This window comes from Erythrolamprus reginae, chromosome 9 (genome assembly GCF_031021105.1).
Source record: "Erythrolamprus reginae isolate rEryReg1 chromosome 9, rEryReg1.hap1, whole genome shotgun sequence".
In the NCBI taxonomy this organism is placed as follows: domain Eukaryota; kingdom Metazoa; phylum Chordata; class Lepidosauria; order Squamata; family Dipsadidae; genus Erythrolamprus; species Erythrolamprus reginae.
In genome coordinates this window covers 13,829,774-13,899,062 of record NC_091958.1, presented here as the reverse complement: position 1 = coordinate 13,899,062, position 69,289 = coordinate 13,829,774, and the positions used below count along the sequence as shown (strand labels likewise).

The window sequence follows — 69,289 nt, the reverse complement described above, 5'->3', positions numbered from 1 at the left end:
TCTTTTCTAGTCTAGTCTAGTCCAGAAGGCAGCTACAAGAGCTATCATGGGTATGCCTCGGTATACCTTGGCTGCATAGCTAGAGGTATAACAAGCAGGAAGAGGGAGATTGTGATCCCACTATATAGAGCGCTGGTGAGACCCCATTTGGAATACTGTGTCCAGTTCTGGAGACCTCACCTACAAAAAGATATTGACAAAATTGAACAGGTCCAAAGACGGGCTACAAGATTGGTGGAAGGTCTTAAGCATAAAACGTATCAGGAAAGACTTCATGAACTCAATCTGTATAGTCTGGAGGACAGAAGGGAAAGGGGGGACACGATCGAAACATTTAAATATGTTAAAGGGTTAAATAAGGTTCAGGAGGGAAGTGCTTTCAATAGGAAAGTGAACACAAGAACAAGGGGACACAATCTGAAGTTAGTTGGGGGAAAGATCAAAAGCAACATGCGAAAATATTATTTGACTGAAAGAGTAGTAGATGCTTGGAACAAACTTCCAGCAGACGTGGTTGGTAAATCCACAGGAATTGAATTTAAACACGCCTGGGATGAACATATATCCATCGTAAGATAAAAATACAGGAAATAGTATAAGGGCAGACTAGATGGATCTTGAGGTCTTTTTCTGCCGCCAGTCTTCTATGTTTCTATGTTTCTATGTTTTTATGCCCATATAACACCTATGCTCTATGATCTGCACTGGCTTCCTATTAGTCTCCAGGCATAATTCAAGGTGTTGGTTATCACCTACATGGCTCCGGACCAGACTATTTATGGGACCGCCTCTTGCCACATATCTCCCAGAGACTAATAAGAGCACACAGAGTTGTCCTCCAGGTCCCGTCGACAAAGCAATACAGGTTGGCGGGACCTTCTCTGTGGCTGCCCCTGCTCTATGGAACCAACTACCCCCCGATGTCTGTATTGCTCCCACCCTACTGGCCTTCCATAAGGCCACGAAGACCCGGTTTTGCCGGCAGGCCTGGAGAGCCATGAACTAACAACTGACAAGGCCACACTGTATGAATGGTATGTGTGCATGGGATCATGATTGCTTTATAATTAATAGGTTTCTTTTAATAGTTTTGATTATACTTGACTTCTTTTTATTGTTTTGTATCTATTTCTATTTCTTTTTATATTATTATTGTAAGCCTCCCTGAGTCCTTTGGGATTGGGCGGCATAGAAGTCCAATAAATAGGTAAATAAAACGATGAATTAAAAATTGTGCCCTGATTTGGGAGCAGGTTGAAACATTAGATGTTACTTTTAGGGAAACATAGAAACATAGAAGTCTGACGGCAGAAAAAGACCTCATGGTCCATTCAGTCTGCCCTTATTCTATTTTCTGTATTTTATCCCAGGCATGTTTAAATTCAGTTACTGTGGATTTATCTACGACGTCTGCTGGAAGTTTGTTCCAAGGATCTACTACTCTTTCAGTAAAATAATATTTTCTCATGTTGCTTTTGATCTTTCCCCCAACTAACTTCAGATTGTGTCCCCTTGTTCTTGTGTTCACTTTCCTATTAAAAACACTTCCCTCCTGGACCTTATTTAACCCTTTAACATATTTAAATGTTTCAATCATGTCCCCCCCTTTTCCTTCTGTCCTCCAGACTATATAGATTGAGTTCATTAAGTCTTTTCTGATACGTTTTATGCTTAAGACCTTCCACCATTCTTGTAGCCCGTCTTTGGACCCTTTCAATTTTGTCAATATCTTTTTGTAGGCGAGGTCTCCAGAACTGAACACAGTATTCCAAATGTGGTCTCACCAGCACTCTATATAGCGGGCTCATAATTTCCCTCTTCCTGCTTGTTATACCTCTAACTATGCAGCCAAGCATCCTACTTGCTTTCCCTACCGCCTGACTGCACTGTTCACCCATTTTGAGACTGTCAGAAATCACTACCCCTAAATCCTTTTCTTCTGAAGTTTTTGCTAACACAGAACTGCCAATACAATACTCAGATTGAGGATTCCTTTTCCCCAAGTACATTATTTTACATTTGGAAATATTAAACTGCAGTTTCCATTGCTTTGACCATTTATCTAGTAAAGCTAAATCATTTACCATATTACATACGCCCCCAGGAATATCAACCCTATTGCACACTTTATAGTCATTGGCAAATAGGCAAACCTTCCCTACCAAACCTTCCCCTATGTCACTCACAAACATATTAAAAATAATAGGACCCAGAACAGATCCTTGTGGCACACCGCTTGTAACCTGTCTCTGCTCAGAATACTCACCATTAACAATAACTCTCTGATGTCTATCCTTCAGCCAGCTGCAAATCCATTGAACTATCCAGGGATTAAGTCCAATCTTCACTAATTTATCTATCAGCTCTTTATGTGGCACCTGTTGACCATCACTGCCCTAGACCTAAGTGAACCTCTTTTTCTCTCTACCAGGCATTCTTACCCCTGCTAAAGAAGGCAGCCCGCAGAAGCTCAAGTCAAGGGCTGAGTTGCAGCAAGGCAGCTATTATTAACATGTCTAGCAACACAGGCTCAAATGAACTTATGGGTTATTGGGAGCAAATTCAGTTAATTGGATACCGCTGCAGCAAGGTACCTAATGTGTTTTCTGCGTGCAAAATATGCATGCAAAATATGAAAATTCCTTTTTCCTTCATGAATGCATCGGCCCAATTGGGGAAATGGTTTATTGAATGGGTGTGGTTTGATGCTCATGTGACCGAGTGGGAGTGACTTGCCAGCCATGTGACCAGGCAGGAGTGGCTTAACAGTCATGTGACTGGGTGGCTTAAAGGTCACGTGACTGGGTGGGAGTGGCTTACCGACCAAGACAAGTTTTCAGACAGGTGCTTGGACTCTTTTTCAGTTGATTTAGTGACATTATTTGAATAGCCACAAAAAGGACAAACGATAGACAACATTATTGGTTGAGGAGCACAGTAACATTTTAAGGTTTTGTCCTGAACCCACAAGGTCCAGTATGATAACAGATTAGGCAAGTAGCTCAATTTTGTTTAATTGCTATAAATGTTCAATTCTAGATAATGATTAAAATGATTAAAGTATTTATGGGTAAAAACATACTGTTTAATTATTTCCTATTTTAAAAGTAATTAAGGCTCATACTAAGGTACTAGAGAAGGAAGGACAATAAAAAAACTATTAAGTATTCAATCAATAGTGCATAAACTTACCACCCCCACTGTGCCCCCCCCCTTGGGTCAGCAGCCCATTACTGGGTGGTACAAATACTACATATTTGCAGAAAGCAACTATTTAATGAGAACTTGTTTTGAGAAGTGAGGCTATTAAACAGAACCTGATACATATTTCCATCTGCATGAGATTGCAAAATAATTAATATTTCTTCCCTTTTGTGTCCTCAAGGAATGTTTTCATCCATTGCTGGCTTAGCTTTCCAAGCCCCCACGTGTTCTGTCTGGGTTCCCCCAGACGTCAACACCAACTAAAAAGAGTAGCCAGACACGCTGGTAAAAAGCAAAGTCATTTTATATCTTTGAAAACAAACACAGATAACAAAAACTGTTCTTACAAACTGGAATGCTATGAAGCTTCACAGAAGAGTCACGACGGCCAGACAATACAATAGGCTTCTTGCTGGCACACACACCACTGTAGATAATAAAACCCATGCCTCCCCCAAGTTTTCAGCCTTCGAGGCCACAAGCCAGAATCAGAGACGCCAAGAATCGAAGCAAGATCACAGGACTCCCAAAAGATAACTCTCCACAATACAGCAAGGGCGGGCCTGCCTTTTCAACCTTTCTGAGGAGAACCACACCCAAACCCAGCTGTTGCCTATTAGGGATGGAAATACCTGGCTAATTGTCCCCTTCTTTGTGCTGCCCTTCTCTGCCTCATATCTATGATGGCTTGTGCATTCTCATCTAATGACTCCAGGCTACTCGCTGGGGAGAGCTCCCCCCCGGGGGTCTCAGGCTGTTCCCCCTCCTCCCCGTCTGCCTGGTCCTCCTCCTCCTCCTGTTCCTCGTCCTCCCCCTCTGAGCATGGAGCCGGCAGAGTTCCAGCCATTCCCTGAGGAGCCTCAGACTGAATCACAACACCACGTAACATTTAATACATAATATCCTGTTGTATGCTATTTATTTTCACCTTATTCTTCCTTTTTTCTCTTCAATATATTTTATCCCTCATAGTTCTCTTTCTTCTTTTTGTTAAACCCATGCAGGCAGCTCTCAACATACTCACAAAATGCCAGTCTCTTCAATATTCGGCCGATGGGATTATGAGTGTTGCCATGTATCCTGGTTCAGTGAACACTACCGGCAACCCAATTGTAGGTATTTTTTCACATGGGAAACCAATAAAGATAAATGTTGAAATGAGGAGGTCCTTGGTACTCTGGGTTGTTTTCCTGCAAACGTTTCATTACCCAACTATACAACATCATCAGTGCTACTGATGATTTTCCGTAGCACCGAGGGATGAGGTTATCTAGTTTGTGTTCTGCCGGCGTGTCTCGACCGCCCATAATTACAGGGTAATTAGTCCAGGAAGACACACACCACATGATAAAAGGAAAACCCAAAAGATTTTATAAACAGAAAAACAGAAACAGATCCCTTTTTAAATGTCAAAGGGATTTTCTGGTACACACAAGGCCCAGGTTAAATGCAGTCTAATTGCTCACCCAATAATTGGGAAATTGAGTCCAATTTTAAAGTCCAGAGAGTCCACACACACAATCCTGAACAGCAAAAACCACAATCTTCATGAAACAATCAGATAAACTGCCATGAGGCTAAAACACCAGGCTGCACTTTTATCTGTAGCACTAATTACAGCAGCCCCACCCAACCACAGGTGGCCTCATTTTCTCTTGTAATAATCCTTCAGTTGTTGTCTCCTATGCATCACTCTACACATGAGTGGATGTGTCATTAATTCTTGTTCAGAATCCAGGGATGATACAGATGACTGATCTCCTCCTGGGTTGTCTGCCAAACTCCCCTCTTCCCTGTCACTCACGCTTCCTTGGTCAGAGGAGACTTCGTTGGCAGATTCTACTGGGAGCAAAACAGGCCTGCGGCATGTGGATGTCTCCCCCACATCCACCTCCACATTCCTTGGGGCAGGAGCTGGGCCAGAGCTAAGCACAACAGTTTGGGTGATGAAACATCCACAAGAAAACAACTAAACTCAGAGAGTGCCAAGCACCAGTGAGGGCCTGCTACCAGAGCGGTCAGGTGCTACGCTCTGGTAGCTATTTTCGGGATGTGCATGGCGCAGCTCCCCGTGTGAGATTTGGCTTCTGTGCATGCGCAGCAAGCAAAATCTTGTGTGAAGATTATTTGTGTGAATGAGATTTCAATGATTTTCACCAATTTTTTGCCTTCGCGCATGCGCGGAAGCAAAAGCCAATAAGCTTGCAAGCCAGTAAGAGCTGGGAACATCATTAGCACCTGGAAAGCAACAGTCTGAGCAAGTAGAGCAATGGAAAAAACCCTGCAAAGCTTGGAAAACATTCTTTGCAGAGAGTAAGAATGAAAGAGCTTGCAAGCGGGTAAGAGCTGGGAACATTATTAGCACCTGGTTAGGGCTGGAAAGAAACATTTGGAGCAAGTTAGACCAATGGAGGAAAAACCCTGCAAAGACTTAGGGCTTGGAAAGCATTCTTTGCAGAGAGTAATAATGAAAGAGCTTGCAAGCGGGTAAGAGCTGGGAACATCATTAGCACCTGGAAAGCAACAGTCTGAGCAAGTAGAGCAATGGAAAAAACCCTGCAAAGCTTGGAAAACATTCTTTGCAGAGAGTAAGAATGAAAGAGCTTGCAAGCGGGTAAGAGCTGGGAACATTATTAGCACCTGGTTAGGGCTGGAAAGAAACATTTGGAACAAGTTAGACCAATGGGGAAAAAAACCCTGCAAAAGACTTAGGGCTTATAAAACATTCTTTGCATAGAGTAATCATGAAAGAGCTTGCAAGCTGGTAAGAGCTGGGAACATTATTAGCAATTGGTTAGGGCTGGAAAGAAACATTTGGAGCAAGTTAGACCAATGGGGAAAAAACCCTGCAAAGGCTTAGGACTTGGAAAACATTATTCACAGAGAGTAACAATGAAAGAGCTTGCAAGTGGGTAAGAGCTGGAAAGATCGTTAGCAGCTAGTTAGGCCTGGAAAAAAAAGCTACATTCAGAGTATAAGATACACCCATATTATCAGCCTCTTTTAGGGAGGAAAAATGTGTGTCTTATACACCAAAAATACAGTAAGTAAGTATGTAAGTAAGTAAGTAAGTAAATAAGTGTCTTTATAAGCCAAAACGAGATTGGCCTGTTTAATGTAAATTCTTCTCTATATTCGAGATGAACCTTTATGGTCAGAAGATCCAAATGTTGACCTGCTTAGGTGAGGGTTCTAGGCTGTCCCAGACCGATTCCCTAAATCTTATGAGGTTCTTTCTCATGGCAGCCAGAACTCACCGTGCAAGAGAGCACCCAATGCATTGTGTCTGTGCTGTCCAAGCTTTGTGAAGAGGACAACGGGACCTTTCTAGATTGGTTGGGTCGTCGACTTCCCTGGTGATTCGTTGGTCTTAAAGTCATCAATGCATCATAGAGCAAGAGACGGTGGAGCCCCAATAAATCATTGAACGTCATAAAAAACTTGGTTTTGTTTTTCTTTTGGACGGTTTCTTGAAAAAAAAAAGAATATTGACTTACTGTATATTGGGGAGGCTGGGAATATTGACTTCAATTATAATAATAATAATAATAATAATAATAATAATAATAATAATAATAATTTATTGGATTTGTATGCCGCTCCTCTCCATAGACTCGGGGCGGCTAACAACAATGATAAAAACAGCATGTGACAATCCAATAATAAAACAGCTAAAAACCCTTATTTATAAAAACCAAACATACACACAAACATACCATGCATAACTTGTAATGGCCTAGGGGGAAGGAATATCTCAACTCCCCCATGCCTGGCGGTATAAATGAGTCTTGAATAGTTTACGAAAGACAGGGATGATTACACCTCACCTGCAAAAAGATATTGATAAAATTGAACGGGTCCAAAGATGGGCTACAAAAACGGTGGAAGGTCTTAAGCATAAAACCTATCAGGAAAGACTAACTCTGATACATAGCAGATGGTTTTTTTTTCTTTTTCTCTGGTCCACTTTGAAGGGCTGACAGGTTCTAAGGTGATCCAGGTCCTTGGTGGCACTTCTCAGTGTAAGAGTATAAAGCTATGAAAAGAGTAGATGTGCCACAACTTCTAGGTTCAGTCAGGCTTTAACGTGAAGAATGACATGTAAGTCGAGGCATGCTTATCTACCCTTTTTCCAGGGATGAATTCATGAATAGGACTGTTCTATGCATTAACTTGAGATCGTGCAGAATGCAGCTACGAGAGCAATCATGGGCTTCCCCAAGTATGCCCATGTCACTCCAACACTCCGCAGTCTGCATTGGTTGCCGATCAATTTCCGGTCACAATTCAAAGTGTTGGTTATGACCTATAAAGCCCTTCATGGCATCGGATCAGAATATCTCCGGGACCGACTTCTGCCGCACGAATCCCAGTGACCAATTAGGTCCCACAGAGTTGGCCTTCTCTGGGTCCCATCGACTAAACAATGTCGTCTGGTGGGTCCCAGGGGAAGAGCCTTCTCTGTGGCGGCCCCGACCCTCTGGAACCAGCTCACCCTGGAGATTAGAATTGCCCCCACCCTTTGCTTTCCATAAATTCCTTAAAACTCACCTCTGCCGTCAGGCATGGGGGAATTGAGGCATTCCCCCTCCCTCCCCCGGGCCTATATAATTTATGTATGGTGTGACTGTGTGTATAACTGGTTTAATAATGGGGTTTTTAAAATGTTTTTTAAATTTATTAGATTTGTTATGAATTGTCTTATTGTATGCTGTGAGCCTCCCCGAGTCTATGGAGAGGGGCGGCATACAAATCTAATAAATGAATGAATGAATGAATGAATGAATGAATGAATGAATGAATGAATGAATGAATGAATGAATAAATAAATAAATAAAACACTGCTCCAAAAAATAAAGGGAACACTTAAACAACACAATATAACTTCAAGTAAATCAAAGCTCTGTGATATCAAACTGTCCACTTAGGAAGCACTGATTGACAGTCAATTTCACGTGCTATTGTGCAAATGGAATAGTTGCGCAACTGAAATATTCAATGAGAATATTTCATTCATTCAGATCTAGGATGTGTTATTTCAGTGTTCCCTTTATTTATTTTTTTGAGCAGTATATTACAACAGATGCAAGTAAACCATAGACAAATTTTGTAGTATTCTTGCCTTCCTTCCATCCTGAACGCTCCTTCAATTCCCAGAAAGCAATATGGCTTTCATTAATAGGTTAATTGTGGTGAGCCAGCCAGAGTCTCGGGGTGTTGTAAGCAAACAAATTTCATAGTATATAGCACGAATCCCAGCGACCAATTAGGTCCCACAGAGTTGGCCTTCTCCAGGTCCCGTCAACTAAACAATGTCGTCTGGCGGGACCCAGGGGAAGAGCCTTCTCTGTGGCGGCCCCGACCCTCTGGAACCAGTTCGCCCCGGAGATTATGATTGCACCCACCCTCCTTGCCTTTCGTAAACTTCTTAAAACCCACCTCTGCTGTCAGGCATGGGGGAATTGAGACATCTTCCCCAGGTCTATATAATTTATGTATGGTATGTTTGTGTGTATGTCTTGTTTTTAAATAAGGTTTTTTTTAGATATTTTAAATATTAAATTTGTTATTGTCCATTGTTTTTATTATTGCTTTGAGCCGCCCCGAGTCTACGGAGAGGGGCGGCATACAAATCTAATAAAGCTAAACTAAACTAAAGTAAACTTCCATCCTGCATGTTCCTTCCGTTCCCAGAAAGCAATGTGGTTTTCTTTAATAAATTAATTGTGGTGAGCCAGCCAGAGTCTCTGGGAGTTGTAAACAAACAAATTTGATAGTATATAAATAAAGTTCCTCAGAAGATCTAAAGGTGGGTGTTGCCTTGTCTTTATAAAGTCGCTTCCCAATAGTGAGAAGATGCATTTGAAACACACCTTCAAGCAGTTTGGAAGTAGAAGCCAAAAGTCCTGGAAGAGATGGCACAGCCAGTTGATTTCTGCGTTTTCAGCGTCCTGGTGACGGGATCCAATCAGGGGATCGGTCTGGGTCTGGTGAAGAGGTTCCTGGAGCTGCCTTCTCCACCCAAATGGGTCTTTGCTACAACAATGGACCTGGAAGGAGGAAACAACAAGGTAAGAATGAGTTAGTCCAGGATGTCTTGGAATAAGGGGCGTACATAAGTGCACTAGTGTGCCTTTCGTCCCCTGTCCAATTGTCTTTCCTTTATCTCATATATTTATTTTATTTATTTATTTATTTATTTTGTCCAATACACAATGAGGGTTTTAGTGGGTATATATCTATATACACATAATAAAATACATGATGAAGGTTATAGAGGAGATACTCATAGTAAAATATATCTAAGAAATAATAGAAAAGAAGATATAGTAATAGAACATATCAATGAAAGAATAGAAGAAAAGATATAGGAATAGAAGAAAGGTATAGGAGATATAGGAGAGCAATAGGGCAGGGGACGGAAGGCACTCTAGTGCACTTGTACTCGCCCCTTACTGACCTCTTAGGAATCTGGATAGGTCAACCGTAGATAATCTAAGGGTAAAGTGTTGGGGATTTGGGGATGACACTATGGAGTCCGGTAATGAGTTCCACGCTTCGACAACTCGGTTTCTGAAGTCATATTTTTTACAGTGAAGTTTGGAGCAGTTAATATTAAGTTTAAATCTGTTGTGTGCTCTTGTGTTGTTGTGGTTGAAGCTGAAGTAGTCGCCGACAGGCAGGACATCGCAGCATATGATCTTGTGGGCAATACTTAGATCTTGTTTAAGGTGTCTTAGTTCTAAACTTTCGAGGCCCAGGATACTGTTCAAAAAAATAAAGGGAACACTTGAACAACACAATATAACTCCAAGTAAATCAAACTTCTGTGAAATCAAACTGTCCACTTAGGAAGCAACACCTATTGACAATCAATTTCACATGTTGTCAGCACATTCAACTTTGTACAAAAGAAAGTATTCAATGAGAATATTTCATTCATTCAGATCTAGGATGTGTTAATTGAATGTTCCCTTTATTTTTTTTGAGCAGTGTATATTACAGTAACTTCTTTTCACTGCACAATCCCCCTTGTTTTCTTCCTTCTATGTAACATACTTTTTAAAAGTATTCATGCAAAAACATTTTTAAAGAAAAGCAACATCGTTCAAAGCAGGGGAACAGAGTAAGCAGAGGAAAGTAGGAAGCAGCATAAATAAAGGCACGGTGCCAGAGGTCCGACCATGAAAAGAAGACTTAATTAAATCTAATACGTCAATCAAATTCATGACATCTTTATAATTTTTTTAAATCATTGCAAGCTCCCTTTACTTCCACCCCATAATACTCTGTTAAATGCTGTGCTTCTCAATTATTTTCCCTTAGGCAGAAGTAAACATTTTGCGTGCCCCCACCCAACTCTCCGCCGGGATGATTGTTTGCAATATTCGGGGCATTTTAAAAGAAACTCAAGCGGCTTATGATTGGGGTGTAATGTGTTTAAGTGACATCTTAATTTATTTGGCTTATTAAATGCTGTCCACTGCCAACGTTTTTAGACTCAGTAAACATACCGGTCTTTCCTTGTCTCCTACCGTAGTCACAGTGAAACCAAGTGCAACATATGCTTCGTTGTATTTCCTTGTCTGAGCTTTTGGGAGACTTACATTTGTCTCATGAACTCCGTCTCTCTCCTCCTTTCTTTTCATCCTTGTTAAATGTTTATCCATGGTGTCTCTTAAGAGGTTATTATCTGCACTTCATATCTCTTGCTCTGTGTTGTGTGCTATTGTTCGGTGCAAAAATCCCTATCCTCTGCAGCAAAAAAAAGCACATTCCCTGGGGTCATGCACCCCCTGGTATCATTCCTTGCCCCCCCCCCCCGGAGGGCCTGCCCCACTATTTGAGAAACACTGGCTTGATGCATACATAAGTGCACTAGTGTGCCTTTCGTCCCGTGCAATTGTCTTTCCTTTATCTCATATATCATATATATTTTCTTCCTTTCATATATCTTCTCCTCTATTTTTACATATTATCTTTATATATATTACTTCATGTCTATGCTCTTCCATCTGTATTGTGTATTGGACAAATGAATGAATGAATGAATGAATAAATAAATAAATAAATGAATGAATGAATGAATGAATGAATGAATAAATAAATTGTAGTCATACAAAACAACATGAGAGTAGATCAATTTGCTTGCCACTAAAGGGAAGTTTTGGTACTAATTGGGCAAATAAACATTGGCTATTTTTCTACAAGATAACACTCAAAATTCCAAAGGTGCCTTTTGTCCCAAAAGAGGAGGTAACTCCAGTACTGAGCCATTCACCAAGATTTACATCTGGTCAAATTACACCAAATTACTTCCTACAATCATTAGCGCTCTTAGTCTTGGTAGTTGATGGACAGACTGCAATCTCATAGGAAGGACATACATTGAAAAAGCTTTGAACCAGCACTACAGTTTGGAAGGTTTGTGGGAAGCAATATCTGGTTGCATTAAGTTGGATGGGCGTGATACCATGCTGCGTTAAGCCTTAATGTGGTTTTTTTTTCAAACTTTGTTCAGTCAGAGACGTTGTACATTTAATGAAGCAGAAATTGCATATACCTTTTCTGCTTGTTCTGGCTTTTGAAAATTATGATGGGTTTTTTTTTGTCCCTACAGGAACTAAGAGACCTGGTTTGCAAATATCCAAATTTGGTGGTGTTGCAATTAGGTAAGTTTCAAGGGCCATGTAAAAATGGAGCAAATATGGTGTTATAGCAATGTCCAGAGTAACCGATTCAAAGTTTATTTATTTATTTATTAGATTTGTATGCCGCCCCTTTCCATAGACTCGGGGCGGCTCACAATACAATAAAAACAGTTCATGACAAATCTAATAATTTACAATTTAAAATATTTTTTAAAAACCCATTATTAAGCAGACATACATACGTTTCAAGTTTCAAATTTTATTGGATTTATATGCCGCCCCTCTCCAAAAACTTGCATACCATACATAAATTGTATAGGCCCAGGGGAGATATTTCAGTTCCCCCATGCCTGACGACAAAGGTGGGTTTTAAGGAGTTTACGAAAGCCAAGGAGGGTAGGGGCAGTTCTAATCTCCGGGGGGAGCTGGTTCCAGAAAGTCGGGGCCGCCACAGAGAAGGCTCTTCCCCTGGGGCCCGCCAACCGACATTGTTTAGTTGATGGGACCCGGAGAAGGCCCACTCTGTGGGACCTAATCGGTCACTGGGATTCATGCGGCAGAAGGCGGTCTCGGAGATATTCTGGTCCAATGCCATGAAGGGCTTTAAAGGTCATAACCAACACTTTGAATTGGGACCGGAAATTGATCAGCAACCAATGCAGACTGCGGAGTGTTGGTGTAACATGGGCATACCTGGGGAAGCCCATGACTGCTCTCGCAGCTGCATTCTGCACGATCTGAAGTTTCCAAACACTTTTCAAAGGTAGCCCCATGTAGAGAGCATTACAGTAGTCCAAGTTATTCTTGGAGCCAACCAAAGTTGTAAATATCACTGGTTGGGTTCATGAAAGTCAGTTTTTCAGAGAGAAAAGGGTTTAATTCCCTGGAGAACAGCTTTCTCCAGAGAACGTTTTGAACAATGAGTAGTGATGGGCGAACCCAACGGTGTTCAGGTTCAGCAAGTTCGGCTGAATTTTACACAAAATTCGGCCGAATCCAAACCGAACCCAAACTCAAACCCGTACGGGGAATCCCTCCCATGAAGAGATTCCGGGGGCGGAGCTTTGACGTCACCGGCAGGTTGCTAAGGACGCCAAGGTTCCATGGAATCCAGGAATTGATCACCTTGGCGTCCTTAGCAACCTCCCGGTGACGTCAAAGCTCTGAACGCCAAACACGACCCTGAACTTTGCCCGAAGTTTGGAAAAATTTTGGGTTCGTGTTCGGCATACTGAACACCGCAAAATTCGGTACGGACCCGAATTTTGTGGGTTCAGTTCGCCCATCACTAACAATGAGGTCTCGTGGAAAGTATCTGCAGTTACATGGCTCAGGGCCAGACTATTTAGGGGACCATCTCTTGCCGCACACCTTCCAGAGACCAATAAGAGTACACAGAGTTGGCTTCCTCCAGGTCCCGTTGACTAAGCAATGCAGGTTGGCGGGACCGCGGGGGAGGGCCTTCTCTGTTGCCGCCCCGGCTCTATGGAATAAACTCCCCCTCAATATACATATTGCTCCTACCCTACTGGCCTTCCGTAAGGCCACAAAGACCTGGCTTTGCCGGCAAGCTTGGGGGCCATACACTAACAACCATCATGGCCAAATTGTATGAATGGTATATATGCATGTTATCGTGGCTGCTCTATCATGGGTTTTTAATGAGGGTTTTATTGTTTTAGGTTTTATATTCGACTTCTGTTTTTATTGTTTTGTATTTTTATTGTTTATTGTAAGACACCCCGAGTGCTTCGGGATTGGGTGGCATAGAAGTTGAAATGAATGAATGATGAATGAATGAATGAATGAATGAATAAATAAGTAAGTAAGTAACTGTTCTGTCTGGGTCACTCCAGAAGCCAATACCAACCCAAAAAGAGAAGCCAGACACACTGGTAAAAGGCAAAGGCAGTTTTATAAAATTCAAGAAAAACACAGGTAACAGAAAATGTCCTTACAAACAGGAAAATGCTGTATCTTCAGATATATCCACAAAGGCAAAAGTCCATGCAGCAATACAGAATTCTTGCTGCCAAGACGAGGCTGTAGATAGCAGACCTACACCTCCCACGGGTCTTCCAAAGCTGCTGGGCCACAAGCCAGGAACAGAGACGCCGAGAAACAAGACAGGATAACGCCACTCCAAACTGATAACACTCCACATGGCTTCAAGGGCTTGCCTGCCTTTTAAACCCTGCTACGGAGGACCACATCCAAACCCAGCTGTTCCTAATTCAGTGCTGATAATACTTCTTTAAATGCTCCTTTCTTTGATCTGACCGTCTCTGTCGCATGTCAATGACGGCTTGAGCCTCATCACCTAATGACTCCAAACTACTGGCTGGGGAGAGCCCCCCCCCCCCCGGGGCTCTCATGCTGTTCTCCTTCATCCCATTCCTGATTTTCCTCTCCCCCGTCCGACTGTTCAGCCCCCTCCTCTTCGCTGTCATCCTCCTCCGGGCATGGAGCCAGCAGAGACACAGCCGGTCCCTGAGCAGCCTCAGGCTGAACCACAACAGTAACATTTGCATCTCTCTGCTTTGAGAAGGGAAGAAGATGGTACATCATAATCTTTTTCAAAATTAGCAGCCTTGAAGATATGTGGACTTCAGCTGCCAGAACTGATCTTCAAACTGTTCTGAAAGTCAATAAATGAAGGGAATCTCAATCTTTGATAGGATGCTGTAGATTATTTTAGCAGGCAAACTTTTACATTAGTTCAAAGAGCCCAGGAAGACATCATGTGTATCCTTATATTTTAATTATTTATTCCATTTCTGTAGACGCTTCTCTCAATACAACTGACTCACTTGTCGGTGTGGGTATGAATGTTGTGAAAATGGTTAGTTGTGAATTTACACAATGAGTTTGGGTTATGCAGTCACGGCTTGGGTGTAATGCCTAAAGACCGATTGAGTTAAAGTGAGTGTGGAGTCAGTTCAGAGAAGAGTAGGTCAATTTATGTAATCATAACATTTCCTGCTTTGCTGCTTTGCTTCTTTGCTCTGAACTTCTGGGGATGAAACTCTCGGACTGCTAATCCAGAGGGTGGCTAGTTGCACGAAGAGACACCAAGATCTGTAGATTCAGGAAGCTCTTGTCTTGCCATTATTGAAACTCTGTTGTAGATGTGGCCAATAACATTGTTTTTCTTTAGATATCACTAAACTTGAAAGCATCCAGGCTGCTCTGAACGAAGTGCAGAAATGTGTTGGAGAAGGTGGACTGACCATCCTATGCAACAATGCTGGCACTTGGGCCTTCAACGATCTGCAAACCGAAAATGCCAAGGATATGATGCGAGTTTACTCTGTCGACGTGATTGGAACATTGCAAATGAGTCAGGTTCGTTTATGAACAAACCCTGTTTTAATGCAAGGAAGACTGCTTGAATTAAAGAAAAAAAAGATGGAGCCGTTGAATTCAGTATGATTAAAAAGGGAATAGAAAATAGGTTGGCAAGTGTTGTATTGTCTCTGTACAAATCAATGATGAGACCACATTTGGAGTACAGTGATACCTTGTCTTACAAACTTAATTGGTTCCGGGACGAGGTTCTTAAGGTGAAAAGTTTGTAAGATGAAACAATGTTTCCCATAGGAATCAATGGAAAAGCGATTAATGTGTGCAAGTCCAAAATTCACCCCTTTTGCCAGCCGAAGCGCCCGTTTTTGCACTGCTCAGATTCCCCTGAGGCTCCCTCCATGGGAAACTCCACCTCTGGACTTCTGTGTTTTTGCGATGCTGCAGGGGAATCCCAGCAGGGGTTTCCCAGCGAAGGGAGCATCAGTGAAATTGCAGCATCACTGAGGTTCTCCTCGCTGGGAAACCCCACCTCCGGACTTCTGTTGCCAGCGAAGCACCCGTTTTTGCGCTGCTGGGATTCCCCTGCGCAAAAACAGGTGCTTCTCTGGCAACAAAAGTCCGGAGGTGGGGCATCCCAGTGTCGGTGGCGGGTTTGTAAGGTGAAAATAGTTTGTAAGAAGAGGCAAAAAAAATCTTAAACCCCGGGTTTGTATCTCAAAAGGTTTGTATGACGAGGGGTTTGTAAGACGAGGTATCACTGTACTGTGTACAGTTCTGGTCACCGCACCTCAAGAAGGATATAATGGAACTGGAACTGGTACAAAAAAAAGGGCAACAAGAATGATCAAGGAAATGGAACATCTCCTTTGTGAAACTGGGTTGCAATGCCTTGGTCTCTTCAACTTTGAAAGATGGCGTTGAAGAGGTGACCTGATCGAAGTGTACAAAATCATGCATGGGATAGAAAAGGTGGATAGAGAAAAATCCTTTTCTCTATCACACAATACTAAGACGAGGGGGCACTCCCTAAAGTCATAGGCCAGAAAGTGAGAACAAATCAAGGGAAATATTTCTTCACCCAGGGGGTCGTTGGTTTATGGAATTCACTTCCAGAAGAGGTCGTGACAGCTGTCAGCTTGGATAGCTTCAAGACAGGATTAGACAGATTCATGGATGCCAAGTGTATCGGTGGTTATTGAAACGGATGTCCAAGTGCCGCCTCTATGTTGGTTGAAGCAGGAAGGATTCCCTTGGGTCCCATTTGTTGGGGGTCAAGGGAAAGGGAGGGTTTTGCCTTCTCTTTCTGCTCAAGATCCCCATGGACAATTGGTGGGCCACTGTGTGACACAGAATGCTGGACTGGTTGGGCTTTGGCCTATGTTCTTATGTTCTAGTATTATTCGGGGACACTGTAACACTCTAATGGTCTAAATGTATTAAATGTATGTCCTAAATTGCACATTGATTTGGGATCGGATTGACCCATTAGGGGTGGATGCTCCCTTTTAGTTTTGCTGGCTGTGCTCAGATCAGGATAAGTCTGTGAAGTTCTTGGAGACATCTACGAAGGTCCTCTTGTCCTTGCTTCTTTTCTGAAAAATAACTGCAGCTCCTTTTCTTCTCTTTTCCTCTCTCTGCAAGGCATTCTTCCCCCTGCTGAAGAAGGCAGCCCGGAGGAACCCATGTCAAGGGCTGAGTGCTGGCAAGGCAGCTGTTATTAACATATCCAGCAATGGAGGCTCAATTGAACTTGTGGCTTATTGGGAGCAATATAAGCTTATTGGATACCGCTGTGCTAAGGTATCTAGTGGAGCTTTCTATGCAGACTTGTGTGCAGATTTTATTTTATTTTATTTTATTTTATTTTATTTTATTTTATTTTATTTTATTTTATTTTATTTTATTTTATTTTATTTTATTTTATTTTATTTTATTTTATTTTATTTTATTTTATTTTATTTTATTTTATTTTATTTTATTTTATTTTATTTTATTTTATTTTATTTTATTTTATTTTATTTTATTTTATTTTATTTTATTTTATTTTATTTTATTTTATTTTATTTTATTTTATTTTATTTTATTTTATTTTATTTTATTTTATTTTATTTTATTTTATTTTATTTTATTTTATTTTATTTTATTTTATTTTATTTTATTTTATTTTATTTTATTTTATTTTATTTTATTTTATTTTATTTTATTTTATTTTATTTTATTTTATTTTATTTTATTTTATTTTATTTTATTTTATTTTATTTTATTTTATTTTATTTTATTTTATTTTATTTTATTTTATTTTATTTTATTTTATTTTATTTTATTTTATTTTATTTTATTTTATTTTATTTTATTTTATTTTATTTTATTTTATTTTATTTTATTTTATTTTATTTTATTTTATTTTATTTTATTTTATTTTATTTTATTTTATTTTATTTTATTTTATTTTATTTTATTTTATTTTATTTTATTTTATTTTATTTTATTTTATTTTATTTTATTTTATTTTATTTTATTTTATTTTATTATTTTATTTTATTTACTTACTTACTTACTTACTTACTTACTTATTTATTTATTTATTTAGACCAATACACAATGAGGGTTTTAGTGGGTATATATCTATATACACATAGTAAAATACATGATGAAGGTTATAGAGGAGATGCTCATAATAAAATATATCTAAGAAATAATAGAAAAGAAGATATAGTAATAGCACATATTAATGAAAGAATAGAAGAAGAGATATAGGAATAGAAGAAAGGTATAGGAGATATAGGAGAGCAATAGGACAGGGGACGGAAGGCACTCTAGTGCACTTGTACTCGCCCCTTACTGACCTCTTAGGAATCTGGATAGGCCAACCGTAGATAATCTAAGGGTAAATTGTTGGGGGTTTGGGGTTGACACTATGGAGTCCGGTAATGAGTACCACACTTCGACAACTTGGTTATTGAAGTCATATTTTTTACAGTCAAGTTTGGAGCAGATAATATTAAGTTTAAATCTGTTGTGTGGTCTTGTGTTGTTGTGGTTGAAGCTGAAGTAGTCGCCGACAGGCGGGACGTTGCAGCATATGATCTTGTGGACCATACTTAGATCTTGTTTAAGGCGTCTTAGTTCTAAACTTTCTAGGCCCAGGATTGAAAGTCTATTTTCGTAGGATATTCTGTTTCGAGTGGAGGAGTGAAGGGCTCTTCTGGTGAAGTATCTTTGGACATTTTCAAGGGTGTTAATGCCTGAGATGCGATATGGGTTCCATATCATATCATATCGTATCATATCATATCATATCATATCATATCATATCATATCATATCAGGGCCTCCTTTTTCATCCATAAGTGCATCTGTCCATGCTTGTGTGTCCCAAACAACAAGAAGAAAAACAAGAAAAACAACAACAATTATCCGATACACATTTTTACTTGCATGAGATGCAAAATAATTAAAATACACATTTATTCACTTTTGTGTCTTGAAATACCATTTTTAGTTCAGTTCTGGTGTAATTCATACGCCTTTCTAGCCCCACGTAACAATTAATGTACAACATCCTGTTGTGCACTAGTTATCTTATTTTCCTTCCTTTTTCTCTTCCGTGCTTTCTTATCTCATAGTTCTTTTTTTCAACCCTGCAGGCTGCTTTAAACATGCTCACCAAGTGCCAATCTCTCGAGTATCCGGCACATGGAATTATGAGCATTGCCATCCATCCTGGCTCAGTTCAAACTAACGACAATCCAGATGTAAGTTGTTGGTTTTTTTCATGTGGGAAAAGACATAACACATTCCAATGTATTCATATATATATATATATATGTATTCCCAAAGATAGACGATGGTGTATGAATTATCTAATCTAAGTTCTTGAAAGTTTTAGTATTCTGATTATTTGGTTTTTATTGTCTTGTTTGATAAAACAATGTGCTAGTGTAAAAATAGAAGCATATCAAATACTCCCATTAAGGCTATGCTGCTGTTTAAATAAAATATTGAATTAGATATAAAAACAACGTTTTAGCTGAACAAATTGAACAAGCAGAACAAAGTTAAAATCCCCAAAAGTGAAAATCTATTTCTTCCTAAAAGGAAATGTACCAAATCTTACCTTCTCATGTTTGAATCTCTTTTAATGGTGATTCTCTCTATTTGCTGAGCACTATTTATGCTTATATACGAAATGACAAGGACTCAGTCCATCTCATGTGTAATATTCCAAGCAGGGTCCACCCATTTAATTTTGAAATCATAATGGGGAGGCTTCACATACTAAAGCAAATAATAGAGTTCCACTTTGCAAATATTAGAAATAATTTTGTTTATTCCTTACCTTCATTTGCAAGGTATGCTCCTGTGTGATTAACCTAATTTAACTCACCCAAATTTAGGGATTTTCATGACGTTTTGTACTGTCATCATCACTCCTCAAAGGGGCTGGCCTTACATACCTTTATAAGCCAAAATGAGATTGGCCCATTTCATACACATCCATCTCTGTTAGGGTTGAATGGATTCTGCTGATCTGTTTATGGGAGGGTTCTGGGCTGGGCAGGATTGATTCTTTAAACCTCATGATATCTTTTTTTGTGTGTGATAGCCGGAAATCAGTGTGGAAGAGAGCACACAAGGCATCATGACTGTGCTGTCCAAGCTTTGTGAAGAAGACAACGGGACCTTTGTGGATTGGTTGGGTCGCCCAATTCCCTGGTGATCCATCCGTCTCACCCTTAATAAAGCGAGCCGCCATTGCACCTCCAATAAACCACTTAAGTGTCATGAAAATCTTCATTTTGTTTTCTCTTTATTTCAGAAGGGTTTTTTTTTTTTTTTTTAAATTGTTCAATATTGGTGAGTGGGAAGACTGACTCCAAAGTTGTATGGAGTATGAACATCACACACACACACACACACACAAACACACGGACGTTGAGGAGCCAAAGCAATAAAATATGACTGTGCTCACTGTTGGAGACGGAACTTCCTTGGATCACATGCTTTAAGTATGGTTCCAAAGGTGACATCTATTTTATATCAGCTATGATAACGACTTAGGACTTTACTTCTGAAGCTAAAATAAATTATTATTAAAGCGAATAATGAGTTTATTATCTTTAACAATAATTTATTTTAGCTTCAGAAGTAAAGTCCTAAGTCGTTAACACAGCTGATATAACATAGCTGATGTAGGATAGATGTCACCTTTGGAACCATAATTAAAGAATGTGATCCAAGAAAGTTCCTTCTCCAACAGTGAGCAAAGCCACATTTTATTTTATTTTATTTTATTTTATTTTATTTTATTTTATTTTATTTTATTTTATTTTATTTTATTTGTTTGTTTATTATTTATTTATTTATTTATTATTCATTCATTCATTCATTCATTCATTCATTCATTCATTTATTAGATTTGTATGCCGTCCCTCTCCGTAGACTCATTTTAGAGCAGGGATCCCCAAACTTGGCAACTTTAAGACTTGTGGACTTCAACTCCCAGAATTCTCCAGCCAGCTGGTTGGAGAATTCTGGGAGTTGAAGTCCACAAGTCTTAAAGTTGCCAAGTTTGAAGACCTAAAACAAACCAAGGACACCTTCCATGATTCTGCTGGAGAATTCTACCAGGGGGACAAGGATCAAAGAGAGGCCTTTTCAAAGGTTGACGCATGTCAATACAATGCCCTAACAAATAGATTATAATTTGTTATGTCTCACAGACAGGTTAGTGTTGTGTCTGAATTTTTTCCGATGCAAAATGAAAAGAGAGAGAGAGAGAGAGAGAGAAATTCAACATACAAAAACACACATACAGAGAGAGCGTGGACCAAATTTTCATTGACCCATTTTCAGCCTTACTGTTCTTTTGTTCTTTACTTAGTCTGAACTTAATAGTTCAGTATTTTAATTTTATTACTTTAATAAAGTAAACTGCTTTGATTAGCAGCTTCTGAAAAACCACCACATTATTTAGGCAACAACAACAACAACATGCTGTTTCAGCATAGTTGGGTCATCAGGTCTGTGGGTCAATCCATGCAATTCATCATATTCTCAGAAGCACCTAGACAACTTCCAAGCTCCAGGGGTTGAATTTCGTGGCTCCATCCAGTGCATGAGAATATCAGTAGATGCATAAGAAATCCTTGTCCCAAAAGAAGAACTTCTAAGACCACCAGCAAAGCATGACCTATCCACTCTTCTAAAAACAGGGCTCTAAATCGCGTTAAAATAAAGTTAGATGGATGGGTTGGGTAGTTTGTGAAATTAAATAAAACCATGACACAAACTGTCCTTGACCATCACACTCAATTTACAGCCTTGGCGGGACCCAGGGGAAGAGCCTTCTCTGTGGCGGCCCCGGCCCTCTGGAACAAACTCCCCCCAGAGATTAGAATTGCCCCCACCCTCATCGCCTTTCGTAAGCTCCTTAAAACCCACCTCTGTCGTCAGGCATGGGGGAACTGAGATATTCTTTCCCCCTAGGCCTCTACAATTTATGGCATGGTATGTCTGTATGTATGTCTGGTTTTATAATAAGGGTTTTTTAGTTGTTTTAGTATTGGATTGTTGCATGCTGTTTTTATCACTGTTGTTAGCCGCCCCAAATCCACAGAGAGGGGCGGCATACAAATCCAATAACTAACTAACTAACTAACTAACTAACTAACTAACTAACTAACTAACTAACTAACTAACTAACTAACTAAATAACTAAATGCATAAATGCATAAATGCATAAATGCATAAATGCATAAATGCATAAATGCATAAATACATAAATACATAAATACATAAATACATAAATACATAAATACATAAACAAACAAACAAATAAATATATCCCAACCAAACTGAATAAACCCACAACTGACTGTACGTAATCCAATATCTGAGATCCAACTATCATATTAAGATACTGTATGACGTTAAGGTATGCAGTAGTTGGTTTCAATTTTTTTTGCTACCGATTCTGTGGGTGTGGCTTCGGCGTGGCATGGCTTGGTGGGCGTGGCAGGGGAGGATACTGCAAAATTCTCATTTCCTCCCAATCAGCTGGGACTTGGGAGGCAGCCAATAGATGGGGGCGGTACTAGTCACAGTTGGTACTTAACGGTTCTCCAAACTAATCAAAAGGTCCGAACCTGCTGAAACCCATCTCTGGTACACATAATATAACAAGCAGGTATAACAAGCAGGTATAACAAGCAGGAAGAGGGAGATTATAATCCCGCTATATAGAGTGCTGGTGAGACCACATTTGGAATCCTGTGTTCAGTTCTGGAGACCTCACCTACAAAAAGATATTGACAAAATTGAACGGGTCCAAAGACGGGCTACAAGAATGGTGGAAGGTCTTAAGCATAAAACGTATCAGGAAAGACTTAATGAACTCAATCTGTATAGTCTGGAGGACAGAAGGAAAAGGGAGGACATGATCGAAACATTTAAATATGTTAAAGGGTTAAATAAGGTCCAGGATTGAATTGTTATTAATAGGAAAGTGAACACAAGAACAAGGGGACACAATCTGAAGTTAGTTGGGGGGAAAATCAAAAGCAACATGAGAAAATATTATTTGACTGAAAGAGTAGTAGATCCTTGGAACAAACTTCCAGCAGACGTGGTAGATAAATCCACAGTAACTGAATTTAAACATGCCTGGGATAAACATATATCCATCTTAAGATAAAATACAGGAAATAGTATAAGGGCAGAGTAGATGGACCATGAGGTCTTTTTCTGCCATCAGACTTTTATGTTTCTATGTTTCTATATTATTGATCTCTATGAACCAATCCCAAAACAAAAATGTTTATCTAAATGGGGGTATGCAAAGAGATTCCATCTGTTTTCTGTACCTTGTTCATGACCCATCATTCTCATCCACGTCTTGTAACGGTAATAGCATTTAGACCCATATGCCACTTCATAGTGTATAGTGAAAATGTCACACTGACATCCAATGAAGGGGAATGGGAAAGAAAGACAAGATGTTCATGCAATCAGTGATTTATTGGAGATTCATCACCTGGGAATATAGCGTTACATTAGTGTTATATTAGCTTGGACACTGAGCATCTGTGGACACTTTAATGTTTAGTGTTGAAGCATCAGGATGCAAATGGTTCACCAGGGTATTTGCTGACCCAACCAGTCCACAAATGTCCCGTTATCCTTCTCAGAAAGCACGGAAAGCACAGCCACGATGCCTTGGGTGCTCTCTTCCACCGAGAGATCCGCCTGTAACAACAACAAAAAAAACGTCATCAGCACAGCCCAACTTCCGATAATGGTATGTGGGGTAACCCTGGGGAGACAGGAGGAAGATCCATAGACCAGACAATAAGGCCACTGAACCTATTGTTCTGTGCACGGCCCTTGGATCGAAACCCCCAACTCAAAAATCCTTTATTTTATGAATAAATCAAACCCTTTGTTGATAAGGAACGAGTACTGTACAAGTGCACTAGAGTGCCTTCCGTCCCCTGTCGTATTGCTCTCCTATATCTCCTATACCTTTCTTCTATTCCTATATCTCTTCTTCTATTATTTCATTGATATGTTCTATTCCTATACCTTCTTTTCTATTATTTCTTAGATATATTTTACTATGAGTATCTCCTCTATAACCTTCATCATGTATTTTACTATGTGTATATATATATATATATATCTACCCACTAAAACCCTCATTGTGTATTGGACAAAATAAATAAATAAATAAATAAAAATAAATAAAGATATAAGCACACATAATAAAAAGCAGATTTTAAATGGCCAGGAAAAAAGGAGTATTTTTTCTCTTTGGAACTAAAAGTAAACAATGTCCGGGAAAGGCGGCAAACTTGGCTTAATCAGCATTCTTTAGATAACAAAGTCCATTTATCATTTAAGCATATGAATTTTGCTCACCAGAGCCCTGGCAACCAGTATCCAGCAGAGAAATAGAAACATAGAAACATAGAAGACTGACGGCAGAAAAAGACCTCATGATCCATCTAGTCTGCCCTTATACTGTTTTTTCTATTTTGTATGAGTTTTATTGTGGCAGAAATCATAGTTTTAAAGCCTTGTTCAAGCACACCCCCAGTCTCACACCTTGAATGGTGTTGAAACTCCACACCAAGTTTCCCAACATCCTTTCCCTTTATTGTTCTGCAAGCTAAGCTAAGTACTCAATGACTGCTTAAGGGAAATTGTACAGACTACCCGGTTGTTTTGGGACGAGTGCTCCTTGCAATACAAAAAGAGTGCTTAGTTTATTTTGAATTTTGTGATAAAGAACATTGTTTTGAATTTCCAAACCTGTGTGTGTGTCTGAAATTTGTACCCTTGAATTTTCGGGAGGCTCCTACCAGAGAGCCTAGCAGAACAAAATCTAAATTATAACAATAGCAAACATTATTATCAAGAGTTTAAATTGCATTATCTTCTTTCAATGCTCATGCATTATATTTCTTTCATTTTCCTGTCATCTTGCTAATTTAACTTGTACGATGAGCAGCATTTTGCCTAATATTCATGAGTTTGCTTTAGTATATTGTCCAAATTGATACAATAGCAAACAAAATGCAAAAAACACAAGTAATCAGAACAGCAAAACTATCAGGCGCTTGCTATTAGGTCATTGACGCTTGTCTGAATAGCTGGTTTTCCTTTTCCCAGGTTAAAGCACTTACCTCTTTGTAATTCGTTCTCACCCAGCCTGGATGAATGCAGACGGACAGAATCCCATAGCGTGGATACTCAAGTGACTGGCATTTGGTGAGCATGTTTAAAGCAGCCTGGCGGGGGCAAATAACAATAGTGAGCCACCCTCTCAAATTGATTTACATCATATTGTCCCCAACAATCTGGGTCCTCATTTTACCCACCTCGGAAGGATGGAAAGGTGAGTCAGCCTGTTGCCTGATGAGATTTGAACTGCCAAATTGTAGGCAGCTAGCAGTCAGCAGACGTAGCCTGCAGTACTGCTTTCTAACCACAGCGCCTCTGTGGCTGAACAAATCAACAAATAGTCATCCATTCACATATTTTTTCCCCTTTAATTTTGGTTTTTCATTTATTTATTTATTTATTTATTATTTATTATTTAGATTTGTATGCCGCCCCTCTCCGCAGACTCGGGGCGGCTCACAACAAAGTGAAAACAATTTACAACAAATCTAAATTACTGTTTAAAAATATTTTAAAAACCCCATTTTCTAAACAAACATAGATACAGACATACCATTCATAAATTGTATATGCCCGGGGGAGATGTCTCAGTTCCCCCATGCCTGACGACAAAGGTGGGTCTTAAGGAGCTTACGAAAGGCAAGGAGAGTAGGGGCAGTTCTAATCTCCGGGGGAGTTGGTTCCAGAGGGCCGGGGCCGCCACAGAGAAGGCTCTTCCCCTGGGGCCCGCCAACTGACATTGTTCAGTTGACGGGACCCGGAGAAGGCCCACTCTGTGGGACCTAATCGGTCGCTGGGATTCGTGCGGCAGCAGGCGGTCTCGGAGATATTCTGGTCCAGTGCCATGAAGGGCTTTAAAGGTCATAACCAACACTTTGAATTGTGACCGGAAATTGATTGGCAACCAATGCAGACTGCGGAGTGTTGGTGAAACATGGGCATACCTGGGGAAGCCCATGATTGCTCTTGCTGCTGCATTCTGCACGATCTGGAGTTTCCGAACACTTTTCAAAGGTAGCCCCATGTAGAGAGTGTTACAGTAGTTGAACCTCGAGGTGATGAGGGCATGAGTGACTGTGAGCAGTGACTCCCGGTCCAGATAGGGCCGCAACTGGTGCACCAGGCGAACCTGGGCAAACGCACCCCTCGCCACAGCTGAAAGGTGGTTCTCTAATGTGAGCTGTGGATCGAGGAGGACACCCAGGTTGCGGACCCTCTCCGAGGGGGTCAATAATTCCCCCCCCAGGGTAATGGAAGGACAGATGGAATTGTCCTTGGGAGGCAAAACCCACAGCCACTCCGTCTTATCCGGGTTGAGTTTGAGTCTGTTGAGTCTATTGAGTCTATTAGAGCTAGGTTTGTATATTCACACATGAAATCTTTTTTTGAAAAAAAAGAATTGGATCTCTATGTGCAGCATTTTGGGGAAGAGGTACATACTATACAATTGCAAGATTGCCATAGAGAACCCTCCCACCGTTTAAATCACTGTGCATCACTGTTTGCAGAACAGCAAGAATGAAAGGCTGAAAGCCTTTCTTATGTTCTATCTTTGGCTCCATCTCACAGGTGGATACATGCTTATTCCCCAGGTAGATACAGGCAGGTTCAGTCATCTCTGCCAAGATGCTTCCTTTCGGTCATTAGGTTTTGTCCGGGGGCAGGAACTTTCATAAAGGCATCACCTTACGGCTTGTTACCTTACTGCAACGGTAGCCAATGACTTTCCACTTATCCCAAAGAAGCATCACTTTCATTGATCCTGCAGTACTGGAGATATTGATAATGGCTGCCCGGCTAGTGCTCAGCTCTTGACATGGACTCCTCCAGGCTGCCTTCTTCAGCAGGGGCAGAAAGGCCTTTCAAGAGAGAATAGAATGTCTTTATTGGCCCAGGGTACAAATCTCTCTCTCTCTCTTTCTCTCTCTCTCTCTCTCTCTCTCTCTCTATCTATCTATCTTTAATCTATCTCTCTATCTATCTTTAATCTATCTATCTATCTATCTATCTATCTATCTATCTATAATCTATCTATCTATCTATCTTTAATCTATCTCCCTCCCTCCCTCCCTCCCTCCCTATCTACCTATCTACCTATCTACCTATCCACCTATCCACCTATCCACCTATCCACCTATCCACCTATCCACCTATCCACCTATCCACCTATCCACCTATCCACCTATCCACCTATCCACCTATCCACCTATCCACCTATCCACCTATCCACCTATCCACCTATCCACCTATCCACCTATTCATCTATCCATCTATCTATCTATCTATCTATCTATCTATCTATCTATCTATCTATCTATCTATCTATCTATAATCTATCTATCTTTAATATACCTCCCTCCCTCCCTATCTACCTATCTACCTATCTACCTACCTATCTACCTATCTACCTATCTACCTATCTACCTACCTATCTATCTATTATCTATCTATCTATCTATCTATCTTTAATCTACCTCCCTCCCTCCCTATCTCCCTATCTCCCTATCTCCCTATCTCCCTATCTCCCTATCTCCCTATCTCCCTATCTCCCTATCTCCCTATCTACCTATCTACCTATCTACCTATCTACCTATCTACCTATCTACCTACCTACCTACCTACCTACCTACCTACCTACCTACCTACCTACCTACCTATCTATCTATCTATCTATCTATCTATCTATCTATCTATCTATCTATCTATCTATCTATCTAGACTTCTATGCCACCCAATATCAAAGGACTCAGGGTGGCTTACAACAATATAAATTACAAACAACGATAAAAAGAAGTCAAGAAAAAACAATCTAAGTTCTAAAACCCTAATTAAACCTCAAAGTAGGACACTCAATAACATGTGTACTTGCCATTCATACAGATTCATACGTGTGGTCAAACTAGAGATTTAGGGGCCACAGGCTTACTAGCATGGCCAGGTCTTTGTGGCCTTATGAAAAGCCAGTAGGGTGGGAACAGTACGGACATTGGGGGGGGGGAGAGTTGATTCCATAGAGCTGGGATGGCAACAGAGAAGCCCCCCCCTGCGGTCCCGCCAACCTACATTGCTTTGCTGATGGGACCTGGAGGAGGTCAACTCTGTGTGCTCTTATAGGTCTCTGGGAGGTATGTGGCAAGAGACGGTCCTGTAGATAATCTGGCCCTAAGCCATATAGGGCTTTATAGGTGTTGTACATACTCCTGGTCAGTTGAAGGATGATGAAGATATTGAGGACTTGGATTCAGATAGTATTTATGAATTAGTGGGGGTGGGGTGGGTTACAGGTAGTAGAACAGGTGGGAGGCCAGCCACAGGATGGGGCTATGAGTTCAGGATCTAGTGAGGGAGAATCAGACGTTTGCTGGGATAACCCTAAATTCAGAAGGGCCCAAAAACGTAGAGAGCAGGTGTCTGGAAGAAGATATTAAGGAGAGGAATGGGTTAAATACTGTAGCTATGTATTTGGCACGTCAGGGGGTCAGTGGGGAAGAAGGGTGGAGTTTCAACGTTGCTGAAGAGAAAAATGGAATATTTTTCTTGCCGCTCTCAAGTAAGCAAAATATTCTTTGTTGATTAACAGTCAGGGCTGCTGTTTTAGAAATCATGCTGTTAGCAAAATAAATCTTGTTAAGTGGAGAAGGAGAAGGAATGTGAGAAATGCAGTTAAGGGAGATAACGGACCAAGTAGTGCCTGCATGAAATGTGTTTGAATTCCAGAAGAGCAGAGAAATAAATGGAGTTTCTTTATTCATGATATAATGCATTTAATAAGAGTTATTTGTAATTGCTAAATTTCTACCAGAAACCAGAACAATAAGTAATAACCAGCACCTTTAATTGTGCCCGGAGAGTAATAGGAAGCCAGTGCAGCTCACAGAGCGTAGGTGTGATATGGCTGTGCTCAGGGGCACCCACGAGAACTCACACGGCTGCATTCTGGACAATTTGGAGTCTCTGAACACTCTTCAAGGTTAGCCCCATGTAGAGCACATTGCAGTAATCTTTTCTATGTGTGATGACTTTAGTTACATCAAATGTAATTGTTTAGTATTTTGACCTTATTTAATAAACCCGCCTTACATATAACAACCGCAGCAAGAATTATATATGCGCAAACCTGGAAACAGGAAATCGTTCCAACAATGTTTAATTTAATAAGTAAAATATATGAGGTAGTAGAAATGACAAAGCTTACATACGAACTACAGGACAAAGATATTAAGGAATTCCACAAAACTTGGGGCAGGTGGTATATCTGGATTGCCAAAAATAAAATAAAATAAAAGAACAATGTGAATAACGATGAAGTTATTCAAGTTATTAAATTTGGAGAGAAAAATTAAATTGTCAATAAGAGGAAATTTTGTTACTATAAGGCACTATTATACCATAGAGAAAATGAAAATAATTTTATAAAAACGGATATGTTAGCGGAAAAATCAACAAGACATCTGTGTAATAATTAACAAAGGGAAAATACTGCTATCAATGAATGAGCTGCAAATCAAGCATACTGACACCTAGTAGGTGTAAAAGTTAAGTTCTGCTATCCAAATAATCCATGTATGAAGCATAATGCTTTATTTTTGTTATGAGTGTATATATGTTATCATCTTCTTAGTATTACTATTATTATTCTTTCCGTTACAGAATCACATGTATATACACTCTGTAAATGTTGTATTGTTGTTTTGTATTTTTTCAGTTTTTTTTAATGTACAGTATATAATTAATAAAGTATTTTATAAAAAAAGTAAATAAACCCGCCTTGCTTGGAAAGTTAGTTCCAAAAAGTTATACTAAATTTAACAAACCTGACTCATTAGTAGAGGGCCGATGGTGTTGATGGAATACACTGTCATCATGTCCTTGGCGTTTTCTGTTTCAAGGTCATTGAACAAGCCAATGCCAGCATTGTTGATGAGGAGGGTCAGCCCACTTTCCCCAACACACTTCTCCACTTCCTTCAGAGCTGCCTGGATGCTCTCAGGTTGAGTGACATCTACGGAACAATGACATTGTTTGAAACACAGCAGTGTGTCCTTTCAGAACTTGTAGGGAGGATTTTCTAAAGCAGTGATGGCGAACCTATGGCACCCAACCCCCTCCCCCTACTTAACTTTGCACATCATACTAAAATCATAGCTTTATACCCAAAACCAACTGAATAAACTTCCAACTTACTGTACCTCTGCAAAATCCTTGGCCAAACTATCGTATTGCAGTAGACCTGACTGTTTGGTGAGATCTCTCAACTGATCCCGATATAAACTTCCCTTGCCCAAATCAACTGGGTCTATGCTATCAGGGCTGCAAAGAGGCTTCATCAGTTTTCTCACTCTTGTTCCTGACATGTCGTTCTCCTTGGTATTTTATAGCCCACAGCTTAGGGCTGTAACTCATTTTGCTAACTGACTGCCTATACAACTGGTGTCATTTGCATACCACATACCAGCCAAACCCTTAAAAAAACCACAGAGTCAGTAGCCACTTTAAAAACCAACTGGGTTCACCACTTCTGACTCTGCCGGTCATGTTAGTTCCAAGAATGACTTCTAGCGTGATACTTTGCACGCTTGTGTAGTACAAAATGTGTCCCTTTTTTTGCATAGGTTCTTTGATACTTGCCTAACTGCAACACCACCAGATTTGGATGTTTGCAAGCCAACTCTTTCACCTCCTAGAGGGGGAAGAAAAAAGATAATAGTTTTTTTGGGCTCAGTAAAACTCACAATTATGTACAAGAAGCAGATAATAATTTGAGCAGGATATTAAACAGGTCACTATTTATTTAAAAAAGAGTAAACAGGAAAGGTGTACAATTTCTTCTTTACTCAACGGCAGCTGTAGAATTTAACTAGCTGAACAAACCAAAATTTTAAGAAATTAAAACTTGTAATTATATATATCAGGAGCAAGTAACAAGCTGAGCAAGGTTCTAAAAGGAATATTATTAAAAAGTGGACCAACTAGGAAAAGTATGAAATGCCTTTTCATTAAATGGCAGCTGTGTAATATTACAGCTCCAATAAAACAAATGGAAACAAGCCTCTTTGGAGCTTAACGTAATGTGTGAATCCATTCAGTTTGGATAGAGTCCCCAAGAAAGAGCCCACATCTCACTTCTACCTCTGATTTTCTTAACTGGGAAAAATGAAACCTGTGTTGCAGAGGACAATCTGTCTATCTTGCTCACTTCTGTCCTTCCAACCATCACTACAGGATAAGATAATTAATGGAGATGTAAACCTTTTGGGTGATTTGCTAGTCAGTTTTCAAGATCACATTTTCTTCCATCTTTCATCTGGAAGTGTAGTTAGATGGTACTCTTAATTCTTTTCTCCCCCCAAAAAACCTTTGGGGACAAGTAGGCATGGGGAGTACTTAGGAGGCCCCCAATCACCAGTGAGCTCCATGGCTAACTGAGGACTTCCACTGTGGTCGTTCCAACGTGCAGAATGCAGCTGCCCATGTAACACCAACACTCCGCAGTCTGCATTGGTTGCTGATCAGTTTCTGGTTACAATTCAAAGTGTTGGTTATGACCTATAAAGCCATTCATGGCATCGTCCAGAATATCTCCGGGACCGCCTTCTGCCGCATGAATCCCAGCGACCAGTTAGGTCCCACAGAGTTGGCCTTCTCCAGGTCCCGTCAACTAAACAATGTCGTTTGGCGGGGCCCAGGGGAAGAGCCTTCTCTGTGGCGACCCCGGCCCTCTGGAACCAACTCCCCCCAGAGATTAGAATAGCCCCCACCCTCGTTGCCTTTCGTATGCTCCTCAAAACCCACCTCTGCTGTCAGGCATGGGGGAACTGAGATATTCTTTCCCCCTAGGCTTCTACAATTTATGCATGGTATGTTTGTATGTATGATTGGTTTTATAACAAGGGGTTTTAGCTGTTTTAGTATTGGATTGTTACATGCTGTTTTTTATCACTGTTCTTAGCCGCCCCGAGTCCACGGAGAGGGGCGGCATACAAATCCAATAAATAAATAAATAAATGAATGAATGAATGAATGAATGAATGAATGAATGAATGAATGAATAAACAAACCTCCATTCAACACAATAATTCATCCTGTTAGATTAGGCAAATCTCACCTCGGCTTTTTCTCCCTCCAGGTCCATGGTTGTAGCAAAGACCCATTTGGGTAGAGAAGGCAGCTCCAGAAACCTCTTCACCAGGCCCAGACCGATCCCCCGGTCGGATCCTGTTACCAAAACACTGAAAACGCAGAAATTTAGTGATGTCGCCATCTCTCTCTGTGAGTTGTAGCTTCTGCTTCTAACCTGCTTGGAACACCTCCTTCAAATATCTTTTTCTTTCTTTCCAGGGACTATTATAAGGAACATGACACACCCACTTTTAAAATGATTTAAAAAAACCTTAATAACCTGTCTTCAACAGCAGCATCACTTCTTTTAATCAAAAGAGTAATCAGCATAATAAGAGGGAAAGATGTACTACCGAAGGAGATATTTGTGGTCCTCATTTCCACCCACAGCATCAACGTAGCTTACAGGAGTTGAGATTTTGGGTGAATCAATGGCAAGTTGAAGACATGGTAGATGCCTACATGGAAAGAAGAGCTGGCAGGTAGATCAGTTCCTCAGAATTTCTCTCTGGAACAAGGACAGGACCAGTGTTGCCCCAAAGTGCTCGATGCAATGGCTCCCCATTAGGAGATGATAAGACAGCCATCAGGGTTCCAAAAAAGACCCCCAACAAAATAAAACCCCAAGGCTAGAAGTTCCTCAAAGTTCCAATTTATTAGAGATGTCATGTTGGCACATCTGGGAAAACCTTGTGCGCTGAAATTTTATGAAAAAGTTCACACGAGACGTTTGGACAAAGAGAACAGAAATGTTTATTCTCTCTGGGTATACCAAAAACGGTTTGCAAAGCGGGTACTCTTCATAAGGGAAGAGACACTTGTACAGAAGCTAAAGAGCAGGTTATATAGGTTTTACAAATCACAAAGGTACATAGAATTCCTCAACTTATCATAGGGGTACACAGAATTCCTTGCCCAAATATGGTCCACATCCTGCCTCCCTCTCCCGGAGATGAATAGCACCTTATATGATTTATTGGGTAAACAGCAAACATTTATCTTGTTAAACAGCAAACATTTATCTTGTTAAAAACAGATCCCAAAATGACAGTCACAAGATAAGGAAAAACAGGAAATCCTAATTTTGTTAAAGACAGAAACTACAGACAGCAAATACTGTACTGATATTCTTAAAATAAAACCTACGGTAAATTATTTTATACACAATGGATTTTTCCTTCAACCTGAATGTGAACTTTCCAGGTTTTCCCCATCCACTTGACAGTTCATAACCCTGCCACCTCCCTCTGATCTTAATGAGCGCCGCCTCCTGTCCACTTCTGCGCCGCCCCCCCCCTCCGTACGTCACCACGTCTAAATGTTAATTTTATGGTTAAAACAAAAAATTCGACAATTTTTTTCCAATATAAGACATACCCCGAAAGTAAGACATAGTGGGGCTTTTGGGGATAAAAAGAAAGTAAGACACTGTCTTACTTTCGGGGAAACACGGTACCTGCGAGCTGGTCACTTCTACTGTTCCTGTTTGCCTAATAAAGAGCTGTTAAGCTTCCTCGGGCTCTAGCTTCTGATTTAACAGTGGCGACAAGGGGTTCGAGCCTTCGTGTTTTAGAGATGGCTTCAGCAATGCCTCATGCATTGGCCTTCTTCAACCCAAACGAAGATACGTGGACAGCTTACATGTCCAAGTTTCGCATCTTTCTCTGTTCTGTCTGGGTCACTCCGGAAGCTATGACCAACCCAAAAAGATAAGCCAGACACACCAGTTGAATCCAAACACAGTTTTATAATGGTAAAGAGAAAAGAAGCCAACAGAAAATGTCCTTACAAGTCAGGAAAGCACTGGAACTCCAAATAGATACACAAAGGCAATTGTTCATACATAAACACAGGATCCTCAATGCCAAACGAGGCTGTTGATAACAGACACCAACCTCCCACGGGTCTTCAAGACTGCTGGGCCATGAGCCAGGAACAAAAACGCTGAGAGAAAAGGCAGATAACAGCAACTCCATTTTGATAACACTCCACGCTGCCGAAAGAGTTTGCCTGCCTTATAAACCCTTCCCTGCTAATGAGGACCACACCCAACCCCCTGGTGTTCCTCCTTCAACGCTGATAATATTTATTCAGTTGATTCCTCCTTTGATCTATGTGTCTCTGTCGCATACTAATGATAGCTTGTGCTTCATCATCCAATGACTCCAGAGACTCCAGAGAATCCAAGCTACTTGCTTGAGAGAGCCCCTCCCCAGGGCTCCCAGGCCTTTCTTCCTCATCACTTTCCTCACTGTAACCTCCCCTGTCTGACTGCCAAGAACTCTCCTCTCCGCTCTCAGCCTCTCCCGGGCATGGAGCCAGCAGAGACGCAGCTGGTCTTTGATCTGACTCAGGCTGAACCACAAGCAAGCAATTTAAACGACGCATTGGACGACAGAAAACGAGCCATATTCTTACACTATTGTGGTCCAGCGATTTACAATTTGGCTACCACGCTCGTTGATCAAAACCCCCTCCGAACTTCTAAAATAGGTGGCACTTAGGAAGATGAAAAAGAAAAGATGGCTTCCAAAACTGACAACAAAAGTCTTTGGTAAGTTCTAAAAGTTCGGAAAGTCAGGGGGAAATCATTTCACCTAAACTGTAGTTAGGAGTGACAGATTATTTCTCTCATGACCCTTTCTGTGGGATCTAACTGGTCACTGGGGTACATGAGACAGGAGATAGTCCCATAGGTAATTGGTAATACTGTACCTTATAAAGGTACAGTATACAAGCACAGCCTCTATGACGGGGGATGGTGCAAGGCAAATCCCTAAATTTGGGCTTGTTAGAGTTGACGATGAATGAACAGGTCTTGGAAGTGCAGATACTAAGTCGTTAAAATTACTTCTAATATTTGCAAAGTGGAACTCTTATTATTTGCTTTGCAATGGTGGGTCTCTATCAGTTCATCTCAGTTTGGGCAAACCAGTAGTAGTGGTGGCCGGAGGCTCCCGTCCATCTGTTATTGCGGACATTCTGGGCATGCGCAGAAGGTTCTGTACATCCACAGAAGAGTCGCGTGTGTGCTCCCACTCCCAAACTGGTAGCAAAGCTAAGTGGACCCCACCACTGACGAGGATGGAGAAATACTGGAACACCCACCATGGAAGAATGAATTGTGAAAATGCCAGAACTGGCAGAAATTTGGACAGGGACCAAAGACTGAGGACTTTTATAAAAGTCTGGAAACTTTATAGCCTTTTTTTCTGGAAACGGGGAAAAAGTGAAATGTTAAATTTTAAAAAAGGACTGAATAAGGGACAGAAATAATTTTGCAATATAGAAGAGGACGGATGGACAATTGAGTTTGTGGCAAACAAGTTTGGAAGTTGCTTTACCTTTTCTGGTTTTTGTTTCTTTAGTTACCTTTCTTGTTTTTCTTTTATTGCTTGTCTTCTCAATTTTCGTGTGTGTGTGTGTGTGTGTGTGTGTGTGTGTGTATTATGCATGTCTACACTTTATATATCTTTGGAGTCAGTCTTCCCAATCTCTCCAAGACTGGACAATGTTTTAAAAAATACCTTCTGAAATAAATGGAAAACAAAATGAAGATTTTCATGATGTTTAGTGGTTTATTAGAGGTTCCATCGCCACTCGTTGTGTTAAGGGTGAGACCGATGGATCACCAAGGAATTGGGCGACCCAACCAATCCACAAATGTTCCATTGTCCTTTTCACAAAGCTTGGATAACACCGTCATGATGCCTTGCGTGCTCTCTTCCACACTGATTTCCGGCTGTCACACAAAAAAAGATCTCGTGAGATATAAAGAATCCGTCTTGCCCAGCCCAGAACCCTCCCATAAACAGATCAGCAGAATCCATTCAACCCTAACAGAGATGGATTTGTATGAAATGGGCCAATCTCATTTTGGCTTATAAACGTATTTAAGGCCAGCCCCTGTGAGAAATGATGATAATGATGGTACAAAACATCATGAAAGTCCCTAAATTTGAGCTAACACAGGAGCATACCTTGTAAATGAAGGTAGGGAATAAACAAAATTACAGCTCATATTTGCAAAGCAGAACTCTATTATTTGCTTTAGTATGTGAAGCCTCCCCATTATGATTTCCAAATTAAATGGATGGACCCTGCTTGGACTATTACACATGAGATGGACTGAATCCTTGTCATTTCAAATATAAGTGCATGCTTTCCTGCAGAAATAGTGCTCAGCAAATAGAGAGAATCACCATTAAAAGTGATCCAAACATGACAAGGTAAGATTTGGTAGATTACCTTCTCCCTTTTTACGATTTTAACTTTGTTCTGCTTTTATTTATTTTTGTTTATTTGTTTTGTCAAGTACCTTATTGGTGGTATACAGAGATATAATTATATTTATATACAGGATACTAATAAAAGATAAACATTAGGAAAGGGGGTGGAGGCACTCTGGTGCACTTATACACACCCCATACTGACCTCTTAGGAATCGGGAGAGGTCAACCATGGATAGTCTAAGGGTAAAAATTTTGGGGCTTGGGTGATGATACTACAGAGTCTGCTTGTTCAATTTGTTCAGCTAAAATGCCAATTTCCGATAAGGTCCCACAGAGTTGGCCTTCTCCGGGTCCTGTCGACCAACCAATGTCGTTTGGCAGGCCCCAGGGAAAAGCCTTCTCTGTGGCGGCCCCAGCCCTCTGGAATCAACTCCCCCCGGAGATTAGAACGGCCCCCACCCTCCTTGTCTTTCACAAGTTACTCAAGACCCAAATATATTGCCAGGCATGGGGGAACTAAGACATCTCCCCCAGGCTTTCTTATATTTTATGTTTGGTATGGTTGTATGGTTTTTAACAGTTGGGGGTTTTTTATATAATTTTTATTATTCGATTTGTTCCATTGTATACTGTTTTTATTACTGTTGTGAGCCGCCCCGAGTCTTCGGAGAGGTGCAGCATACAAATCTAATAAATTATTATTATTATTATTATTATTATTATTATTATTATTATTATTATTATTATAAATAGTAGCATAACAGAAGTATTTTATATACTTCTATTTTTACACTAGCACATTGTTTTATTAAACAAGACAATAAAAACCAAATAATAAGAATACTAAAACTTTAAAATACTGAGATTAGTTCATACATCATTGTCTATTTTTGGGTATATACATACATCTGAACGCATTGGAATGTGTAATATATTTTCCCACATGAAAAAAAAAACCTTACAATTGGATTGTGAGTAGTTTTAACTGAGCCAGGATGGATGGCAATGCTCATAATTCCATCTGCAGGATACTCGAGAGATTGGCACTTGGTGAGCATGTTTAAAGCAGCCTGCAGGGTTGAAACAAAGAACCATGAGGTAAGAAAGCACAGAAGAGAAAAAGGAAAGAAAGTTTGAAGATAAATAGTTCACAACACAACATTGTACATTAATTGTTACGTGAAGCTGGAAAAGCCTATGAATTACCCCAGAACTTAACTAAAAAAAATTTTTGAGGTTACAAAAGTGAAGAAATGTGTATTTTAATTATTCTGCATCTCATGCAAGTTAAAATGTGTGTCAATTATTTTTAATAATCTAATTTGTCAAAGCAATAGCATATCAAACTGTTGTTGTTTTTTCTTGTTGTTGTTTGCAAATAAGAAGTAGTTGTATCTCCCAAAGGCAACAATTCCCACCAATATTGGTTTGTTCTTCTTTCTGGTGACATTTTCACATAGACAAAAACGTATCTATTCCCCATTCTCTCTTATCTTTTAGCCTCCGGTCCCCTAATCATCTTGGTTGCTCTTCTCTGCACTCTTTCTAGAGTCTCATCATCCTTTTTACATCGTGGTGACCAAAACTGAATGCAGGATTCCAAGTGTGGCCTTTCCAAGGCCTTATAAAATGGTAGTAACACTTCACGTGATCTTGATTTTATCCCTCTGTTCATGCAGCCTAGAACTTTGTTGGCTTTTTTGGCAGCTACTGCCCACGGCTGGCTCATATTTAAATGGTGGTCCACTAGGACTCCAAGATCCATCTCACAGTTACTACTGTTGCGCAACGTACCACGTACTCTATACTGTACCTGTGCATTTTGTTTTTCTTGACTAAATTTGGACCTTACTTTTCTCACCATTGAATTTCACTTTGTTTGGGTAATGAAACATCTTCAATCAAGCTCAGAAAGCACCAGGAACTCAACCCTGATCTACAAACAGTCTCCTTTATTGGTAAAACATCATTGCTGACCCACAGCTGGGACACCACACCGAATTGTTTCTCGGTAACTGGTTAGAAATGCATCTTAATGGACACACAAGCATGGGATGAAAAGGGAGCCCCAACTATCTACAGGCAGGTCCAACTAGGAAACCCACTAGGTACCTTAGAGCAGCGGTATCCAATTACTTGATATTGGTTCCAAGCAGCCATAACTTCAATTGAGCCTCCAATGCTGGTCATGTTAATAATAGCTGCCTTGCTGGCGCTCAGCCCTTGGGAAGGGTTCCTCCGGGCTGCCTTCTTCAGCAGGGGTAGGAATGCCTTGTAGAGAGAAGGGAAGGGAAGAGAAGAGAAGAGAAGGAGAAGGAGAAGAGAAGGGAAGAGAGAAGAGAAGGAAAGAGAAGAGAAGAGAAGGGAAGAGAAGAGAAGAGAAGGAAAGAGAAGAGAAGAGAAGGGAAGGGAAGGGAAGGGAAGGGAAGAGAGAAGAGAAGAGAAGGAGCTGCAGTTATTTCTAGGAAAAAGGAGAAATGGCAGGAAAAGGTCTTCCATCTCCTTCCCCAAGGAGACCTTCGTAGACTTCTCAAAGACCTTCACAGACTTATCCTGATCTAAGCACAGACAGGAAAACTGCCATGTTCCTACACTCCCTAAAAGGAAGCATCCACCCCTAATGTGTCAACCTGATCCCAAATCAATGCACAATTTCTACTTCCTTATTTTGACCATTGCACCGTTACAGTGTCCCTGAGTTATACTGAATTCAATGGCTCAATCTTTTTTTTCTTTAATTCAAGCAGTCTTCCTTGCATTGAAAGGGGTTTCGTTCATCAACAAACCTGACTCATTTGTAGTGGACCAATGGTATTGACCGAGTAAACGCGCATCATATCCTTGGCATTTTCTGTTTGCAGATTGTTGAAGGCCGAAGTGCCGGCATTGTTGTATAGGATGGTCAGTCCACCTTCTCCGACGCATTTTTGCACTTTGTTCAGAGCGGCCTGGATGCTTTCAAGTTTAGTGACATCTAAGGAAAAGCAACATTATGGGCCACATCAACAACACGGAGTTTCAAGAATGACAAGGCAAGAGGTTCCTGAATCCACAGATCTTGTTGTCTCTTCATGCAACTAACCACCTTCTGGGTTAGCATTCTGAGAGTTCATCCCCATAAATTCAGAGTCTGGGGGGTATCAGAAGCAAAGCAGCAAAGCAAGAAATTTTATGAATACATAAGTTGACCTACTCTGCTCTGAACTGACTCCACACTCACTTTAACTCAGAAAGTCTTTAGGTGTTACACCTAAGCCATGACGGTATAACCCAAACTCATTGTGTAAATGAGTTAAACAAGATCTAAGTATTGTCCACAAGATCATATGCTGCAACGTCCTGCCTGTCGGCGACTACTTCAGCTTCAACCACAACAACACAAGAGCACACAACAGATTTAAACTTAATATTAACCGCTCCAAACTTGACTGTAAAAAATATGACTTCAGTAACTGAGTTGTCGAAGCGTGGAACTCATTACCGGACTCCATAGTGTCATCCCCAAACCCCCAACACTTTACCCTTAGATTATCTACGGTTGACCTATCCAGATTCCTTCCGTCCCCTGTCCTATTGCTCTCCTATATCTCCTATACCTTTCTTCTATTCCTATATCTCTTCTTCTATTCTTTCATTGATATGTTCTATTACTACACCTTCTTTTCTATTATTTCTTAGATATATTTTACTATGAGTATCTCCTCTATAACCTTCATCATGTATTTTACTATGTGTATATAGATATATACCCACTAAAACCCTCATGGTGTATTGGACAAAATAAATAAATAAATAGAATAAAATTCACAACTAACTGTTTCTGCAACATTCATTCCCAGACCAACAATCACATGGCCATTGAAACTCACCTAATTGCAACACCACCAGATTTTGATGTTTGCAAACCAACTCTTTCAGGTCCTGGAGGGGGGGGAAAAGATAATAATTTTTTTCTGTGAGTTAAAATTCACAGGCAAGGATGTGAGCATAGTTTCAAAAGCCAGAGCAAGCCAATGAAGTAGATATGCAATTTCTGCTTCATTAAATCTACAATGTCTATGACTGAACAAAGTTTGAAAAAAACCACATTAAGGTTTAGGGCAAAATGGGATCATACACATTCAACCTAATCCAGATATAGTTTACCCCAAAAATTCCACACTCTAGTGCTGGTTGAAAGCTTTTTAAGTGTATGTCCTTGCTATAAGATTACAATCTGTCCATCAACTACCATTGTTGAAGACTTAAGAGAGATAATTGTTGTAGGAAGCAATTTTGTTAATTTAGCCAGATGTAAATCTTGGTGAATGGTTCAGCATTTGAGTCACCTCCCCTTTTGAAACAAGAGGGACCTTTGAAATTTTGAGTAATGTCTTGTAAAAATGTTGCAAACGTTTATCTGCCCAATTAGGACATAAAACTTCCCTTTAGTGACAACAAGCAAATTAAGCTACTCACCATTTATGTAGGAATACAATACATTAAGCAGAGTAAAGGGTGCTTGCAAAGATTAAAAAAAATTATAGAGAGATCTCATAAATCTGATTGATGTGAATTAGATTTAATTAAATCTTTTCACTGACCAGCCTCTGGCACTCTGTGTTAATTTATGCTACTTCCTACTTTCCTCTGCTTATTCTGTTCCTCTGCTTTGAATGGTATTGTTTTTGTGTAAAAAATGTTTTTGTCTGAATATTTAGACAAATATTTAAATTAAAATATTTTTAAATATTAAAACTGCAAGAGCAATCATGGCCTTCCCTAAGTATGCCCACGTTACACCAACACTGCGCAGTCTGCATTGGTTGCCGATCAGTTTCCGGTCACAATTCAAAGTGTTGGTAATGACCGATAAAGCCCTTCATGGCATCAGACCAGAATATCTCCGGGACCGCCTTCTGCCACACGAATCCCAGTGACCGGTTAGGTCTCACAGAGTTGGCCTTCTCTGGGTCCCGTCGACTAAACAATGTCATTTGGCGGGACCCAGGGAAAGAGCCTTCTCTGTGGTGGCCCTGACCCTCTGGAACCAACTCCCCCCAGAGATCAGAATTTCCCCCACCCTCCTTACCTTTCGTAAGCTCCTTAAAACCCACCTCTGCCGTCAGGCATGGGGGAATTGAGATATTCCCTTCCCCCTAGGCCTATACAATTTATGCATGGTATGTTTGTGTGTATGTTTGGTTTTTAAATTAGGATCTTTTAAATTATTTTAAATATTAGATTTGTTATATGTTGTTTTACTATTGTTGTTAGCCGCCCCGAGTCTACGGAGAGGGGCGGCATACAAATCTAATAAATAAATAAATAAAATAAAGTAAGATGTTCAAAATGCAAAGTTGACATTCATCCTCAGTTCAAATTCTGAACCACTATTTCTAAGCCGTCCTGTGCTAACTCATTCTTACCTTGGTGTCTTCTCCCTCCAGGTCCAGGGTTGTAGCAAAGACCCATTGGGGTGGTGAAGGCAGCTCCAGAAACCTTTTCACCAGACCCAGACCGATCCCCCGGTCGGATCCTGTCACCAGGACGCTGAAAACGCAGAAATCCACTCGATCTGTCATCTCTTCGAGGACTTTTGGCTTCTTCTTCCAAACTGCTTGAAGGTGTGTTTCAATTGCATCTTCTCACTAGCGGGAAGCCACTTTATAAGGAACAAGCAACACCCGCCCAACCAGCAATGTATGCTTAGAGAAATTAGCATAAGGTTGCTTTACGGGCTAGTGTTGAAAGAGGAAGAGGGAGCCAAATGCATCTCTCCCTCTCTCTCTGATCTCACTCTCTGCTAATTTGTCTGTGTAACTATACTACATTAACATAGAAACATAGAAGACTGACGGCAAAAAAAGACCTCATGGTCCATCTAGTCTGCCCTTATACTATTTCCTGTATTTTATCTTACGATGGATATATGTTTTATCCCAGGCATGTTTAAATTCAGTTACTGTGGATTTACCAACCACGTCTGCTGGAAGTTTGTTCCAAGCATCTACTATTCTTTCAGTAAAATAATATTTTCTCACGTTGCTTTTGATCTTTCCCCCAACTAACTTCAGATTGTGTCCCCTTGTTCTTGTGTTCACTTTCCTGTTAAAAACACTTCCCTCCTGAACCTTATTTAACCCTTTAACATATTTAAATGTTTCTATCATATCCCCCCTTTTCCTTCTGTCCTCCAGACTCTACAGATGGAGTTCATGAAGTCTTTCCTGATAGGTTTTATGCTTAAGACCTTCCACCATTCTTGTAGCCCGTCTTTGGGCCCATTCAATTTTATCCATATCTTTTTGTAGGTGAGGTCTCCAGAACTGAACACAGGATTCCAAATGTGGTCTCACCAGCGCTCTATATAAGGGGATCACAATCTCCCTCTTCCTGCTTGTTATACCTCTAGCTATGCAGCCAAGCATCCTACTTGCTTTTCCTACTGCCCGACCACACTGCTACATTGTAGACCATAAAGTACATTGTAGACTTGCTTTGTGTTAAATGCTGGCAGGGCCGCCGATAGGGCAGTACTACCGGTAGTGGCGTCAGGGGCCCGGCCATGAGGGGGGCCGGGCGATTGAAGAAGGCCAGTACCGGCCGCGCAGGCAACGTGAGATCTTAGCACAGCACTTTCGCACCCGCCGTGGCTCCTCCCCGCTCCGCCCCTGCTGAGCGCGGCACTTTCAAAGTGCATGGCAGTTATGCCTCTCCAAAGCTATTGCCGTATGCTAAATAATAATTAATAAATGAATTAAAATACAGTGGGTTATCCCTAAACTCTCATGAAGTTGCTGGCATCATGCTTAAATATGTATGGAGAACAAAAAGCACCTGCCATTACTACCTTTTACTTTGCAAGAGTATCATTTGTTATATGTTGTGTTGTCAAGTGAATATTTGTATATGTTTACAGTTCACTGTGCTTTCCTTTATGATGTCATATTTGCACTATAGTAATAAACATACTTGACCAAAAGATTTAACAAAATGACTCATATTATTAACCTGTCAATCAAGTGTACCTTTTTGTAGTGGCAGGGTTTAATTTTTTTTTGGTGAAAGGTAAATTTAATACATAATTGATATGTCGCAAAATAAAGTAGTTTTAAAATGGCGGGGAGGGGGGGGGCAGACACTTAGGCTGTATGGGGCCCCAAAATTCCTGATGGCGGCCCTGCATGCTGGCCTATGTTTTGTTTATGTAAGTAATACTTATGGTATCATATTTGTATGGGGAAGAATTTATTGTAGAGTTGTTGTGTGTATAGAACTGTGTTTTGTTTGTGTTATTTTTATGTTCGGTTTTTAATGTAAATACATTTTTAAAAACTATTAAACAAAAAGAACTATGTGTTCTGATCTTGGTTTGTATATGATTGATTGATATATATGTGTGTGTATGTCTTCGATTGTTTTACTGACTACTCTATTGAATACAGTGTTCCCTCGATTTTCGCGGGGGTTGCGTTCCGAGACTGCCCGCAAAAGTCGAATTTCTGCGAAGTAGAGATGCGGAAGTAAATACACAATTTTTGGCTATGAACAGTATCACAAGCCTTCCCTTAACACTTTAAACCCCTAAATTGCAATTTCCCATTCTCTTAGAAACCATTTAGATTATTACTCACCATGTTTATTTATTAAAGTTTATATTAAAAAATATTTATTAAAATTTGGCGATGACACATGACGTCATCAGGCAGGAAAAACCGTGGTATAGGGAAAAAACCCGCGAAGTATTTTTTAATTAATATTTTTGAAAAACCGTGGTATAGTTCGAACCCGCAAAAATCGAGGGAACACTGTATATGTAAATAATATTTATACTCAAATTGCATCAGCCTGGGTTATTGGCTGGATGGCTGCCGCTACCACATCTACTCTGTATAAGTTTGTTTTAGGAATATTACAAATAATTCCTTAGCATTCTAACACGATCTTCTGAGGAGCTTTATTTATATACCAGCTGTATATAAATAAAGTAAATAAATGCACATGCGCGGAAGTAAGATCTCATGAAGGGATGCTCATGCACGCGAGAATATTTGGGGGGAAAGAGGGCACGTGCCACGGCCCAGCAAAGATAGTATCGGAACTGACACACACAAATTACGCAATTGGCATGCCGCTACCAGAACGGCAGAGTGGATCGTACCGGTAGGAACCTGCCCTGACACACACACACACTGAAAAGAAAGTTGAGAAGCCAAACAATAAAAGAAAGAAAAAGAAGAAAGCTAAGTAAAGAAACAAAAGCCAGAAAAGGTAACTCAACTTCCAGCCTTATTTGCAACAAACTCAATTGTCCTTCTAATCTCTTCTATATTGCAAAATTCCTTCTGCCCCTTACTCAGTTCTTTCTCAAAACTTAACATTTCACTTTTTTTCCCGTTTATAGGGTGGAAAGAGGCAATAAAGTTTCTAGACTTTTATAAAAGTACTCAGTCTTTGGTCACTGTCCAAATTTCTGCCAGTTCTGGCATTCCCACAATCTATTCTTCCATGGTCGGTGTTTCAGTATTTTTCCATCCTTGTCAGTGGTGGGTTTCATTTATCTTTGCTACTGGTTTGGGAACGGGAGCATGCACGCAATTCTTCTGTGGATGCGCAGAATCTTCTGCGCATGCACAGAATATCCGTGAAGATATCTGTGTGGGTGGGCGGAGCCTATCACCACCGCTGCTACTGGTTCGCCCAAACCGGGGCAAACTGATAGAAGCCCACCATCGATTGTTGTGTAACTCATTTGGCAAATCTATCTATGTATATTATTATTATTATTATTATTATTATTATTATTATTATTTATTAGATTTGTATGCTGCCCCTCTCCGTAGACTCAGGACGGCTCACAACAGTGATAAAAACAATACATGGTAAGAAATCTAATAATTAAAATCTAGAATAACAGTTTTACATTAAAAAGTCTAAAAAGAAAAAAAAAACCAATAGATAAAATACATACACACAGTCATATCATGCACAAAATTACATAGGCAAGGGAGGGATGTCTCAGTTCCCCCATGCCTGATGACAGAGGTCGGTTTTAAGGAGTTTACGAAAGGCAAGGAGGGTGGGGGCAGTCCTAATCTCTGGGGGGAGTTGATTCCAGAGGGTCGGAGCCTCCACAGAGAAGGCTCTTCCCCTGGGTCCCGCCAGACGACATTGTTTAGTCGACAGGACCTGGAGAAGACCAACTCTGTGGGACCTAACTGGCTGCTGGGATTCGTGCGGCAGAAGGCAGTCTTGCAGATATCCTGGTCCGGTGCCATGAAGGGTTTTATAGGTCATAACCAACACTTTGAATTGTGACCAGAAACTGATCGGCAACCAATGCAGACTGCGGAGTGTTGGAGTAACATGGGCATATTTAGGAAAACCCATGATAGCTCTCGCAGCTGCATTCTGCACAATCTGAAGGTTCCGAACACTTTTCAAAGGTAGCCCCATGTAGAGAGCATTACAGTAGTTGTACCTCGAGGTGATGAGGGCATGAGTGACTGTGAGCAGTGACTCCTGGTCCAGATAGGGCCGCAACTGGTGCACCAGGCAAACCTGGGCAAACACCCCCCTCGCCACAGCTGAAAGATGTTTCTCTAATGTGAGCTGTGGATCGAGGAGGATGCCCAAGTTGCGGACCCTCTCTTAGGGGGTCAATAATTTCCCCCCAGAGTAATGGACAGACAGATGGGATTGTCCTTGGGAGGCAAAACCCACAGCCACTCCGTCTTATCCGGGTTGAGTTTGAGTCTGTTGACACCCATCCAGGCCCAACACCAGCACATCACTTCCACTGCTTCATTGACTGGACATGGGGTGGAGATGTAAAGCTGGGTATCATATACTTGTACCTGAAGTGGTAAAGGCCACATAAGCAATTAGCTGCCATTCCTTCCTTGATCAGGTGAGGGGGAAGCTGCTGCCTAGTGGAAAACAGGGTGAGAGAAGACATACTAGGTGGTTTTTCCCCTCTGTTCTACTTTGAAGGCTGACAGGTTGTAAGGTAATCCAGTTCCTTGTTGGCACTTCTCAGTGGAAGAGGATTAGGCTACAAAAAGAGTGGATGAATAACAACTTCTAAGTTCAGACAGACTTTAACGTGAAGAATGGCAAGTAAGGTGAGACATGCTTATTCACCCTTTTTCCAGGAATGAATTCAGCAATAGGAGGACTGTCCTATGTAGTCAGCAATGTGCAACAGCTACCAAAAAAGCCAACACAGTTCAAGGCTGCATTAACAGAGGGATAGAATCAGGATCACGTGAAATGTTAACACCATTTTATAAGGCCTTGGTAAGGCCACACTTGGAATGCTGCATTCAATTTTGGTCGCCACAGTGCAAAAAGGATGTTGAGACTCTAGAAAAAGTGCAGAGAAGAGCAACAAAGATTATTAGGGGACTAGAGCAGGGGTAGGGAACGTTGGCTCTTCTATGACATGAGGACTTCAACTCCCAGAAGTCCTGAGCTAGCATGATTGGCTCAGGAATTCTGGGAGTTGAAGTCCATAAGTCATAGAAGAGCCAACGTTCCCTACCCCTGGACTAGAGGCTAAAACATATGAAGAACGGTTTCAAGAACTGGGCATGGTTAATTTCATGAAAAGCAGGACATGGTAGCAGTGTTCCAATATCGCAGGGGTTGCTACAAAGAAGGAGTCAACCTATTTTCCAAAGCACCTGAGGGTAGAACAAGAAGCAATGGGTGGAAGTTGAACAACTTAGAACTAAGGAGAAATTTCCGGACAGTTAAAACAATTAATCAATGGAACAGCTTGCCGCCAGAAGTTGTGAATGCTCCAACACTGGAAGTTTTTACGAAGATATTGGATAGCGTAAGCAGGGGGTTGGACTAGAAGACCTCCAAGGTCCCTTCCAACTCTGTTGTTATTATTGTTATTATTAATATTATATTACAGCTGGGATGCAAGTAAATCATAGGCAAACTTTGTAGAACAGTAAAGTCTTTTATAAAAGTATTTATTGCTTTGACCCTGTCCAAATAGAACCGGCAATTCTGCCATTTTCACAATCCATTCTTCCATTGTGTGTTATTTCAAAATTTTTCCATCATTGGGCATATCATAATGATATGAGTCCCAGTGACTGGCTAGTTCCCAAAGAGTCGGCCTTCTCCAGGTCCCGTCAACCAGACAATGTTGCTTGGCAGAGCCTAGAGGAAGAGCCTCCTCTGTGGGGGCCCCGGCCCTCTGGAATCAGCTCCCCCCCAAGATTCACGCTGTCCTCACCCTCCTTGCCTTCCGCAAGAGTCTGAAGACTCATCTATGCCGCCAGGCTTGGGGCAATTAGATCTCAGCCCCCTGGCCGACAAATGTTTGTATGGCTGTCATCTGAATGATTGATTTTTAACTTAACTGAGAATTTTAGATTGTTTGCTTGTTTTAATTAACTGGATTTAGCTATTGCATTTTGTTGTTCTTTTTATATGTTGTGAGCTGCCCCGAGTCCTCGGAGAGGGACGGCATATAAATCAAATAAGTAAGTAAGTAAGTAAGTAAGTGTTGTGGTTAGCTCTGGCCCAGCTCCTGCCCCAAGGAATGTGCAGGTGGATGTGGGGGAAACATCCACATGCCGTAGGCCTGTTTTGCTCCCAGTAGAATCTGCCGACGAAGTCTCCTCTGACCAAGGAAGCGTGAGTGACAGGGAAGAGGGGAGTTTGGCAAACAACCCAGGAGGAGATCAGTCATCTGTATCATCCCTGGATTCTGAACAAGAATTAATGACACATCCACGCATGCGTAGAGTGATGCATAGGAGACAACAACTGAAGGATTATTACAAGAGAAAATGAGGCCACCTGTGGTTGGGTGGGGCTGCTGTGATTAGAGCTACAGGTAAAAGTGCAGCCTGGTGTTTTAGCCTCATGGCAGTTTATCTGATTCATTGTTTCGTCAAGATCGTGGTTTTTGTGCTGTTCAAGATTGTGTGTGGACTCTCTGGACTTTAGAATTGGACTCAATTTCCCAGTTATTGGGTGAGCAATTGGACTGCATTTAACCTGTGCCTTTTGTGTACCATAAAATCCCTCTTACATTTAAAAAGGGAGGCTGTTTCTGTTTTTCTGTTTATAAAAACTTTTGGGTTTTCCTTTTATCGTGTGGTGTGTGTCTTCCTGGACTAATTAGCCTGTAATTACAGGCGGTTGAAACACGCTGGCAGAACAGTAAGTAAGTGAATGAATGAATGAATGAATGAATGAATGAATGAATGAATGAATAATCAATCAATCAATCAATCAATCATTCTTGGTGACTCCATGTCTTTATCTGGACTTGAAGTGGTGAAGGCCATGTCAGCAATGATCTGCCACATCTTTTAAGTAGCAAGTAGCCGTAAGGAACAAAGAACATTTTTTAAATTTGAACTGTGGATGTGGGCCTTTCTGTTCTAAGGGGCCCTGCCACCGCTGCCATCTACACTGGCCTTGAACAAGAAAGGTTGGAGACAGTGGTGATTTAAAGCTAGATGGCTCACCCATCCTTTCCCCACAGATGAATTCAAAGGAAAAAGAGTGTCTATAAAGTACACTGCTCAAAAAAATAAAGGGAACACTTAAACAACACAATATAACTCCGAGTAAATCAAACTTCTGTGAAATCAAACTGTCCACCTAGGAAGCAACACTGATGGACAATCAATTTCACATAGCTGTTGTGCACATTTGACTTTGCACAGAACGAAGTACAGCGGTACCTCCACTTACAAACTTAATTCGTTCCGTGACTAGGTTTTTAAGTAGAAAGGTTTGTAAGAAGAAGCAAATTTTCCCATAGGAATCAATGCAAAAGCAAATAATGTATGTGATTGGGGAAAGCACAGGCCCTATTTCCTTCAAGGAGATTCCTAGAGAGGCCCCATGGAGACTTCTCCCTGCCTTTTCTGGCCCTGTTTCCTCCCAGGAGATTCCTCGAGAGGCTTCTCCCCACCTTTTCCGGCCCTGTTTCCTCCCAGGAGATTCCTAGAGAGGCCCCATGGAGGCTTCTCCCCACCTTTTCTGGCCCTGTTTCCTTCCAGGAGATTCCTAGAGAGGCCCCACAGAGGCTTCTCCCCACCTTTTCCAGTTACAGTTTTCGAGCCTCAGGTTTATAAGTGGAAAATGGTTCTTGAGAAGAGGCAAAAAAAAATCTTGAACACCTGGTTCTTATCTAGAAAAGTTCGTGAGTAGAGGCATTTGTAGGTAGAGGCACCACTGTATTCAATGAGAATATTTCATTCATTCAGCCCAGCCTGTGCTACTCGAGGAGGTAGCCGGGTTGGCGGTAGGGTTCCCCAGACTTATTGTCTTGGAACCAACTCCCCCCAGATATCAGAGTTGCCCCCACCCTCCTTGCCTTTCGTAAGCTCCTTAAAACCCACCTCTGTCGTCAGGCATGGGGGAATTGAGACTTTCCCTCCCCCTAGGCTTATAAAATTTATGCATGGTATGTTAGTATGTATGATTGGTTTTTAAATTGGGGTTTTAAATTAACTTAAACTTAAATATTGGATTTGTTTACATTGTATTATTATTGCTGTGAGCCGCCCTGAGTCTGCGGAGAGGGGCGGCATACAAATCTGATTAATAAATAAATAATAAATAAATTCAGATCTAGAATGTGTATTATTTGAGTGTTCCCTTTATTTATTTACTTTGAGCAGTATATTTTACAGTAGATGCTATTAAATCATGCACACAATTTGCAGGGCAGTCGCTTATCTCCCCGAACGTTCCTTCAGTTATTGTAAGCCCTGCTGTTTCCTCTGATAACTAAACAAGGCTGCTGTGAGTCAGCCAGAGTTACTGGGAGTTGAAAGCAAACAAAGTTAATAATAAATAAACAAATCTTTCTCAGAGGATGGGTGTGGCCTGTTCCCAAGACCAGAGGCGTTTGAAACATAACTCTGAGCAAGTTGCAAGCAGAAGCCAAAGAGATGGCAGAGCTAGTGGATTTCTGCGTTTCCAGCATTCTGGTGTCAGGATCCGACCGGGGGATCGGTCTGGGTCTGGTGAAGAGGTTTCTGCAGCTGCCTTCTCCACCCAAATGGGTCTTTGCTACAACCCTGGACCTGAAGGGAGAAGAAAGCAAGGTAAGAATGAGTTAGCACAAGACGGCTTAGAAATAGCGGTGCAAAAATTGAACCGAGGCTAAATGCCAAGGGTGCATTCTGAGCCCTCCAGGAATATTAATTTGCAACCCACACACACACACACTAATTGTATTCTTCTCCTGCAGCAAAGGAATGCTAAGCAAAGTACACTTTGAGTGCATTCTATTTATGGAAGCAGTAGATAGAATCAGAGAGTTGGAAAGGATCTTGGTGGCACGCGGAGCGATATCGGAGGGCACACAAGACTTTGCCCTGTGTGTCAACTCCACCACACGCAATTTGTAGCCTCGGGAAAGGCCATTTCACCCTCCGGACGATTCAGGGAATAAAAATAAAATTGTTCTGACCCAGCTACCCAAACACGACAAACCTGATGCAGTGAAGGGCTACCAAACCATACTGTGGGTGTGGCTTATGCAGGATGCCCTACATTTTCTTTCAACATCTTTCAGTGCAAATTGGGTACTCTGGGGTGGTGTTCCATTTTCGCTACCCCACTGTGTTCCTCCCCCAGTCCAGGCAGCAGTCCACCCCTACTCTGATGTGAACTCAAAAGATTCCTTTGTTAGGAATGCTGGCAGCCCCTGCAAAAAAAAATCTCTCACAAACTAACAAGCGCAGCCAGCTGCAAGAGGAATAGTTATTTGGCATGTCTATTCAAATCCTTCAACACTGTGAAACATGTTACTAAGTCTGCTAAAACTTCTATTTCTACTATTTTTTTCTCATAATTCCTATCACCCTTTCCCTCCCACTTAGGACTGTATGACTGTAACTTGTTGCTTAAGATTTTTATTAATATTGTTTCTTCGTTGCTCGTTTGACCCCTATGACAATCATTAAGTGTTGTACCAAATGATTCTTGACAAATCTATACAGTGTTCCCTCGATTTTTGCGGGTTCGAACTTCGCGAATAACCTATACCACGGTTTTTCAAAAAATATTAATTAAAAAATGCTTTGTGGGGTTTTTTTTCTATACCATGGTTTTTCCCACCCAATGATGTCATACGTCATCGCCAAACTTTCGTTTGCCATTGCTGATTGGCCGAAATCTTTTTTATCGCAAAAAAATAATTATTGTTAATAAATAGTTATGTTTATAAATATCAGGATCACTAAGTGTCTCATTCAATGGTGAGTACCAGTAATAATGGTGAACAAATGGTTTTTAAGGGAATGGGAAATGGTAATTTAGGGGTTTAAAGTGTTAAGGGAAGGCTTGTGATACTGTTCATAGCCAAAAATGGTGTATTTACTTTCGCATCTCTACTTTGCGGAAATTCGACTTTCGCAGGCGGTCTCGGAACGCATCCCCCGGGAAAATCGAGGGAACACTGTATTGTCTTTTATGTACATTGAGAGCATTTGCACCAAAGACAAATTCCTTGTGTGTCCAATCACACTTGGTCAATAAAGAATTCTATTCTAGTCTAGTCTAGTCTAGTCTAGTCTAGTCTAGTCTAGTCTAGTCTAGTCTAATCTATTCTATTCTGTTCTAGTCTATTCTAGTCTATTCTATATTCTAGTCTATTCTAGTCTATTCCTCTCTGCCCCCTGCCTTTTAGACTGTTTTGCAGGGAGCAATACCTGGATTAAGTGGAATGGACTAAACTACATTAAGACTTAATTAAGTCTCTTAAGTTTTGTTTTATTCAGTCAGAGATGTTGCACATCTCATGAAGTAGAAATCACACACCATTCCTGCTCATATCATTATCTGTTAATGTTAACTCACAGGAAAAAAAAAACTATGATCTCCTTTTTCTCCAGGACCTGAGAGCCTTGGCGTGCAAACATCCGAATCTGGTGGTATTGCAATTGGGTAAGTTTCGAGGACCATGTGAAAATGGAGCAAATTTGAGGGCCACGTCAGTGTTGTCCTTGACCTTGGGGAAAGCAAAGTGGGCATGTCCAGGATGTCACTCATGTCAGGGGAACCCTGTGGTGGGCTGAGAGATCAGCCAGAGGAAATAAGCTCTCACATTCCATTTTTTCCTGCGACGGCCTCCTGCAAACCTCTGCCAGTCAAAATGGGGCTCAGGAGGGTCTCCTGTTACACTGGCAGAAGCACCATGGACCAGTCATTCACTGTTTCCAGGGAGGCCAGATATAAGCACCCCACAGGCCAAATTTGGCCCGTGGGCCTTGAGTTTGCCACCCCTGTCCTAGGGGATGCCGCGATGCGAACTGGTGGCAAAGGTAAGTGAACCCACTCCCGGTTCAGGGCCAAGTGACTAAGTCAACTTGTGGGACCATAAACGTTGTTGCTTTTATGCATGTTTTCTGATGCTCTCCATGACTTCAACTCCTGGGGATGAAGCTACTATTCCAGAAGGTAGTTATAGTTGCAGAAAAAACACACAGATATATGTGGTTTCAGTTAATCCATCCCTTGCAATTCTGAAACTCCATGTTGCTGGTGTTGAAATAAAATCATTTTTCCATAGATGTTACTAATCAGGAAAGCATCCAAGCGGCTCAGAAAGAAGTGGAGAGGCATACTGGAGAAAGCGGGCTGACCATTCTCTACAACAATGCTGGTTATTGGGTCTTCAACAATCTGCAAACAGAAAATGTGAAGGATATGATAGGAGTTTATTCTGTCAATACCATTGGCCCCTTGCTGATGAGTCAGGTTGGTTTATGAACTAAATATATTTCAGGGTAAGTCAGATGGACTGGATAGAATGGTGGTTAGGTAAGGGAAGGTGGCTACAAATAAATGCAATATGTAAATATCTTAACGAAAGGGAGAATAAAGAAGTACTATTGAGGGAGGAGACAGGGTTAGAGAAAATAATAAGAGAAAAAGGTGCGTGTATAAAGGCGCAAGCAACCAATATACATAAATTGCTAGTGCAGTCAGACGGGGACACGATTGAAGGATTGACTAAATGGTGGCAAAATGAGATACAAGTAGAGGTACAAGAGATGGAAAATATAGTAGAAAATATAAGGAAAATTAAAAATACAAGAATCAGGGAAATGAGAAGGAAAATATTACATAAGTGGTATTTTACTCCTGTTCAACTCGCACACTTTCAGCAGAATGTCAGGGGGAATTGTTGGCATGGGTGTCAAGATAAAGGAGTGTTTATGCATATGTTTTGGGAATGCCCGATAGTGCAGGAATTTTGGCAAAAAGTGAAAGAGGATATCAATCGAATGCTAAATATACAATGGACAATCACTAAGGAAATGGCAGGACTAGTTAAAAGCAATGCGATGGGAGAATTTAGAGAAATAAAAAAAGCAGCAATAGAAAGCGCTCAGGCAGTAATAGTTTTGGGTTGGAAGGATGCGACAAAATGGACAATGCAAAATTGGTATAGGTACATGGTGGACCATATTCAATTTGAAATTATGGATAAAAGGATAAATTCGGATAATGAAACTGAGTTGGGACAACTGATGGGACAGTGGGACAAGGTAAGACGATATATGACGAGCAGAATCTGAGACCAAGCTACAAGAAATAAATCGGAATTTATATATTGCTCTTGGGTCAAGTAGACTATACAAGAAAAAACCCCGATTTGGTGGTGGGGAATGTGTGTGTGTCTGGGTGGTAGGCATATTTCACTATGCACTGTTTTATGTTGTGTGTAATATAAATTTGTTAAAAATTAATTTAATTTTTTTTTTAAATGTAAGGCAGATGGATTTATTTAAAGAAAAAAAGATCCCTGCCCTAGACTATGATTGCAACTCATTTTCTCTCTCCTTCTCTCTCCAAGGCATTCCTACCCCTGCTGAAGAAGGCAGCCCAGAGAAGTCCACGTCAAGGGCTGAGCAGCAGCAAGGCGGCCATCATCAATATGTCCAGCATTTCAAGCTCCATTGAACTTATGGCTTGTTGGGATGATGCTCGAGTAATTGGATACCGCTGCGCTAAGGTATCTCTTGAGTTCTCCATATGGATCTGCCTGCAGATGGTGGGACCTCCCTTTTCATGCCTGACCGTATCTTTTATTTTATTTTATTTTTATTTATTTTATTTATTTATTTTGTCCAATACACAATAATGCTGCACGAATCCCAGCGACCAGTTAGGTCCCACAGAGTGGTCCCGTCAACTAAACAATGTCGTTTGGCGGGACCCAGGGGAAGAGCCTTCTCTGTGGCGGCCCCGGCCCTCTGGAACCAACTCCCCCCAGAGATTAGAATTGCCCCCACCCTCCTCGCCTTTCGTAAGCTTCTTAAAACCCACCTCTGCCATCAGGCATGGGGGAATTGAGATTCTTTCCCCCTTAGGCCTTTACAATTTATGCATGGTATGTTTTGTATGTATGTTTGGTTTTATAATAAGGGTTTTTAATTGTTTTACTATTGGATTGTCACGTGTTGTTTTATCACTGTTGTTAGCCGCCCCAAATCCATGGAGAGGGGCGGCATACAAATCTCAATAAATAAATAAATAAAATAATATACAATGAAGCTTAGAGAGATATAGGAGAGAAGATATATGAGATATAGGAGAGACAATAGGACAGGGGACGGAAGGCACACTAGTGCACTTATGCACACCCCTTACTGACCTCTTAGGAATCTGGAGAGGTCAACCATGGATAGTCTAAGGGTAAAGTGTTGGGGGTTAGAGGACGACACTACAGAGTCTGGTAACAAGTTCCATGCTTCAACAACTCGATTACTAAAGTCGTATTTTTTATAGTCAAGTTTGGAGTGCTTAATATTAAGCTTGAATCTGTTGTGTGCTCTTGTGTTGTTGTGGTTGAAGCTGAAGTAGTCTTTGATAGGCAGGACATTGCAGCATATGATCTTGTGGGCAATACTTCGATCATGTTTAAGGCGTCGTAGTTCTAAGCTTTCAAGACCCAGGATTGTAAGTTTAGTTTCGTAGGGTATTCTGTTTCGAGTGGAGGAGTGAAGGGCTCTTCTGGTGAAGTATCTCTGGACATTGTTGAGGGTGTTAATGTCTGGGATGCAATATGGGTTCCAAACAGATGAGCTGTATTCTAGGATGGGTCTGGTAAGCTCTGGTAAGTAGTGTGAGATTTCCAGAGCAGAAGCTACATAGGATTAGCTTAACATCTCTTGAGGCCTTCTTGGCGATGTTGTTGCAGTGGGCTTTGGCACTTAGATCTTTAGTTATTAGTTATTATATTTAGTTATATTTAGTTATTTATTTATTTATCCATGCATGTGTGGTTTTCTGGGATGCATCATTATTTGGTGACTGTGTGGTGACCCAGGTCTGGATCAGCAACGTTGCTTTAGTGCTGATGTCTTTGTTCTTCTACAAATGGCGTTCCCAGGTTTTTGAACTGGGCAGAGTTCTTGGGAGTGGCGGGGAGGAGTGTTCCCTTGAATGGCTGAGCTGTTTCTCACAAGAACTTTGTCTAAATCCAAAGTTTAAACAGACTTATAGGTTATACATTTAAAGAGATTTTTAATTAAACTTTGAGAATTTGTTTTCAAAACTCTAACCTAAGGAGCAAAATTAAGAAGAGGAAAAAATATAACTTGAATGGGTTTTCTTTGCACATTTTGGTTCTACAAAAATCTTTTCCGTTTTTATTTATTTTGTAACTGTGGAAAAAAATCACCAGGAAAGAAGAATGAAACTAGTATTGGTGGGAATTATTGCCTTGGTGAAATACAGATGTACTTTGTATTTGCAAAAAAACTCCATAACTATTTCATGGAATATTCTTTTGACAGGCCAGCCAGGTTAGTAAAAAGACCCTGAAACACATTTTTAAGGGCATGAGATGAAGAATAATTAAAATATACGTTTCTTCACTTTTATGCCCCCAAGGGATGTTTTAGTTCAATTCTGGTGTGCCCGAGAGGGTTTCCTATGAACCGAGGTGGTGCAGTGGGCAGAGTGCGGTACTGCAGGCCACTAAAGCTGACTGCTAGATCTGCAGGTCAGCGGTTTAAATCTCATTGCCGGCTCAAGGTTGATTCAACCTTCCATCCTTCGGAGGTGGGTAAAATGAGGACCCGGATTGTGGGGGCAATAGGCTGGCTCTGTTAAAAAGAAATGCTATTGCTAGCATGTTGTAAGCCGCCCTGAGTCTAAGAAGAAGGGCTGCATTAAAAAAAATCGAGTACATAAAATAAATAAATGAGTAGCTCAGTGGTTAAGATACTGGGCTTGTCAACCTGAAAGCTGGTAGTTCAAGTTCAAGACCAAAGTCATGCAACAGGATGAGCTCTTTTCGTCTCCTTAGCTCCTACCACCCTAGCAGTTTGAAAGCAAGCCAATGCGAGTACATAAATAGGTACCACTTCAGTGGAAAAGTAACAGCACTCTGTGATGTCACGCTAGCCCCGTGACCACGGAAATGTTTTTGCTGGCTCAACGGCCATGCAACATTCCCTAGAGTTGGATACAACTAAAATCCACAGGCTTCTTTACTGTTTAGTTCATACCTTTTTGATCACAATTTATTTTCACCCTTTTTCTTCCTTTTTTTTCTTCAATGCATTTTGTTACCACCTTCTGCCGCACGAATCCCAGTGACCGGTTAGGTCCCACAGAGTTGGCCTTCTCTGGGTCCCGTCGACTAAACAATGTCATTTGGCAGGACCCAGGAGAAGAGCCTTCTCTGTGGCGGCCCCGATCTTCTGGAACCAGCTCCCCCCAGAGATCAGAACTGCACCCACCCTCCTTGCCTTTCGTAAAGTTCTTAAGACCCATCTCTGCCGTCAGGCATGGGGGAACTGAGACATCTCCCCCGGGCCTATACAGTTTATACATGGTATGTTTGTGTGTATGCTTGCTTTTAATAATGGGGGTTTTAGTGTTTTTTAAATTATTAGATTTGTTCTTACATTGTCTTTGTTATTGTTGTGAGCCACCCCGAGTCTACGGAGAGGGGCGGCATACAAATCTAATAAATAATAATAATAATAATAAAGTTCTTTTTTTTTTACCCATTCAGGCTGCTCTAAACATGCTCACCAAATGCCAATCTCTTGACTATTCGACCGATGGGATTATGAGTGTTGCCTTCCATCCTGGCTTAGTCAACACTACTCAGGACTCAATTGTAAGTATTTGATGTGGAGGAAGATATAACATATCCCTATCTATTCAGATATCTCTCAATCCACATAGATAGGACATCTTCAAAAACATATGAAAGTTTTAGTATTCAGATTATTTGGCTTATTAGTGGTTGGTTTGTGCTGGTGTAGAAATAGATATGTCAAATATTTCTTTTAAAACGTTGAATTAGGAATAAAGACAAGGAATGGGAGTTTTAACAGAATAAACTGAACAATGTTGCCTCCCATGAAAGTTAAAATTTCCTTTTAATAGGAAATCTGCTAAATCTCTTTGAATTTCTTCCACTTGGAGCTACTGGTGATTTTCACTACGTACAGAAGAGGATATCAGGTGCTTATATATGAAATGACATTGACTCAGTCGGTCTCATATGTCAGATTCCTTGCAGAGTTACCAAAGCAAACAATAAGAGTTCTTCTTTGCAAGTATTAGAAGTATCTTCAAGTATCTTCGGGACCGCCTCCTGCCGCACGAATCCCAGCGACCGGTTAGGTCCCACAGAGTCGGCTTTCTTTGGGTCCCGTCGACCAAACAATGCCATCTGGCGGGACCCAGGAGAAGAGCCTTCTCTGTGGGGGGCCCGACCCTCTGGAACCAGCTCCCCCCTGAGATTAGGATTGCCCCCACCCTCCCTGCCTTTTGTAAACTCCTTAAGACCCACCTCTGGCGTCAGGCATGGGGGAACTAAAACATCTCCCCCTTGCCCATGTTGTTTTGCCATTTGATTGATTGACTGTGTGCCTGTTTTTTATATATATTGGGATTGTTTTATGAATTTAATAATTTTAAATTGTAATTAGATTGGTGGGCATTGGATTTGTTATTATGTACTGTTTTTTATTATTGTTGTGAGCCACCCCGAGTTTGCGGAGAGGGGCGGCATATAAATCCAATAAATCTAATCTAATCTAGAAGTAATTTTGAAGGAATAGAATATAATAGAATAAGAATAGAGGCGATGGAAGGGATCTTGGAGGTCTTCTAGTCCAACCCTCTGTTCAAACAAATGCTTATCCAATCCCTTCTTAAAAACTTCTAGTGTTGGAGCATTCACAACTTCTGGAGGCAAGTTATTCTACTGATCAACTGCCAGGAAATTTCTCCTTAAGTCTAAGTAATATATATAATATATATTTATAAGATACAGTGGTACCTCTACTTACGAACTTAATTTGTTCCGTGACCAGGTTCTTAAGTATAAAAGTTTGTAAGAAGAAGCAATTTTTCCTATAGCAATCAATGTAAAAGCAAATAATAATAATAATGTTTCCTCCCAGGAGATTCCTAGAGAGGCCCCATGGAGGCTTCTCTCCACCTTTTCTGGCCCTGTTTCCTCCCAGGAGATTCCTAGAGAGGCCCCATAGAGGCGTCTCCCCGCCTTTTCCATCCCTGTTTCCTCCCAGGAGATTCCTAGACAGGCCCCACAGAGGCTTCTCCCCACCTTTTCCAGCAAAGTAATATATACATGATGGTAGTGTTCCAGTATCTCAAGGGTTGCAACAAAACAGAAGGAGTCACACTATATCTCCAAGGCACCTGATGGTAGAACAAGAAGCAATGGGTGGAAACTAAACAAGAAGAAAAGTAACGTAGAACTAAGGAGAGATTTCTTGTCAGTCAGAACAGTTAATCAGTGGGACTGCTTGCCCCAGAAGTTGTGAATGCTCCAATACTGGAAGTTTTAAAGAAGATGTTGGATAACCATCTGTCTGAAACAGTGTAGGGTTTCCTGCCTAAGCAGGGGGTTGGACTAGAAGACCTCCAAGGTCCCTTCCAACTCTGTTATTATTATTAATATACTTGCAAAGGATGCTTATCTGTGGTTAACTGAATTCAACTAACCCAAATTAAGGGGTTTTTATGATGCTTTGTGTCAACACTCATTACAGGGGCTGTGCTCATGTCCCTTTATAAGCCAAAATGCCATGGGCCCGTTTAAAGGCAAATCCGTCTCCGTTAGTGTTGAACATCTATGATTAAGAGGTCCAAATGCTTTCTCCTGATCTGCTTAGGTGAGGGTTCTGGGCATGGCAGGATTGATTCCCTAAATCTCACGAGATCTTTTTTTGTGGCAGCCGGGAACAATCAGCGTGGAAGAGAGCACCCAAGGCATCATGACTGTGTTGGCCAAACTCTGCGAAAAGGACAACGGGACCTTTGTGGATTATTTGGGCCACCGAATTCCCTGGTGATCCATCGGTTTCACCTTAACATCACTGAACAAGAGCAGGAGATCCTCTAATAAACCACTGGATGTCATAAAAAACTCAGTTTTCTGCTTCTTTCAGATTTAAAAAAAAAAATTAATTGAACAATATTAGGAGGCAGGGGTGGGTTTTAATTTACCCTGCTGCCGGGTTGCTTCTTCCTGGGCCACATAGTAGCAAAAAAATCTGACATGCAAAGCCTTCTCTGTGGGCATGCAAGCCATTGTCCAGTTCAGTTCAGCTCCTCCATTTATGCAGGGGTGGGCTGCTGCCCGGATTGGGGGGGGAACGCAGTAGCAAAAATTTATTTATTATTTATTTATTTATTTATTCATTTGTCCAATACACAAATACATAGGAAGAAAATAGACATGTGATAATATATATAAGGGTAAAAGTGAACTTAGAGGAGAGGATACATGAAAGAAAGAAAATATATATGATAAGTGAGAGAAAGGAAAGACAATTGGACAGGGGACGAAAGGCACACCAGTGCACTTATGTACGCCCCTTACTGTCCCCTTAGAAACCTGGAGAGGTCAATCGTGGAGAGTCTAAGGGAGAAATGTTGGGGGTTAGGGGTTGACACAATTGAGTCCGGTAATGAGTTCCATGCTTCGACAACTCGATTGTTAAAGTCATATTTTTTACAGTCAAGTTTGGAGCAGTTCGTATTAAATTTGAATCTGTTGCATTCTCTTGTGTTATTGCGGTTGAAGCTGAAGTAGTCATTGACCGGTAAGACGTTGCAGCATATGATCTTGTGGGCAATACTCAAATCGTGTTTTAGGCACCGTAGTTCTAGGCTTTCTAGGCCTAGGATTGATAGTCTGCTTTCATTTCATTCATTTCATTTCATTTATTTGGATTTGTATGCCGCCCCTCTCCGAAGACTCGGGGCGGCTCACAACAAGTGAAAAAACAATCCAATACATAATCCAATTAATTAAAATATTAAGTTTAAAAAAACCCTATATTGACATAAACACACACAAGCATACCATGTATAAATTCAGCGGGCCCAGGGGGAGATGTTTAGTTTCCCCATGCCTGACGGCAAAGGTGGGTTTTGAGAAGTTTACGGAAGGCAGGAAGAGTAGGGGCAGTTCTGATCTCTGGGGGGAGTTGGTTCCAGAGAGTCGGTGCCGCCACAGAGAAGGCTCTCCCCCTGGGGCCCGCCAACCAACATTGTTTAGTTGACGGGACCCGGAGGAGGCCCACTCTGTGGGACCTAATCGGTCGCTGGGATTCGTGCGGCAGAAGGCGGTCTCGGAGATATTCTGGTCCGATGCCGTGAAGGGCTTTAAAGGTCATAACCAACACTTTGAATTGTGACCGGAAACTGATCCGCAGCCAATGCAGACTGCGGAGTGATGGTGAAACATGGGCATACCTGGGTAAGCCCATGACTGCTCTCGCAATGGGTCCAGATGGCATCCATCCCAGAGTTCTTAAAGAACTCAGATCTGTCATTGCTACCCCCCTGACTGATTTGTTTAACCAATCCCTGTTAACAGGAGATGTTCCTGAGGATTGGAGAATGGCCAGTGTTGTGCCTATCCACAAGAAGGGCAGTAGAGAAGAAGCTGGAAACTACAGGCCAGTTAGCTTGACATCAGTTGTAGTTAAAATGATGGAGACTCTACTCAAAAAGAGGATAAATCAGCATCTAAAAAACAATAACTTATTGGACCCAAATCAGCATGGCTTTACTGAAGGCAAATCGTGTCAGACTAATCTCATTGAGTTCTTTGACTATGTCACAAAGGTGTTGGATCAAGGTGGTGCCGTGGATATTGCCTATCTGGACTTCAGCAAAGCCTTTGATACGGTTCCACATAAAGAGCTGATAGATAAATTAGTGAAGATTGGACTTAATCCCTGGATAGTTCAGTGGATTTCAAGCTGGCTGAAGCATAGACATCAGAGAGTTATTGTTAATGGCGAGTATTCTGAGCAGAGACAGGTTACAAGCGGTGTGCCACAAGGGTCTGTTCTGGGTCCTATTCTTTTTAATATGTTTGTGAGTGACATAGGGGAAGGTTTGGTAGGGAAGGTTTGCCTATTTGCCGATGACTCTAAAGTGTGCAATAGGGTTGATATTCCTGGAGGGGTCTGTAATATGGTAAATGATTTAGCGTTACTAGATAAATGGTCAAAGCAATGGAAACTGCAGTTTAATGTTTCCAAATGTAAAATAATGCACTTGGGGAAAAGGAATCCTAAATCTGAGTATTGCATTGGCAGTTCTGTGTTAGCAAAAACTTCAGAAGAGAATGATTTAGGGGTAGTGATTTCTGACAGTCTCAAAATGGGTGAGCAGTGTGGTCGGGCGGTAGGAAAGGCAAGTAGGATGCTTGGCTGCATAGCTAGAGGTATAACAAGCAGGAAGAGGGAGATTGTGATCCCCTTATATAGAGCGCTGGTGAGACCACATTTGGAGTACTGTGTTCAGTTCTGGAGACCTCACCTACAAAAAGATATTGACAAAATTGAACGGGTCCAAAGACGGGCTACAAGAATGGTGGAAGGTCTGAAGTATAAAACATATCAGGAAAGACTTAATGAACTCAATCTGTATAGTCTGGAAGACAGAAGGAAAAGGGGGGACATGATCGAAACATTTAAATATGTTAAAGGGTTAAATAGGGTTCAGGAGGGAAGTGTTTTTAACAGGAAAGTGAACACAAGAACAAGGGGACACAATCTGAAGTTAGTTGGGGGAAAGATCAAAGGCAACATGAGAAAGTATTATTTTACTGAAAGAGTAGTAGATCCTTGGAACAAACTTCCAGCAGACGTGGTTGGTAAATCCACAGTAACTGAATTTAAACATGCCTGGGATAAACATATATCCATTGTAAGATAAAATACAGGAAATAGTAAAAGGGCAGACTAGATGGACCATGGGGTCTTTTTCTGCCGTCAGTCTTCTATGTTTCTATGTTTCTATTCTGCACGATCTGAAGTTTCCGAACACTTTTCAAAGGTAGCCCCATGTAGAGAGCATTACAGTAGTCGAACCTCGAGGTGATGAGGGCATGAGTGACTGTGAGCAATGAGTCCCGGTCCAGATAGGGCCGCAACTGGTGCACCAGGCGAACCTGGGCAAACGCCCCCCTCGCCACAGCTGAGAGATGGTTTTCTAATGTGAGCTGTGGATCGAGGAGGACGCCCAAGTTGCGGACCCTCTCTGAGGGGGTCAATAATTCCCCCCCCCAGGGTAATGGACGGACAGATGGAATTGTCCTTGGGAGGCAAAACCCACAGCCACTCCGTCTTATCCGGGTTGAGCTTGAGTCTGTTGACACCCATCCAGGCCCCAACAGCCTCCAGGCACTGGCACATCACTTCCACCGCTTCGTTGACTGGGCATGGGGTGGAGATGTAAAGCTGGGTATCATCCGCATATTGATGATACCTCACCCCATGTCCTTGGATGATCTCGCCCAGCGGTTTCATGTAGATGTTGAATAGCAGGGGGGAGAGGACCGACCCCTGAGGCACCCCACAAGGGAGAAACCTAGGAGCCGACCTCTGACCCCCCACTAACACCGACTGCGACCGGCCAGAGAGGTAGGAGGAGAACCACTGGAGAACAGTGCCTCCCACCCCCAACCCCTCCAGCCGGTGCAGAAGAATACCATGGTCGATGGTATCGAAAGCCGCTGAGAGGTCAAGGGGCACCAGGACAGAGGGTATTCTGTTTCGAGTGGAGGAGTGAAGGGCTCTTCTGGTGAAATATCTTTGGACATTTTCAAGGGTGTTGATGTCTGAGATGTGGTATGGGTTCCAGACAGATGAGCTGTATTCGAGAATGGGTCTGGCATAGGTTTTGTAGGCTCTTGTGAGTAGTGTGAGATTGCCTGAGCAGAAGCTGCGTATGATCAGGTTAACAACTCTAGAAGCTTTTTTGGCGATACAGTATTTTTGGCGAAAAATGGAGCTCCATCCCAGAGCACCCAATTTGTACCAAAAGAAAATGCAGGGTGTCTTCTTTGGGCAGCCTCTGTATTCTTCCCGAAAGCGTTTAGAAACCCCAAAGCCAGCGATTCTGCTACAAACAAATTGTCTAGGAAAAGTATAAGGAGATAAGATCTGGAATTAATTCTATGTGATTTGGGTTTCTGCCTCCCCTTCCTTTCTGAATAATAATAATAATAATAATAATAATAATAATAATAATAATAATAATAATGATTGTGCGATTCTCTGACATTGAGAGTTTCTGCCGCTTTTTGATTTGTAAGCTTTGTTTGTTTTGTTCCTGTAGCTCATTTGTCAATGGCTGCCCAGGTTCCACAGCAGCCACTGCGGTCCTTTTTATCCTGGGCCAGTATGGACTTCTTTTTGTTTTGTCTCTCCATTAGTTTAAATGGGTTAGGTACATTTAGTCTGGCTCCTCTGCTTTGACCACTCCGGCAAGGTTAGACCTACCAGTAGGTTACACTACCACCGGCACAGTTCTCAGCTTCATTGAAGCACACAAGCCCCACTACCACGACAAGGCGTACCCATCAGTGACCGAATTCTGAAGCATAACACACCAGACATTGTGATCGTGGAGAAAAAGAAAGTATGGATCATCGACATCGCAATCCCAGGAGACAGCAGAATTGAGGAGAAACAGCTAGAGAAATTAGTGAAATACAAAGATCTAAAAATCGAACTGCAATGACTCTGGCATAAGCCAGTAAAAGTGGCCCCAGTGGTACTTGGCATGCTGGGTGCAGTGCCAAAGGATCTCAGCGGACATTTGAAAACCATTGGAATTGACAAAATCTCCATCTGTCAATTGCAAAAGGCCGCTTTACTGGGATCGGCAAACATAATTCGCCGCTACATCACGCAGTCTTAGGTGCTTGGGAAGCATCCGACTGGTGATGAAATACGAAATCCAGCATAGTGATCTTGTTTGCTGTGTTGTATTGACATAATAATAATAATAATAATAATAATAATAATAATAATAATAATTTATTAGATTTGTATGCCGCTCTTCTCCGAAGACTCGGGGCGGCTCACAACACAATACACAATGTACAAATCCAATATTAAAAACCAGATTAAAACCCTTATCATAAAAACTAATCACAAGACCCAAGCAAACCATACACAAATACGAAGATCTAAAAATAATAATGACAGTTTTGTTTATCATTATCATTATCATTATTATTATGTCAATACAACACAGCAAACGAGATCACTATGCTGGATTTCGTATTTTATCACCAGTCGGGTGTTTCCCAAGCACCTCGGACTGTGTGATGTAGCGGCGAATTATGTTTGCCGATCCCAGTAAAGCAGCCTTTTGCAATTGACAGATGGAGATTTTTGTCAATTCCGATGGTTTTCAAATGTCCGCTGAGATCCTTTGGCACTGCGCCCAGGGTGCCAAGTATCACTGGGTCCACTTTCACTGGCTTATGCCAGAGTCATTGCAACTCGATTTTTAGATCTTTGTATTTCACTAATTTCTCTAGCTGCTTCTCCTCAATTCTGCTGTCCCCTGGGATTGCGATGTCGATGATCCATACTTTCTTTTTCTCCACAATCAGTATGTCTGGTGTGTTATGCTTCAGAATTCAGTCAGTCAATTTTTTCCAAGAGTTATAAACTAACATATTCTCCCTTTTCTCTCTTCTGTATTACAAAATCCCTTCTGTCCCCTTTCACTCCATTTTTTTCCAGTTTTCATATAAAAAACTCAACATTTCAGGTTTTTCCAGCAAAAAGTTCATGTTTTTTTAAAAAATAAAGGTGGTTATATTTTTATCCCTATCCAAATAGATCAGCTATGCCACTTTGGTCATTTTCACTATGTATTCTGGTTAGTCCAGTATTTCTCCTTTTTTTATTTGTATCATGAATGTTGGCTGCCTAGATAAATAAGAGGGATAAAGGCAGCTGCTTTATAATAGGCAGAGAAAGAAATGAAGGAAGGACCAATCCTAACTTGCTTTGACAGGTCAGACAGATTATTAAAAATACCTGACACACACTTTCACTTGCATGAGATGCGGAATAAGAAAAATACACATTTCTTCACTTTTGTATCTTCCAAAAAAATTTCAGTTCAATTCTGGGGTAATTCATAGGCCTTTCCACGTAACTTTGGGGGTCAAATGACCATTTTGCAGGGGTCGCCACATAACAAAATCGCACAGCCAACCCACACTCAGTAAAAGACCTTGGAATATTAATATCAAATGATCTAAGTGCCAAAGCCCACTGCAACAATATCGCCAAAAAGGCTTCTTGCAATCTCACGCTACTCACCAGAGCCTACAAAACTTTTGCCAGACCCATCCTTGAATACAGTTCATCTGTCTGGAACCCATACCACATCTCAGACATCAACACCCTTGAAAATGTCCAAAGATACTTCACCAGAATAGCCCTTCACTCCTCCACTCGAAACAGAATACCCTACGAAAGCAGACTATCAATCCTAGGTCTAGAAAGCTTAGAACTACAATGCCTAAAACACGATCTAAGTACTGTATTGCCCACAAGATCATATGCTGCAACGTTCTGCCTGTCAATGACTATTTCAGCTTCAACCGCAACAACACAAGAGCATGCAACAGATTCAAACTTAATATTATCCGCTCCAAACTTGACTGTAAAAAATATGACTTCAGCAACCGAGTTGTCGAAGCGTGGAACTCATTACCTGATTCAGTAGTGTCAACCTCTAACCCCAAACATTTTTCCCTTAGACTATCCACGATTGACCTCTCCAGGTTCCTTAGAGGTCAGTAAGGGGCGTGCATAAGTGCACCAGTGTGCCTTCCGTCCCCTGTCCAATTGTCTCTCCTTATCTCATTTATCTTTTCTTCCTTTCAAATATGTTCACCTATACTTTTATATCTTTTCTTCTATTCTTTTCTTTACTTATATTATTACATATCTTTCTCTTCAATGTGTATTATGTATTGGACAAAATAAATAAATAAATAAATAAATAACAATTAATGTACAACATCCTGTTGTACATTATTTATCTTCAAATTATCCTTCCTTTTTCTCTTCAGTGTTTTCTTATCTCATAGTTCTTTGTTTCAACCCTGCAGGCTGCATTAAACATGCTCACCAAGTGCCAATCTCTTGAGTATCTGACAGATGCAATTATGAGCATTGCTGTCTATCTTGACTCAGTTGAAACTGCTGACAATCTAAAGATATAAATATATAACACATTAGAATGTATTCATATACATATAACTGTATTCCCAAAGATAGACAATGATATATGAATTATCTAATCAAAGTTCTTGAAAGTTTTAGTACAGAGTTCCCTTGACTTTGTGTGTCTGACATTCGCGAAAAGTCTATACCACGGTTTTTCAAAAAAATTGATTAAAAAATACTTTGCGGGGTTTTTTTCTACATCACGGTTTTTCCCGCCCATGATGTCATACATCATTGCCAAATTATTGTTAATAAATAATTATGTTAATAAATATCAGGATCATTAAGTATCTTCTTCAATGGTGAGTACCAGTAATAATGGTGAGTAATAATCTAAAGGCTGTTAAGGGAATGGGAAATTGTAATTTAGGGCTTTAAAGTGTTAGGGGATGTCCTGAGATACAATTCATAGCCAAAAATAGTGTAATTTCTTCCGCATCTCAACTTCGCAGAAATTTGACTTTCGTGGGCGGTCTTGGAACGCATCCCCCGCGAAAGTCAAGGGAACACTGTATTCTGATTATTTGGTTTTTACTGTCTTGTTTGATAAAACAATATGCTAGTGTAAAAATAGAAGTGTATCAAATACTTCTGTTAAGGCTATGCTACTATCTAACAAAGAAACAAAGAAATTGACATTTTAGATGAACAAGTTGAACAAGCAGAACAAAGTTAAAATCCTAAAAAGTGAAAATCCATTTCTTCTTAAAAGGAAATCTACCAAATCGTATCTTCTCACATTTGAATCGCTTTTAATGGTGATTCTATTTGCTGAGCACTATTTCTGCAGGAAAGCACGTGTTTATATATGAAATGAGAAGAACTCAGTCCATCTCGTGTGTAATATTCCAAGAAGGTCCACCCATTTAATTTGGAAAGCATAATGGGGAGGCTAGACACACTAAAGCAAATAATAGAGTTGCAAATATTAGAAGTAATTTTGTTTATTCACTACCTTCATTTGCAAGGTATGCTCCTTTGTGACTAACCTAATTAAACTAACCCAAATTTAGGTATTTTCATGAGGTTTTTTACCATCATCATCATTTCTCACAGGGGCTGGCCTTGCATACTTTTATAAACCAAAATGAGATTGGCCCATTTCATACAAATCCATCTCTGTTAGGATTGAATGGATTCTGCTGATCTGTTTAGGGCAGTGTTTCCCAACCTTGGCAACTTGAAGATATTTGGACTTCAACTCCCAGAATTCCCCAGCCAGTGAATGCTGGCTGGGGAATTCTGGGAGTTGAAGTCCAGATATCTTCAAGTTGCCAAGGTTGGGAAACACTGGTTTAGGGGATGGGTCTGGGAGGGGCAAGACTGATTCTTTAAACCCCTGAATGTCATGAAAATCTTCATTTTGTTTTCTGTTTATTAAAGTTTTTTTAAAAAAAACATTGTCCGATATTGAGGTTGGGAAGACTGACTCCAAAGACATATAAACTATGAACACACATCACACACACACACACACACATACACACACACACAAGAAGACAAGCAATAACAGAAAAAGAAGATAGCTAAAGAAACCAAAACCAGAAAAAGTAAAGCAACTTCCAACCTTGTTTGCAAAAAACTCAATTGTCCTTCCACCCTCTTCTACATTACAAAATTCCTTCTGCCCCTTATTCAGTACTTTTTACAAAACTTAAAATTTCACTCCTCTCCACTTTTCCAGAAAAAGTTTCCAGACTTTCATAAAAGGACTCAATCTTTGCTCCCTGTCCAAATTTCTGCCAGTTCTGGCATTTGCACAATCTTTTCTGCCATGGTGGGTGTTTTCAGTACAGTACTTGGTACCTATTTGGGAATTGGACCACACAGGCGACTGTTCTGGGGATGGGAAAGGACTTTCTGCGCCTGCCCAGAAAGTCCGTGATGCCCTCCGAGGAGTGAGCGAGTGGGCGGAGCCTATCTCTCCCCCCCCCCCCCCCCCCCCCGGATTTTGCTGCTGCAGCTGGTATTGCATTTCAACGTTGCAAGCCGAAGCCGAAGAGATGGCAGAGCCAGTTGATTTCTGCGTTTCCAGCGTCCTGGTGACGGGATCCGACCGGGGGATCGGTCTGGGGCTGGTGAAGAGGTTTCTGGAGCTGCCTTCTCCGCCCCAATGGGTCTTTGCTACAACCCTGGACCTGTAGGGAGAAGAAAGCAAGGTAAGAATGAGTTGCAATGGCTTGGATGGCTTGGAAATAGTGGTTCAAAGGTTGAATTGAGGATGAAGGTCAACTTTGCGTTCTGAGCCGTCCAGGAATTTTGCAACCCACGTACAGTGACGCACCAATTATATTCCTCTTTTGCAGCAAGCAACGCTAAGCAAAGTACACTTCGAGTTCATTCTATTTATGGAAGCAGTTAGTAGAATAATAGAGCTGGAAAGGACTTTGAAGGTCTTCTAGTCCAACCCAGTGCTCAAACAGGAAACCCTACACAACTTCAAACAAACCCTACACAACTTTAAACACACCCTACACGAGTCCTCGGAGAGGGGCGGCATACAAATCTAATAAATTATTATTATTATTATTATTATTATTATTATTATTATT

At 41.0% G+C, this 69,289-nt stretch overlaps 5 protein-coding genes and 1 pseudogene across 5 annotated transcripts in view; 4 read left to right on the top strand and 2 right to left on the bottom strand.

Moving 5' to 3' along the window:
* Positions 1 to 6,644, top strand: part of LOC139171888 (C-signal-like) — a 13,760-nt gene extending 7,116 nt beyond the window's left edge. Inside the window, exons 4-6 of the mRNA XM_070760382.1 lie at positions 2,432 to 2,590; positions 4,209 to 4,316; positions 6,451 to 6,644. Of these exons, the coding sequence (XP_070616483.1) occupies positions 2,432 to 2,590; positions 4,209 to 4,316; positions 6,451 to 6,564 (381 nt within the window). The 3' untranslated portion in view covers positions 6,565 to 6,644. The remainder of the gene's footprint in view (positions 1 to 2,431; positions 2,591 to 4,208; positions 4,317 to 6,450) is intronic.
* Positions 6,645 to 8,887: 2,243 nt separating this feature from the next.
* Positions 8,888 to 19,951, top strand: LOC139171893 (C-signal-like). The gene is made up of 6 exons (XM_070760387.1): positions 8,888 to 9,275; positions 11,825 to 11,876; positions 15,013 to 15,200; positions 16,803 to 16,961; positions 18,808 to 18,915; positions 19,767 to 19,951. Exons 1-6 carry the CDS (start codon positions 9,120 to 9,122, stop codon positions 19,878 to 19,880), a joined length of 777 nt encoding a protein of 258 aa, XP_070616488.1. The 5' UTR covers positions 8,888 to 9,119; the 3' UTR covers positions 19,881 to 19,951.
* Positions 19,952 to 23,213: 3,262 nt separating this feature from the next.
* On the bottom strand, positions 23,214 to 32,105 carry LOC139171896 (C-signal-like). Its single transcript, XM_070760390.1, has 6 exons — positions 31,950 to 32,105; positions 30,473 to 30,524; positions 29,659 to 29,846; positions 26,545 to 26,703; positions 24,847 to 24,951; positions 23,214 to 23,407 (listed from the first exon to the last, which is right to left on the bottom strand). Exons 1-6 carry the CDS (start codon positions 32,103 to 32,105, stop codon positions 23,294 to 23,296), a joined length of 774 nt encoding a protein of 257 aa, XP_070616491.1. The 3' UTR covers positions 23,214 to 23,293.
* A 3,431-nt stretch (positions 32,106 to 35,536) lies between these two features.
* LOC139171891 (C-signal-like) lies at positions 35,537 to 41,875 on the bottom strand. The gene is made up of 6 exons (XM_070760383.1): positions 41,604 to 41,875; positions 40,065 to 40,116; positions 38,982 to 39,169; positions 38,308 to 38,466; positions 37,158 to 37,265; positions 35,537 to 35,705 (listed from the first exon to the last, which is right to left on the bottom strand). Exons 1-6 carry the CDS (start codon positions 41,757 to 41,759, stop codon positions 35,592 to 35,594), a joined length of 777 nt encoding a protein of 258 aa, XP_070616484.1. The 5' UTR covers positions 41,760 to 41,875; the 3' UTR covers positions 35,537 to 35,591.
* An 8,188-nt stretch (positions 41,876 to 50,063) lies between these two features.
* Positions 50,064 to 59,599, top strand: LOC139171886 (C-signal-like). The gene is made up of 6 exons (XM_070760379.1): positions 50,064 to 50,270; positions 52,065 to 52,116; positions 52,742 to 52,929; positions 54,032 to 54,190; positions 57,206 to 57,313; positions 59,409 to 59,599. Exons 1-6 carry the CDS (start codon positions 50,115 to 50,117, stop codon positions 59,523 to 59,525), a joined length of 780 nt encoding a protein of 259 aa, XP_070616480.1. The 5' UTR covers positions 50,064 to 50,114; the 3' UTR covers positions 59,526 to 59,599.
* A 9,091-nt stretch (positions 59,600 to 68,690) lies between these two features.
* Positions 68,691 to 69,289, top strand: part of LOC139171890 (C-signal-like) — a 14,080-nt pseudogene continuing 13,481 nt past the window's right edge.

Coding starts and splice junctions, on each gene's coding strand:
- LOC139171891 (XM_070760383.1), bottom strand. CDS start 41,759: ATGACAGATCGAGTGGATTTCTGCGTTTTCAGCGTCCTGGTGACAGGA. Junction 37,266..38,307: donor TTGGATACCGCTGCTCTAAG/GTACCTAGTGGG, acceptor TCAACCCTGCAG/GCTGCTTTAAACATGCTCAC. Junction 35,706..37,157: donor AAACTACTCACAATCCAATT/GTAAGGTTTTTT, acceptor TTTGTGTGACAG/CCGGAAATCAGTGTGGAAGA.
- LOC139171893 (XM_070760387.1), top strand. CDS start 9,120: ATGGCACAGCCAGTTGATTTCTGCGTTTTCAGCGTCCTGGTGACGGGA. Junction 16,962..18,807: donor TTGGATACCGCTGTGCTAAG/GTATCTAGTGGA, acceptor TCAACCCTGCAG/GCTGCTTTAAACATGCTCAC. Junction 18,916..19,766: donor AAACTAACGACAATCCAGAT/GTAAGTTGTTGG, acceptor TGTGTGTGATAG/CCGGAAATCAGTGTGGAAGA.
- LOC139171886 (XM_070760379.1), top strand. CDS start 50,115: ATGGCAGAGCTAGTGGATTTCTGCGTTTCCAGCATTCTGGTGTCAGGA. Junction 50,271..52,064: donor TGAAGGGAGAAGAAAGCAAG/GTAAGAATGAGT, acceptor CTTTTTCTCCAG/GACCTGAGAGCCTTGGCGTG. Junction 57,314..59,408: donor ACACTACTCAGGACTCAATT/GTAAGTATTTGA, acceptor TTTTTGTGGCAG/CCGGGAACAATCAGCGTGGA.
- LOC139171896 (XM_070760390.1), bottom strand. CDS start 32,105: ATGGCGACATCACTAAATTTCTGCGTTTTCAGTGTTTTGGTAACAGGA. Junction 24,952..26,544: donor TTGGCTACCGTTGCAGTAAG/GTAACAAGCCGT, acceptor TGCCCCCGCCAG/GCTGCTTTAAACATGCTCAC. Junction 23,408..24,846: donor TGAGAACGAATTACAAAGAG/GTAAGTGCTTTA, acceptor TTGTTGTTACAG/GCGGATCTCTCGGTGGAAGA.